General features: G+C 35.0%; 5 protein-coding genes across 7 annotated transcripts; 3 read left to right on the forward strand and 2 right to left on the reverse strand.

Annotated features, from left to right (window-relative positions):
• The first annotated feature begins 4,544 nt into the window (after window positions 1-4,544).
• Window positions 4,545-16,972, forward strand: LOC132282376 (1-phosphatidylinositol-3-phosphate 5-kinase FAB1B). 2 transcript variants are annotated; one of them, XM_059784033.1, is made up of 12 exons: window positions 4,545-5,575; window positions 5,686-6,357; window positions 7,366-8,106; window positions 8,216-8,369; window positions 8,554-8,898; window positions 9,293-10,201; window positions 10,303-10,634; window positions 11,060-11,183; window positions 11,265-11,435; window positions 12,440-13,990; window positions 15,070-15,336; window positions 16,336-16,972. In XM_059784033.1, exons 2-12 carry the CDS (start codon window positions 5,735-5,737, stop codon window positions 16,660-16,662), a joined length of 5,544 nt encoding a protein of 1,847 aa, XP_059640016.1. In that variant the 5' UTR covers window positions 4,545-5,575; window positions 5,686-5,734; the 3' UTR covers window positions 16,663-16,972. The 2 variants fall into 2 exon arrangements, with proteins under 2 accessions (XP_059640016.1, XP_059640017.1); XM_059784034.1 differs by having other exon boundaries at window positions 4,545-6,357; window positions 7,369-8,106.
• An 889-nt stretch (window positions 16,973-17,861) lies between these two features.
• On the reverse strand, window positions 17,862-18,874 carry LOC132283377 (uncharacterized). Its single transcript, XM_059785316.1, has 3 exons — window positions 18,556-18,874; window positions 18,214-18,335; window positions 17,862-18,106 (listed from the first exon to the last, which is right to left on the reverse strand). The coding sequence occupies exons 1-3, from the start codon at window positions 18,706-18,708 to the stop codon at window positions 17,974-17,976; spliced, it is 408 nt and encodes a 135-aa protein (XP_059641299.1). The 5' UTR covers window positions 18,709-18,874; the 3' UTR covers window positions 17,862-17,973.
• A 3,750-nt stretch (window positions 18,875-22,624) lies between these two features.
• LOC132284956 (uncharacterized) lies at window positions 22,625-26,762 on the forward strand. The gene is made up of 5 exons (XM_059787101.1): window positions 22,625-23,198; window positions 23,289-23,847; window positions 24,435-24,948; window positions 25,025-25,106; window positions 26,414-26,762. The coding sequence occupies exons 1-5, from the start codon at window positions 23,142-23,144 to the stop codon at window positions 26,636-26,638; spliced, it is 1,437 nt and encodes a 478-aa protein (XP_059643084.1). The 5' UTR covers window positions 22,625-23,141; the 3' UTR covers window positions 26,639-26,762.
• Window positions 26,763-28,523: 1,761 nt separating this feature from the next.
• Window positions 28,524-36,280, forward strand: LOC132283713 (proteasome subunit alpha type-5). Of its 2 annotated transcripts, none has more exons than XM_059785713.1 (10): window positions 28,524-28,652; window positions 28,822-28,861; window positions 28,986-29,067; window positions 29,216-29,296; window positions 30,053-30,166; window positions 30,253-30,354; window positions 31,653-31,711; window positions 35,402-35,504; window positions 35,769-35,834; window positions 35,943-36,280. In XM_059785713.1, exons 2-10 carry the CDS (start codon window positions 28,848-28,850, stop codon window positions 36,033-36,035), a joined length of 714 nt encoding a protein of 237 aa, XP_059641696.1. In that variant the 5' UTR covers window positions 28,524-28,652; window positions 28,822-28,847; the 3' UTR covers window positions 36,036-36,280. The 2 variants fall into 2 exon arrangements, with proteins under 2 accessions (XP_059641696.1, XP_059641697.1); XM_059785714.1 differs by having other exon boundaries at window positions 28,557-28,597.
• A 1,673-nt stretch (window positions 36,281-37,953) lies between these two features.
• Window positions 37,954-45,403, reverse strand: LOC132284165 (alanine aminotransferase 2-like). The gene is made up of 15 exons (XM_059786241.1): window positions 45,099-45,403; window positions 43,765-43,815; window positions 43,468-43,518; window positions 42,917-42,982; window positions 42,771-42,832; window positions 41,585-41,663; window positions 41,389-41,493; window positions 41,159-41,269; window positions 40,771-40,908; window positions 40,541-40,615; window positions 40,208-40,328; window positions 39,959-40,113; window positions 39,447-39,521; window positions 38,815-39,018; window positions 37,954-38,278 (listed from the first exon to the last, which is right to left on the reverse strand). The coding sequence occupies exons 1-15, from the start codon at window positions 45,318-45,320 to the stop codon at window positions 38,162-38,164; spliced, it is 1,632 nt and encodes a 543-aa protein (XP_059642224.1). The 5' UTR covers window positions 45,321-45,403; the 3' UTR covers window positions 37,954-38,161.
• Window positions 45,404-58,177: the final 12,774 nt, after the last annotated feature.

The following is a 58,177-nucleotide window of genomic DNA, read 5'->3' on the forward strand; positions in this document are numbered from 1 at the left end:
TTTGTGCAGACGCGCTCAAACAGTAAAACACCGTGAACGAAAAAGAACCAAAATGAAAAGAAAAAAAACAACAGAAGAAATAGCGTCGAAAATTGAATCCCGTGCAAAAAGATATGCCCCGAATAAGTTCAGCGCTAACTGGGGCCGAAAACCTTAAAACTGGGGAAAACGACAGGAAGAAAATTTTAAGAGTATACGACTCGACGAAATGTGAAAATGAATCCCGTATGAAGATCCAAGCTCAAAATGAGACATTTTGTAATAACTTTCATTAATTGGACAATGACCCCTCCAAGAAATGATAGCTGCAAAATTAGCCCAGAATGAAAAGATATTTTCTTAAAAACACCTAATTAAAATATCTCCAAAATATATTTATGAAAAACACCCCAAGAAACATCAATGTTTTTTAAGAATCCTTTCATCCACGCCCCTGTGGGAGAAAGAAACAACTGGCGAGTTTTTCTCTAAGAATAAAGTTACGTGTTTCGAGGAAATTAACTAAAATGAAAACTTATGAAGTCAAAATTCAACTCCGAACACGAAAAATGAGGTTGTGCCAACAAAGTGACAAATGGGAAAAGACAAAAAGTGAATAGTGTCAAAAAAATGAAAATGTGGAAATGACTTGGTCTTTAAAGAAAGTTGTCAATCCAAAGGAAAGAGTTTCGGAAATCATTTCCGAGCACTCAAGATGACACTAAGTGACGGGTAACCAAATTCAGGAAAGAAAATTCAACGGAAAAAAAATTTATTCGTAAAATTTCAGAAAAAAAAGGAAGGAAAATGACCGGGTCATTACAGTATCTCTGTCTCTATTTATAACTCATGTATATACAAAAACCATTTTCTTCTAAATATACTAATCCACAAATTCTAACCTAAATCTAACTAAAATAATAATGATAATAAATCCCCAAATGTATAATTTTACTAAAACAAACATATGATATATATACATATATATATATATATATATATATATATATATATATATACACCTTCCCATGGACCATAATTCTATATAATTTATATAGGCCTTCTCCAATTAGTCCAAACCCATTCATTTTGGTTAATTAACTCTAAGTCCAAACCATGATTAATTAAAATAAAATAAACCAATTAATTAAGCAAGCAAATTGCACACAAACAAATAATGACAAGTAATGCACATTAAATAATTTAAAATAACTTAATTAACTAAATTAATTACATAACCACTTAATCATTTGATAAAAATAATTAGCCAAATAAAATAATTAAAATAATAATTTAAATGGTCTAAAAATTAAGGGTATTATAGTTTGACAGAAATAACAACACAACTTTTCAAAATTTGCCATTTTCACATATATGAAATAACGGCAAAAAAATGAAAACCACAACTTTAGCAAACACTATTTTTTTACCAGACATGTTTCATGATTTTTTATTTTAAAAAATTTACAACAAGTATAACATTAATAAATATACTTTTAAATAGTACTACCTTTTTCCCATATTAGTAGTCCACTATCTCATTTTTAAATGTCCCAAATTAGTTGTGCTTTATATTTTCAAACTTGATAGCTATACCTATCTAAATTAAAAAAGATAAGTTAATAATTTTAAAAAAGAATAATATATTAATTGTATGTCCCTTTCAGATCTTCAATTTTTAACATGGACCGAAGAAATATTGAACATCTTCCAAAGTAAAGATATTGCTTCTATTTTACGTCAAAACAAATTTCAAAAAACAATAAACAAATAGGTCTTTAGTAATTGTGAGACGGTGGATTATTTGACGGCTGTAATTTTTTAAAAAAACCAAGTCCCTCTGTCCTTGATATTCGTACTCATTATGTATTATAGTATCACATGCGTATTATTTTATACATATAAACTATAAAGAAATCTTATTATTAGAGCCATCTTGTCCGAATCATGGACTATATAAATTGATCGGGACGGTCCTAAGCACAAATGTACAACTATCTACATGTATATCAAATTTTATTAATGATGAATATATGAGAAAATGATTACGCATGTTATAAACCGTAATTCAATAAAGATATTTGTGTTAGGTTTCACATCCCTCATGTTTGGTACAAGAAATGAGTTGGGAGAAGAAACAAAATATGAAAGAAGAGGATATTATTAGCCTTTTTTATTTTTATTTTTTATTTTATAAATAATTATTTACCTGTTTGATTGATTAATAAAAAGAAAGAATAAAATAATAATAATCATGTATGGAAAAGAAAGATAATGAAAATATTCTAATAAATTGAGAGTTCGTTTGAAGTTGCTGTTGGAATAAAAAAACGCTTTTATCAATTGAGTTGTCAAAAAATTGCGTCACTAAAAAATATGTTAGGTGCTTGGTGACACATTATAATAAGCACTTTTCAAAATTAAATTTTTTTAAAATTTATTTGCTAACAATTTTTTTTTAAAACTCATTTATTGCTAATTTTATAATAATATCCTTTAATATGATATTACCATATTTGATAATAACAATTTTATTAAAGAAGGGTGTAATTGTCTTTATAAAAAATAAAATTATCTAATGAAAAATGGTTACCTAAAATATTCAACCTTTACTTGTAATTTCAAAAGCTCCAAATTCACCTTTTATTCAAACGCTTTACTAAACTAATGGTAACTTAAAAGCATTTCTAATAGTTACCAAACACTTCTAAATGTAAATTTTCAAAATAAAAGCGCAGAGAAGTAATTCCAAACGAGTTTTTATTATCATACCATTTTTCATATATTTTGTTTTTTGTTTTATAAAAATAAAGACAAAATTAATATTAACAAAGTTTCTTTCCCTTCATCATGTATAATTTGGAATTCATGGTTTCCTTTATTTTCCTTCAAAAATTCAATCCAAACTATTTCATGTCCTTGCATTTCACTTGAACAATCTATTTTGAAACTCGTATAAATGAAGAACTTGTACTATTGTTAAAATATATTAACGACTGAAGAGGAAAATAAAAATAAAAATACAGCAACATAGAATTATTTTCACAGCACATCATGCCTCTATATATAGCTGAATTGGAAAAGTGTAAATAAAGAATATCAAGAATTTGCTTTAAAAGCATTCTTGCACCATGATTACAAAAGAACGATTTTTTAAAAAGTCAAAGACAAATATGATAACAATACTATCGAGTCAGTGACCCAACAATATTGCGTAATAAGCTCAAATGGTGTATAAGTATCAACTAAGAAAAGAAAATAATAACAATAAATCACTAAAGTATAAGTAATTTTAACACAATGTAGCATCCATCTTAGTGCATAAATGAAGTTCAGCTATGAGAATTTTGATTTGTTGAATTTTGTTATCACATCTTTTACTGTATTATACTTAATTTTTATGCATTCTTTTATATCTATGTCTAAAGCTATGCATCAAGCCCTCAAAAGTCTTGGTACGGGTTTTTTTATGTTCCGAGATGGAAAAATGAATAAAAGAGAAAGGGGGATGAGGTATTTCCAATTTTCATTAAAAAAAATTACGTATTTGTCACTTTTGTTTGATTGGAAGAAATCATAGTAGAAATTATGGTAAATGTGACTTATATTTTTCTTTTGCTTTCTTTAAAATTTAACAAAATTGACATTACATGGTCATTTTTTTGGGTCCAATTTTAAACCTATAAAAAGACATGGCATCTTCAGCCGTTGTTAAAATATTTTTTTTGTATAAAATATATACTGTCACGTATGATGTGTAAATTTTTTTTATCTCCAGCAGTCTGTCAATATACACTGTGTAAAATTATTGTATATTTTACATAACATTTTTAGACAACCACATCACCATATTTCCTTTCTCCTCTTTTCTTTTTTCATTCTATTAAGAATCAATCATATATTAAGTAAGTTTGTAAAAGTTACGTGGGCTTCATGACATATGTTTAGTTGTTATTGGGGGATATATTTTTACACAAAAAAGTATAAAACAATCGCTGAAGCTAAAAATAAATAATTCAAAATTTTATGTAAATCTATCACGATACATCAAATTTACATAAAAAAAAAAAAAATACACAAATGCTGAAAATGCTCTAACACTGTCGCACTCAGGTATGGTTGTAGTCTTGTTGTTGTTACCATAAATATATACATAAATAAAGATATCTAATGTGATAAAATGTGACAGTTGTTGTTACCATAAATATATACATAAATAAAGATATCTAATGTGATAAAATGTGACATTTTTTTTTTTTTCTGTCAACATGTGACATTTGAGAATTGTAATACTTTTAATGGCTTTATGAAAATTAATTAGGTACTAAAATTCATGTTCAATCATAAGATTTTGATTGAAGTTTTAAACTACTAAACCCTTATTGCGTGTGTTGCTGCGTTTATTGTAGGTCAAATCGGTAAACTCGGCGGCTGTTGGTTTACACCTCAGAATTTCGTGTACCACACATAAAATCAGTTCCAGCTATCGTAAACCACAAGACGCCGCCGTTTCCAAAATTCAGGAAAATTTTGAAAAAATAAAAATTATACCTTTATTTGTGTGTGTATTATGAATTGATTATTGCCGTTGTTCCAGTCAAGAAAGTCATCTTCTCTCTCCTTCACAGAAGACATATTCAAAGAAGAACGAATTACACAACAAATCGGGAATGGAGGGGATTACAGGTGCCCGTTGATAGATACGTATATACATAATTATATATATATAAATATATATGTATATGTATATGTATACACATCGGTGGTGTTAAATTGAGAACAAGAACTTGGTTGATTGAATTAAATCTGTGAAAGGAATCGCTTTGTGGGTGATTATCTACCTACCCAGATTAGTTTTCTTTTGTGTCTTCCCTCGAAGATCTGATTGTGAATTGAATATATTTGGAGGTACAAAATAAGGCTTGCATGACAGATGTTCTGTTTCCAGTTATAATCAATTCTTTATTGATTTGTTTATATACGCGATGACGTAACAAATTTATTTATAATTAGTTTATGATTGATCCTTATTAGGAAAATTTGGGTTTGGAAAGCAAACCATGGGGTTCCTTGAATGGGAATTCATTAATTCTGCGCTGGGAGTGATTTGACGACAGATGGGGTTGTGTTGGATTTTCTCGAGAAAACGCGTTTCTTGCATTTCTTCTGCCGTTGAAAAAGGTTTGCTTCAGTTGTAAGGGTTTCTCTGCGAATTGAATTTTGATTTTTGGAGGACTGGTTTGCTATTTAGTTTTTCAATTATTGGAGAATTAGGGTTTCAGTGTATGAATTTGAATTCGAAGTTCTTGTATTGGTGGCCGTTTCAAGTATTTGTGATTTCAACAGTTTTAGGATTTGGGATTTTTGGCTTGGGAATTTGGAAGGAAAATCATTGGATTCAGATGGAGAATCAGTAACTGCAACTACTCCGGTGGTCATCGGCAATGGGTGTTGATCTATAAGATTTCGGCTTGTGTGTATTGTAGCGGATTACAAATTATAATACTGTTGCTTTTAAAATTGGAACTCAAGATGGGCTTTTTCTTCTCTTTTGGTTAAAATCATTAGGGTTTTCAACCTGTTCCAAGATGAATAGGTGACTTTTCAAGTTAATTCAGCTTGGCAAATACTATCTCTTTTACTTTGATCAGATATTCCTGCTTACTGTTCTATTGCTGTTTTTTTTTTTTGGATTGGTTATGATAGTGGCCAGATGAGTGTTTCAAAATGAGTGGGAGAAGAGGATTGTTTGTCAATGGATGCTCCATACAAACCATTCTCTGATCTAATAGGCTTACTTAAATCGTGGATCCCTTGGAGGTCCGAGCCGGCTCATGTGTCGAGGGATTTTTGGATGCCCGATCAGAGCTGCAGGGTATGCTACGAGTGTGACTCCCAGTTCACATTGTTCAACCGCAGACACCACTGTAGACTTTGCGGTAGAGTTTTTTGTGCTAAGTGTACTTCAAATTGGGTTCCTGCTCCACCTACTGAGCCGAGTACTCCACAGGAAGAGTGGGAGAAGATTAGGGTCTGTAATTACTGTTTTAAGCAATGGGAGCAAAGCTTAATTCCAGGTGATAATGACATCCAGGTTACTAGCCTGGATCTTAGTACTTCACCATCAGAGACAAGTTTTGTCAGCACCAAATCAAGTGGTACAGTTGAAAGTAGCAGCATTTCTTTTGCTTCGATGCCACAGTCAGTTGGGTCTTATCAGCAAAATTCTTTCCCTTCTTCTGGTGTCAGCCCCCACCAGTCAGCAGTAATGGAAACGGGTGGAGACAGGCAAGGTGTAGTGGCATCAGGATGGAGCAATGATCATGTTTCAGACATGGGAGATATATCTCAAAACCAATTTGGATTTTGCATGAACAGGTTTTGTTTTGTCTCTGTTATCCTGTCAACTTGTAATTGACTAGAATTGGTATACTTCCTAATCTTATTGTGCCACACTTTACCACTTATATAGCATATATAGCTGACACGAGCCCAAGTAGATGTCATTATATGTTCAAACGAGCCCAAGTAGATGTCATTATATGTTCAAGCTATCTCAGTCCTTCAATCCTTTTATTGAGATGGCTGATCCCCTGGTGTACTTTGGCACCTAATGCTTGATGCATGCTTAAGATATGGGGACCCCACACGAGCCTTTTCCTTGCTGATGCCTGGTTTGACTCATGTGTTGACTTGAGATTTATGCTTCTTGGCAGCAGGCTTGGTCAGCAATGTGCTTTGGTTCAAGGCATTGACAAGCCTGCTCAGAGTCTTAGATTACCTGAGAGGGAAGTCTCCACTGTTGTCTGGGGAGACAACAATGCATAGACTGCTTACACCATTCACAGCAAAGCATAGACTGTTTGCTGTGGACTCTGATGTACCGCAAAAGTGATTAATTCACGAATCTGGACTTCTTTTTTCTTTTTTTTGGAGGTTGTTGTTGTAACAATGTATATATTGTATGTGGGAGGGTTTCATCTGCAGCTCATGCATTACTCTCGTGTGTAAAGTTTCGATAAGTCTTTCCTGTCTACCGTTGTTGCCCATGTAGTAGTTGGACGCCTGTTTATTTTGATGCTGTTACTTTTCCCCTTATGAATTGATAGCTACTTAGTGATTGAATGACTCTTTCCATAACTTCCTTCAAGATTATGTTGCAACATAACCATCAATCTCGTGTCTGCAGTACATTTTACTATAGATATGGTATTTATGTTGGTAGCCAAGAGTGTTGTGTTTTTGAGTTGCTGAAAACTTGTATATCAATGGATCACTGTAGTATTTTATCTTGTACTAATCTAGTGGGATAAGCACATCTACTTTTTTGTGATTAGCATATTTTAATTATAATCAATTGATTGTTGCGTGCATATTCTCTGGCAGCAGGAGTGATGATGAAGAAGAAGAATTTGGAGTTTATCAGTTAGATTCCAAAGCTAGGCATTTTCCTCAGGTTAATGGCTACTATGGTCAAGCTGAGACTGATGGGATTGACAGTGACTATGGATCACGTAAAGTGCATCCTGGTGGAGAAACTATTGACCCAAAAAGTATGAGCAGCGCTTCGTTACATAATAGTTTCGATTCACAAGGTTTAGAAGGATCCCAACAGGTTGTAAAAAAAGAAGACGAGCCTGATATTGGTGATGAATGTGAAGCACCTTCATATGCTGCAGAGGACGTTGATGCTGAACCTGTGGATTTTGAGAACAATGGACTCCTCTGGCTACCACCTGAACCTGAAGATGAAGAAGATGACAGGGAAGCTCTTCTATATGATGATGACGATGATGCGGATGCTACTGGGGAGTGGGGATATCTACGTGCTTCAAGCAGTTTTGGAAGTGGGGAGTATCGCAATAGGGACAGATCAAATGAGGAGCACAAGAAGGCCATGAAGACTGTTGTAGATGGGCATTTTAGGGCCTTGGTAGCTCAGCTTTTGCAGGTCGAGAACCTTCCTGTGGGTGAGGAAGATGACAAAGACAGTTGGTTAGAGATAATTACATCACTGTCCTGGGAGGCTGCCACATTGTTAAAGCCTGATATGAGCAAAAGTGGTGGAATGGACCCAGGAGGATATGTGAAGGTAAAATGCGTTGCTTCTGGGCGTCGATGTGAGAGGTAAAACAGTTGGTCTTTTAAAACAGTTATTTGCATCTTGTTTGGGTTGCCTCTTTTAAGTCCTTTTTTACCTCTCTCTTATGAAGATTTTGATTTTTTTCTTTTCTAGTATGGTGGTCAAAGGAGTTGTTTGTAAGAAAAATGTGGCTCACCGGCGGATGACATCAAGAATAGAGAAACCTCGCCTGTTAATCCTTGGAGGGGCTCTTGAGTACCAGCGTGTTTCTAACCTCCTGTCAAGTTTTGATACGCTGCTCCAGCAGGTTGTGACTGTTAACAATTTCCTTTTCAAATCTGTAACTTGGTCATACCTGGAGATTATTAGGGGCTCAGTCCTATCTGTCATGAACCACTTGCATTGCCATTTACCAGATTCTAGTTTATTAGCAATTATGTTTTATTTCCTTCTCTCTTTTTTTTCCTCATGGATTTTACATCCTTCTCTAGGAAATGGATCATCTAAAGATGGCTGTTGCAAAGATAGATGCGCATCATCCTGATGTTCTTTTGGTGGAGAAATCAGTTTCTCGATTTGCGCAAGAGTATCTTCTTGCAAAGGACATATCACTTGTTCTCAATATTAAGAAGCCGCTTTTGGAGCGCATAGCCCGCTGCACAGGTAGTCAAATAGTCCCTTCAATAGATCATGTCTCATCACAGAATCTGGGATACTGTGACTTGTTCCATGTGGAGAGGTTTCTAGAAGAGCATGGCACAGCCGGGCAAGGTGGAAAAAAGTTGGTGAAGACATTAATGTATTTTGAAGGGTGCCCAAAACCATTGGGATGCACTGTAAGTCTTATAAAACCAAGAATGATAATGAGGAAAAAAAATGCTGATTGGGATAATTAAATGTTCTGCTTACTTTAATATGGTTTATGAATGGTCCATACTTGTGCACAACCACACGGATGTGGAGGTAGTAGTTGTTGCTGTTACTTCATTTTTTCTAAAGATATTCAGGGTAAATGAGATTGTTAAAAGTTTTTATTGGGTGATTGTTGACTTAGGGTATCATCTTTGTAGGACTCACACAATGGTGTTCCCAGCTTTCTGTTTGTGCGAAGTGTCTAATTATGCTTGTTAGCAGACCATCGCATTAATCTTTTGATTGTATAAAACTGATTTTTTATTTTATTTTTTATTTTATATATATATATATTTGCTTTGACATTATTTGTTTCAGATTTTACTCAGAGGTGCCAGTGGGGACGAGTTGAAGAAAGTGAAGCATGTGATCCAGTATGGGGTTTTTGCAGCTTATCACTTGGCTTTGGAAACATCCTTTCTAGCTGATGAAGGAGCCTCTCTTCCGGAACTCCCTTTGAACTCTCCGATAACTGTGGCACTTCCTGATAAACCATCGAGTATTGACAGGTCCATCTCAACGATACCTGGTTTTACCGTCCCTACCAATGAAAAAACTCAGGTGTCTCTATCTTGTGGTGAATCACAAAGTTTCAAGAATTCCCCCACTTCGGTTCCGATCTCCTTAATTGCTGATGCTTCTGTTCATAAAACAGAACCAACACTTTCTCCTAGTTTACCAACTTTACCTGATGCTCCAGGCTCTCAATACACAAAGCCCAATTCAAGATTCATGAATACTGCTTTTTCATCCATTGCTTCTTCAGGTGAAGGTGTTTTGGATTCTTATCATAACACATTTGGGAATAGAAGAATAATGGGTTCGAAAGAGTCTTCAGAGGCAAAAACTTCTGAAGCCAACATTAGCCAATATTTCATGGGTGATCATGCCATTGCCAATGGTTTGGGACCTTCAGAGGCAGCCAGACTTGGTATTGTGGCCAACATGGTGCAAAATAATGGCAGTGAAATGGTGGCGAGTGAACCTGGTAGTTCAGAGATAACATCCTTGCAACAAGATGGTAAAAATCTTCATGAGGTATTAGGTTCTTCAAAAGAAGAGTTTCCTCCATCGCCTTCTGACCATCAGAGCATTTTGGTTTCCTTATCATCCCGCTGTGTGTGGAAGGGAACTGTCTGTGAAAGATCCCATCTCTTTCGAATCAAATATTATGGCAACTTCGACAAACCTTTGGGGCGTTTCTTGCGGGACCATTTGTTTGATCAGGTAAGCAACTCTTTAATTTTACTTTCACATTTATTTATTTCTCCTTAATAGAAATTTTATAGATGCATTCTGAAAGCAACAAAGTTTTACTTGTTTGTCAGAGTTACAAATGCCGTTCATGCGAGATGCCATCAGAAGCACATGTTCATTGTTATACACATCGGCAAGGGACACTAACAATTTCCGTGAAGAAGTTGTCAGAAATTCTTTTACCGGGTGAGAAGGAAGGAAAGATCTGGATGTGGCATAGGTGCTTGAGGTGTCCACGGTCTAATGGTTTCCCCCCAGCAACTCGAAGAGTAGTGATGTCTGATGCTGCTTGGGGTTTGTCCTTTGGAAAGTTTTTGGAGCTCAGTTTTTCAAATCATGCAGCGGCTAGCAGGGTGGCTAGCTGTGGCCATTCTCTGCACAGAGATTGTCTTCGATTCTATGGGTATTCTCTCACTCAATTTCTAGTATACTACATATATTGGGTTGAGCATTATGAACAGTTATCACCGATTGCTTTTGAATTTGCAAAGGAACCCATGAACAGCCTCAATCAATTACAAAATGCTATGTAAGAGATATTGTTGTATAAGCGAAACCAACCCTTGCGGTTTAAAGAACCGTTGGTTGATACATTCACCTAATTTTATCACCTCCTTTTTAACACCCCATCAGTGGTTCTATGTTCTAGTCAATATCATAAGTGGCAATAGAAAAGGTTTTGTGTGTCATTCCAATTTTATATATGCCCATCATTCTTACTTATTTGGTACTTTACATACTTCTGCATGTCATTTAAACACCCCCCCCCGGCGGTATCTATCTATTGACCAACCTACCTATCTGTTGTCACTTCTGTTACATGTGCAGATTTGGGAACATGGTTGCTTGCTTTCGTTATGCATCAATTGATGTTCATTCAGTATATCTTCCACCCCCCAAACTCGATTTCAACTATGAGAATCAGGATTGGATACAAAAAGAAATGAATGAGGTACAGTGATCACATTTTTTGATATGATTGTTACTTGAAATCGCACTTCACATAAGTAGTCTAATTATCTTAGGTTAACAGGTGGTTGACCGGGCGGAGCTTTTATTTTCTGATGTACTCAATGCTCTTCGTCAGATGTCTGAGAAAAGATCTGGCACAGGGTCACTTAACAGTGGCATTAAAGTATCCAACTCAAGACGCCAAATAACGGTATTGGAAGGGATACTACAAACGGAGAAAGCAGAGTTTGAGGTGAGGCCTTTGATTTTATCTTTTTAATTTTCCTTTTACACCCTGAATAATACAATACACTAGTCATATCCTAGTAACTGTACTTTATACATCCCTTGTGCATATATGCAGAGTGCAGACCTTATAAATTCAATGGACATATATGAATTTGATACGAAGGCTTTTAATAAAGGTTAATTAACTTATCTATTCCCAATTTGTGAACCAATAAATAAATTGTATAAACTGGTTTGGTGAACTATATCAATAAATGCTGGATTGGATAAACAATGTTACTACAAAATCTGAATTCAATGGTTCTACAGAATCAAATGAGTGAGTTGGTAGGTAACCTTCCGGAAAAAAGAAAAACATACTCCCTCCGTCCCATTTTAAATGTACCTTTTTTTGGAACCCAACTTTCTAAGATGTGGCTTTTAATATATTTTTTTTTATTGTATTGGTAGTGAATGAATTACCAAATCTACCCTTTGTGGGTTATGTGATGATGTTTTACATTTAGTTGTTTTTATAAGTTCGACGCAAGAAGGGTAAATTGGGGATGTTATAAAATATAGTACATTGACTTTTGAATTGGGACAATTATTTTGGGATAGTTAAATATGGAAAGGTGGACACTTATTTTGGGACGGAGGGAGTTGGTGATTTGATAGATTTAGGATCCTATACATCCACTCACTTCACTCTTCTTTATAAGATATATATAATATCCATCTGTATATATATTCTTTTTTACCTGAATTATGAAAAATACATTATTTTTCCATAGAATCTCAGCCTTCCGGATAATAAAATGCTCAGCTTTCATTCGTTTTTCCCTTGAAATATTAGGATATTCACATTAAGATAATTCTGTTCAAAATCAATGTGGTAGCGAAATTTATTGGAGATCTTTATACAAGTAAAAAAATTTAAAGAAAAGAAACAAATTTAATTGTTGTTGAAATTCAAAACCTTACTGATTTCAATATCGGGTTCCAATGTGTTTCTTGACTATTTTGTAGGAATCACTCCAGAAAATTTTGAATAGTGAGGCAAAAAGGGGCCAGCCCGTCATCGATATTCTTGAAATTAATAGGCTGCGGAGGCAGTTGCTCTTTCAATCTTATGTGTGGGACCAACACCTGATTTGTGTAGCCAGTTTAGACAGAAACAGCCTTCCTGAAAATCTCATTGGCTTCAACTCAGAATGGGTTGAGAAACCTCTTTTTGCTAATGAGAAGCTTCTTGAGATGAAAATGTCTGGGAAGCCAGACAAAGGCCTAAGCAGTTGTGACTCCATTGTTGTGGATGCAAAGCTCAATGGAAGCCATGATCAGGGAGGAGGAACTGGTATCCACATTAACCAGCCTCAGATAGTTGATGGAAATGAAATGGATTTAGATTCAATTAGTGAAAACAAAAAACAAGCTAATGTTTTTGCTGCTATAAACATCTCTGATGAATCTGATTCTCTGGAATCTAATGCTATTGTCCGTAGGGCTCTCTCCGAGGGGCAGTACCCTATTATGCCATGCTTGTCAGACACTCTTGATGCAGCATGGATTGGTAAAAATCCTCCAGGAATGGGAATACTGAAGGATAATATGTCTGAACTTCATGAATCTGCTGGTGCAGATCCTTCAACTGCAGTAACAGTGGTAGAAAAAATAGATTTGGAAGACCAAGGGGAGGACCAGAGCAGGCTGAAGTTATCTGTTTCTCCTATGTTGCCCACCAAAGGCCCGGAGTATATGGAAGCCTCTGGGAGCTGGTTGGGAATGTCCTTCTTGAACTTCTATCACTCAATGAACAAGAACCCCTTATGGAGTGATCAGAAGATGGATACATTTGGTGAATATAATCCTGTTTACGTCTCATCATTTCGGCAGCTGGAACTCCAAGGTGGGGCTAGGTTGCTTATGCCTGTGGGTGTCAATGATACAGTTATTCCAGTTTATGATGATGAACCCACAAGTATTATATCCTATGCACTGGTATCGGAGCATTATATTGGTCAACTGTCTGATGAGTCTGAAAGACCAAAAGGCAGTGGGGAATACACTGCTTCATTGCAGGCCCTTGATTCAGGGAACTTTCCATTGACGTCTTCCCTTGATGAACTGTCCTTGGAATCTTATAGGAGTCTTGGGTCGACAGATGAGAGCATCTTATCCATGTCTGGGTCTCGTAGCTCTTTGGTTATGGATCCACTCTCATACACAAAGTCTTTGCATGTCAAAGTTCAATTTTCAGATGTTGGTCCTCTTGGTAAGGTGAAATATATGGTTACTTGTTACTATGCAAAACGGTTCGAAGCCTTGAGGAGGATATGTTGCCCATCTGAGATGGATTTCGTAAGGTCTCTCAGTCGTTGTAAGAAGTGGGGTGCCCAAGGTGGCAAGAGCAATGTTTTTTTCGCAAAAACCTTGGATGATCGTTTTATTATTAAACAGGTTACAAAGACAGAGCTGGAATCGTTCATAAAGTTTGCTCCTGGATACTTCAAGTATCTATCTGAATCAATTGGCACGGGAAGTCCCACATGCCTTGCGAAGATTTTGGGGATTTATCAGGTAATATCTTGGTCTTTAAATGGTAGTGAGGTTAAATAATTTAGATCTTTAGGTTGAACAGACAATTTGCTAAACCCTGTCAACTAACCTGAAAAACTGATGCAATCGACTAAATGTCTTTAAATCTTGGCGTGGGCTTTATAATTTTTGTTATTCATCGACATATTCAAGGTTTCCAGGTAACCCTAATTGTTCAAAAAGGCTTAAGAAGAATGCTTCTAGAATCCTCACTTCGGTCATTATCATATACTTTATTTATTTATTTTTTACTTTTTTGTGCTTAGAAATAAATCAATCTTTCATAGTTTGGTTTTTGAAATTACCTATATTTTTTAACATTACCTTTTTTCTTTAACTAAGTAAAATACTTCAAGCTATGAAAAGTAATTAACCATTCCAGAGTTTAGAGAAGAAAATTAGAAAGCGTAAATGGTATCTGTATTTTGTCTGCATGACCATGCATGCATTGAATGCCCTATTCTAGTCATTACTTGGTGGAGGCACTGTTACATTGCATCTGTAGGATGTTGTTAACACTGGCACCAAGGCTAGGCAGAGACTGGGAAGATAGGTGTTGATTTTTTCACCATATGACTTATGCTACTACTCATCTCTGCAAGTTGACTGTTATTCTGATTTTCACTGAATCATCTATCTGTTATTCATTTATTTTTTGTTTTTAGAAAAATGACAATCTCTCTCCAATTATGTGTGAGACAAGTTTTGATTGAGTTTTTAATCCTAGAATAATTATAAAAGTACAAATTTTGAAACAGTGCATTGCCACTTCAGTCAGTCATATTTTCTCACTATGTTGCAATTTATGGATGTTTGAAATGGGTATTAATTTTGTGATGTTGCACTTCCTTATGAGCATTAAATTGCTATCATTTGCAAAATGGAGATTTTAGCAGTAAGCTATAGCTGATAAATATAAAAAATCACAAGAAAATTTGCGACGTTTGAGTCTTGTTATATGGACTTCAAACTCTTTCTATATGTCAACTGTCTATATGTTGCCCACCCGGCTTACTGTATCTTTTGCTATGTTGTTTATTTTGTTGGCCTTATGCCTTAAGGTTACATCAAAGCATCTCAAAGGAGGGAAGGAATCAAAAATGGATGTGCTGGTTATGGAGAATCTTCTGTTTGGGAGGAATCTGACGCGGCTTTATGATCTTAAAGGTTCTTCAAGGTCACGTTATAATCCAGATAGTAGTGGAAGTAACAAAGTTTTGCTGGATCAGAACTTGATTGAAGCAATGCCAACTTCTCCCATATTTGTTGGAAACAAGGCAAAGCGTTTGTTGGAAAGAGCCGTCTGGAATGATACTTCATTTCTTGCAGTAAGTTTTGGAACAACTCTGATATTATTCATGAATTTAAAATCACTGCATGAAACCCTTAATTGTTTTGGTACTGGGTCAAAGAAATGGTTGTTAATAGGCCTTTCCGTAAACTAGAGCACCTGTGGGTGGATTTGGTCAGTTCAATGTCTTCCTTGATTAACATGTAGTGGAAATGAGAATGTTAAGATGGATGAGCGGAGTGACTAGAAGAAATAGGGTCACTACTAAAAGTGTGAGGAAAATTAGGTGTAACACCCATTGTAGTGGAAATGAGAATGTTAAGATGGATGAGTAGAGTGATTAGAAGAGATAGGGTCACTAATGAAAGTGTAAGGAAAATTAGGTGCAACACCCATTGGTGAGAAAAATAGAGAGAGTGGACTTAGATGGTTTGGGCACATATATAGGAGACCTAGGGACGCACCGGTCAAACGAGGAATACTAGTTGTAATAGTTGTAATAGAAGGTAAAGAGATAGAGAGGGTGACCACAAATAACATAGGATGGGGTTATTAAAAAAGACTCTAAAAAGTTAAATTTAGTAAGTGAAATGGCATGTATTAGAAAAGGTTGGAGAGCGAATTTATGAGGCTGACTCCATTCATATGGAATAAGGCAAGGAAGATGATGATGAATATTGTCCTAGGTTGGGTGACAATTCGCTATATGTGTCACATCAACTAGGAAATTCAGGAAACCTGCATTATACTCAAACAATAAGGTCAACTTTGAGAAAAGTTATTTGTTATTTGTGATGCATCTCTCTCTATGTGTGTGTGTGTGTGGTAGTCCCAAAGCAGATTGTTCTCCAGTTTCCCAAAACTCAGTTGTTAGTTCCAGTGGTATATCCTCCTCCTTCCAAATGTAAGGTTGAGGGTTTGAGTCCCTATGGGACTAATGCGTCTGCATTCGACTTACCTACTAAAAAAATGTAATTCTAGTTGATTTAATTCTTGGTTCCCATCTTTGTAATTGGTTAAATTTATGTTGATGCAGTCAATTGATGTAATGGATTATTCATTACTGGTCGGAGTGGATGAAGAGAAGCAAGAGCTAGTGCTCGGCATCATTGATTTCATGAGACAGTATACATGGGATAAGCACCTGGAAACATGGGTGAAGGCTTCAGGTATCCTTGGTGGGCCCAAGAACACATCTCCAACAGTAATTTCACCCAAGCAATATAAAAGAAGGTTCAGGAAAGCCATGACTACATATTTTCTGATGGTCCCGGATCAGTGGTCACCTTCAACCATCATTCCAAGTAAGTCCCAGACCGATTTATGTGAAGAGAACACTCACTGTGGGACCTCAGCTGATTGATACTGTAACTCGGTGTGCTTGTACATCTGAATATGTAAGTTCGGAAATATTTGTCCCGCATCAATTTTCCCCTTTTTCCATATTGTATTTTTTTTCTTTTTTGCAGTTCCATTTCTATTTCTTATCAAAATTAGAAATCATGATTATTTGTCAGAATATGCAACAAGGCTGTGAAAGCCATGAAAATTTCTCCAGGGTATGATATTAGATGAGGTCCTGAAGAAGTTCTTGTACAACATCTTTCTTCTTGTATGTAGCACTGCAATTTGTATATGAATTACAATTATGATAGTGGATTATTTGTGCATCATATTTGAGATTTTGGATGTTGAAAACAATTTTGGATATGTCTCTTTATGATTTGTGCTGGCCGTGAACTTTCATTCTTGGAGTAGTTGAGAACAGGAGGCTGGTCACTTGTGAACATCCCCTGTTGACACGCAAATGAGAAAAAATTTCATTACCAGCTGGCTGGTATCTTATAGGCCATACTTTCCGGTTAACCTGAAAATGAAGCATTCACGTCAAACTCTGTTGTTTAGTCGCGTAATGTTGAGTCCCGTTTTGTTTAAGGCTGAACTGGAAATGACTCCATTTGAAATCGAAGCATTGAAAATGAGCTCTTGTTTTTTCAAACTTGCAGGTGACAAAGTGATCCCCTTCCTTTCTAGAAGCAGATTTATTCTCAAATGTTCAATTGCTGAGTTAATTTTCATGGTGTGGGTTAGAATTAAACAGTGTCTTTTTAGTCATGCCCATCAATCCTGAAATTTGTTCCCATTTTTCTTCTGAACTCTGAATTTATTCAGGATTATTTTCTATAAAATGTTCTAATTGGTAGTGTTGCCATGGTGGCAATTTACGTGGCATATTTAGTCAATCATATGGCGTCATTGGGAAGGTGCATCTGTCACTTTACTTTGACAACATTGTTCTCCAATATCCTATTAACACATGTACAAGTTTCACTGAGAGAATGAACATTTCTGAACGTGATATGTTTGGCATTATATGTGATGAGCATTTCAGAGCATATAATGATTGTGAAGCTTTAAACATGTCTGTTCCAAACCAGCAACTGTTTTTCAACAATTAGGTAGCAATAGCAAGTGTAATCTGAGTCATGGTGCATTTTTTTTCAGTTGAGCCAAGACTTTCTGACTATATAATTGACTCTCGTAATTGGTCCAAACAACATATTAGGCGAAATTAATGTTTACAATATATCATTAGAAGAAAGCCTGTCTTTACATGATATATAGTGCACATATATATATATATATATAAGCATAGAGATTATACATGTATTTATTAGTAGAACGTGTTGAAACCATTCCAGTTGAAGTCTTTTTGCCCACCAACACCTTTGCCATTATGGTCAAGATCAACATCTTCAGCAATTTGAAGCCAGCACTTTTGCAGAAGATCAATAATGTCAGCATCTCTGAACTCAGCGAACAGTTTGCAAAAACCACTAGTTAGACAGACAGAGGATGGATCAAATCAAAAACTATGTAGGATATGCTAATTTGTGTTGGGACATGGTAGTACCTTGGATTACATGCCATTATTGAAAATTGTTGAAGACGAGGGCCCTCGTCGAACCCTTCACATGTTATCTCCCCCTTCACATCTCTGTAACATATGATACCCTTGGACTGATCTTCGAAAACCTTTCGGAAACCAATTATAAATTTAAAACGAATGAATTTTATTTATTTCTATATTTTGATCGAGAGTAAAAAATACAAAATTTGGACTAGGTAAGATTCAGATCTTGGGTCACAGATTTATTTATTTATTTTTTTAAAAATTTTTATTAGCATCACGAAGAAACAAATTAGAAATTAGACAAAGTTACAGAGGTGCACATTAAGAATAAGAAAAACATACCTTTTCCTTAAAGGAGGATCTGATCTGAAGTGAAAACGTTTTCTTAACTGAGATTTGATTCTGTGCAATCATCAGCACCCTAGTAACATGCTTCTTGATTGGGCAAGCTTTTTGAATTATCAGAGCAGGTGAAGAAGAGTATGTTGCAGCCATTTGATCTTATGCCGGGAAGATGATGATGAAGAAGAAGATGGTGTTTTTTTTTATATGATGTGGGGGCTTGAATGGCTATTTCTGGATTAGAAATATAGAGTTACTGGTTTGGTTTGTTTGTATTTAAAGTAAAAGTAGATATTAAATTGAAGGCACCGATGATAGGCATGTCTTATCATATGGTGCATTATATAGGTGATTATATGTTAGGTGGGACCATCTAACTTATCTTCTACCTGTAGTTGCTGATGAATCCTCCTTAGTCATCTGGTTGGCTCATGAGATGGAATGACTTTTTCTTTGAATAATTATTTAGGTCTACTAACTCTACTCTAAGGACTAAGCTGAACAAATTATTACTTGTTCTTTCAGGGAAGTGGCAAACTGAACTTACAACTACCCAAGTACACACATGCATATAGCTTTCAAGTTTGAACTCAAACTTCTATACAGAGATGGAATATATATATATATATATAATGAGAGAGAGAAGAGGGGTTTCCTGACAACTTGGCAGTGAGATTTTTTTATATTGAAAGTCCATCATACTACAGGGAACATGGAAAAAAAATGCAATGTACCATTGTTATTTATTATTGTTAATCACTTGAATGATTGTGTGGCCTAATCAGTGGGTTACTTAAAATAATAAGAAAGCATATGTTGTGATTTGAAGAGATTGTTTCGTTGTCAATGTTGAGCAACACGCAACACATTTTTTATATACCAGATTACCAACCTGTATTCTCCTTATTCATAGATGTGTACATTTTTAATTATCCAATTATTTTAAATTCATGTCATTTCTTAGCTGTACTTATAATGCTATGTCATTAATGTCATCAATCAATTATAATGTATTTATTTTCACTTGTCGTGGTGTCGGTGCTCCCTATTATTACTCTTCACCGAAAGCAAAAGGAAGTGCTGTCTCTGTTGGAAAAAAGGTGTGTTGGCCTCACCTATCATTAAAGTCCCAAGGTCTTCAGCTCTATAAATGAAACCCTTGGTCTGCAGAAGAAGGGGTCCAACACCATTAAAAGCTTCCAAGCTTGCACACTCAATTTAGTTACCAATTCACTTCACTTGTTTTGTTTAGTTTGATTTAGTTCAAACACTAGTATTGTACTCTCTCACTAATTATAACAAAGCAAACTAACATTAATTGACCATTTGCTTGGACACTGATAAGTTACTCAAAATTTCAGTGGTTTGTGAAGTGGGAAGTTGAGAGTCGGAGTCTTGATGTTTTGTATAATTTCAGGTTAAATTAGAATCAAACTGATTTTATTAATTTTTAAAAAATTAAGTCGAAACTGAAATCAAATTCGTTACACCTTATAATAAAACTAAATTGTAAAAGATCGATTCGATTCTAAACCACAGTTATGGAATTTGAAGAATTTTCTAAAAAAAAAAAATTAATGTAATAACACTATTAAAGGTTGTCAATATAGTAGTGCCTTAATTGAATGCAAAAAAATTGAGAGTAGAAATATTAGATTATATAACATTAAATGAAAATTATTGGGTGGTACTGATAAACACTGTTAAGTGTTAATATTAAAACATAACATTGAATGTATAAAATTTTTCATAATGAGAATACAACAAGGTCTCTCCAAACAGAGACATGTAAACTATATAGCCTTATGTTATATTTTATATTATATATATATATATATATATATAGTTTACGTTTTAGTTCGGTATTAATTGACCTGGAACTAGAACTGAACCGTAAATTAATGATTCTTTATTTTGCAAACCAAAATCAGAACCTCAATTTTTCTATAATTCGTTTTGATTCCTTACCTTTTTTTTTTTTTTGTAGATATAAAAGACTTTGCATTAGTAATAATTAAATTTTTTGGGCCGGGCCACAACCTGTTTACGACTTAGGCGAATGTTCCATTAGCAATATATATTAAAGTTGATATTGAAATCTGATATTGGGCCAGGCGGCCCAGGCTATAAAATACTACATTAGAACCCAAGACGAAACAGATTAGCCCAAAATGATATCCCTCTTAAAGAAGGAATCATGGGCTCCTCGCTCATCACCAAGAAGATTTTTCTCTTTATTTTCTTTTTCAAAAAGATTCAATCATTCAAAAATCTTTTTGTTGGAAATTAAACTTAGATATATTTTTTTAAACCTCTAACAAGTGAAGTAAATGATATAGGATATATTATATAGGTTCATATAGGAAATCAGTGGCAGATTTTTCGATACTCAAGTAGATTAGTGCCTCTGGTGAATTTTGAAATGTTAGGTTTTGACTCTCTACATTATTAAGAATTTTTTTTTTTTTTTTGATAAAAAAGTGTACAAAAAAATATATTGGTCTACCTCTTGTTAGTGGTTTTCGATCATAATATATATATATATATATATATCAATCAATCAAGAATTACACACTTCTACTAGTTGCAAAAATGTATAAACAAGAATAACTGTTTACAAGCAATTTTTGGATCCATTGGAGGAAAGCTGTAATAATTCAATACATACGCTGTCATGTAACAAACAAACACCACTCTTATTAGGGTTGAAGGATAAGCTGACAGATCCGAGTCCGAATGTAACATAGACAAAAATTGACGTTGCACCAGCATTTAGCTAGTATCATATGGTAAATTCTCATGTTACTTCCAAGGTTCAAGTTTCAATATTTTTCCAAGACTTCACTTACATTATAATGAAAGCTTACAATTGTGCTGATCGAGCATTCAAATTAATACATTATCTACACATTTATATGTTGTCATTATCTACGCATTTACTTCCAATGTTCAATAAAAAGAAAATATTCAAGTCTTTATTTTTTTTGTTAAATTATATTGGACAAATTATATATAGATAAACCTTTATTATTTTAATATCTCTTGAAATTTGGCGCATACTCAACAACCCTCCAGCATTTTTTTATGGGCATACTTATTGACCAAATTTTATAAAATGACAATTTTGTCCTTTCCTTTGTATGAAAATTTTGCGTGAATATCATGTCATAACTGACTTTTCATACTCAAAGTCACATTCACCAACTGTCGGATAGGGTTTAGGAAATATCAAACTAATTTGTCAAAACTTTAAAAAAGATTAGTGTAATTTACCTTATTTTTTTTTTATTTTTTATTTTTTCAACACGTCCAAAGTTTTACTTTGACACACCATACTCAAGATCTCTGCTTTTACCACCTTGCACTTCCTATAAGATTTACAGATGGCATTATTATGATATTCAAAATTTAATACACATCCCACAAACATCACATATTGCATCACATTTACATTCCCATCATAATAATAATAATAATAATAATAATAATAAGAAGGAGGAGGAGGGGGAGGAGGAGGAGGAGGATATTATTTATCATTCATTGGGATTAATAAGCATCACTCAGTCTCACTCTGTACAAAGTAATGAATCTAAAAACTTGATTCTACAAGCATGACTCTATAAACCTTAAAACCATCACATTGTTTAGCATGTGCCTTGATTGTCCATGAAAAATAATTGTAATTGCAACATTAATGTAGCACGGGAACAATAAGGCATGTACAATAGCTACCACGTTAATGCACCATGAGAGCATTAAGGATATGTAGAAGCCCAATAGGAATCAGAATAAACAAACAAAAATCCTTTTTTTTTTTTTTTTTTTTTATTATTATAAATTTTGCCTAAGCAAGTTCAGACACATGAGAAATTATTACATGGGAATATCATTGATCACAAACTTACATGATTAACAATTAAATGTGTCAATTTTATATCAAAGTTTTACTTATATATATATTTAGTAATAATTTCAAACTATATAATAATTTCTCCTTCATACATCATATATGTATGTACGTGTGTAAATATATATATATATATATATATATATATTATTTTTTGTTTTTTTTTAATTATTCGTCTAGTAAATTGTGACGAGTAGTATATTGAAATGGGTTAATTAGAAAGGGTTTATTACATTGATTTATGAATTGTCTATATAGGAGTACCATGATTTTCCAATTCCGAGCAGAGCCATAATCCTCTCTAGACTAATGAGTGCCTTTCTCACCTCCCCAAGGGAGACTCTTCTTTTTATGAAGTACCATTTCGTCTCCTTCCTCATCCATTACAAACAAGGTAGGACTATATTACTGTAGTTTCATTTTTTAAGGTAGAGCTCATGGATCGTTCCTCATTATAACCTATGGTTGAACAGTGTTTTGGACCATAGTTTCCTAGGGGTCAATGCTTTTTTCCTACTTCAGCTCTACTGCATTACTGTTCAACTGTCCTGAGAGTGTCACTTTCTCAAGAAAGAGAGAGAGAGTTTCATTTCATGACAAAAAAATGAAATACAACAACAAGAGATAGATTCCTCTATAGTCTGGCCTCAAATCAGTGATCCATTCAAAGCTCACAATTATGGATCTCACAACCCCAAAATATTTTGAAGATCCAACCTTGTTTGCATCCCATCTGGTAAACAAAATGCCTCATTCAGATTTTTGTTTATAGGTTTTGTTTTGCTTTATATAACTTTTGTGTTGTTTTTGGGTGTTTGTGAATCAGGAACCACCATTAGAGGGAAAAAGTGGATTCTACAAGAACCCTTTTGCTGATACATTCCCAGACCCACTATGCAAGCTCAATCTCAAAGAAACATCTGAGTTTGTCAAGTCATTCCCAATGGCAAGCAGTGGCCAAGAAAGAGGCTTTCTTGATGTTTCAGCTCAGAGGATGAGAGAGGGGATGAGTTCAGTCACAAAGAGGCATGTGGAGGCTCCTTCAACACCTGGTAGACCTATTTTCAGCTTCAGTGTTGCCAATCTCTCAAGAAAGACCCAACCTTCAAAGTGGGATGATGCAGAGAGGTGGCTTATCAGTAGTAGTTCTTGTCAGGACTCACCTGCTCATCACCATGGCTTGAAGCTACTAGAGTCCTCAAAAATGGCCAAACAATGTGATGGGCACAACAAGCATGAGGTCATTGCAGAGAAATCAAGAGTTACAGAGGAAAAGGTCTCAAAGGTAGTTTCAAGCCTTCAAGGGCCTTTATCTTTGGACCATCATCATAACTCAGCCAGAGCTTTCAATGGGGTTTCAGCTTCAGCAGAGGTACTTCTAAAAGGTTAGGACCCTTTCCCCAACTTTGGCCCCTATGTGGTCCACCACTATCATAGTGTCTCTCTTTTTGTCTTCTAAAAGGCTTCTACAAACTTTTTTTTAACTTTGCCTCACTTGTTTGATTTAGGTTTCTTAGTACTTCTGATCAATGTGAAGTGTGCATTTACTTTTGATACTGTTTCGCTAGCATGCTTCTATGAGATGAAGCCACTGCAATTTTTTTTCTTTTTTTTTTTTGCTTTCAAAAAGCAAGAATTGCAATTTTTTGGCTTCCAAAAGCACTTGGAAGTTTTCCCCCAAAAGTACTCATTTTTATTCAAACTCAATTTCTGTTACTCATTGGAGGTTATTAATCTTGAACAAGAGTCAAGTGGAAGCACTTCTCTTGATCTTATGAGATGAAGCTACTGCAAATTTTTGCTTTCAAAAAGCAAGAATTGCAATTTTTTCTTGCTTTCAAAAGCACTTGGAAATTTTTCCCCAAAAGAAATCATTCTTGTTCAAATTCAATTGCTGTTACTCATTGGAAGTTGACTTGCAGTTTGAGATTAAAATACCCACAATCTTGAACAACGGATTTTGATACTGTAGATAAGTTCACAAATGAGGAAGAACCCATCGTGCCCAAATTTAGATGCTCAGAGCCCATGAAAGAAGTGTTTCTGTTTGGAAACTCAGCAGACAAGTCCATGAAAGATGCAGCCACAGAGGTGGTTCATGATATTAAACACAGAGACATTGGAACGGAGATGACTCCTCTCGGCAGCTCCACCACTTCGAGATGCCACACGCCGATCAAGAACTCGTCGCCGGCGCGTCACAACACGCCAGCTAACAGGTCAGGCCCGTTGGCCCTGACGAGCTCCAGTAGTATTAACAACAGTACCATTGACATTACAGAGTTGCAAGAGTGCCATTTAGCTAAGCTACAGCTTGGGACACAATTCGATTCCGTCACAACCAATTGGAGCTCGAGGGAAGAGGAGGAAGAGGACATATCAAAGAGCTTGAGACATTTTGAAATGAGCAATGAGTGCAGGAAAAGTGTCTCGGAGTCTAGAACTTGTGCATGGGAGGAAGAGGAAAGGACTAAGTTCTGCCAAAGGTAAATGGGCTTTGCATTTCTGCATTTATCTTATTTTCTACATTGTGTTGGGTACAAATTGTGATTAGAATTACAGGTACCAGAGAGAAGAAGCCAAAATTCAAGCTTGGGTGAACCTACAAAGTGCTAAAGCAGAAGCTCAATCAAGAAAGCTTGAGGTAAGATTTTTTATCAACCCCTTCTCCTTTTTAGGTCTCTTTTTCTGGCTTCAAATTCCACAGTATTAGTGTTTCAACTAGTATATAAATCAACTATCATCAACATTTTCTTCGCGATAGAAACACATTTATCATAAACATAAATTTGGATGACTGCCTTGAGTCCTTGAGAGACTCTGTTACTTCTCGATTTAATTTGTTGTACGCATCAATAGCAACCAAAAAGCGTACACTAGAGGATCCGGACTCGGCCTCCAAATGTTATATTCAAAGTAGTTTTCTCTTCTATTTATTACTAGTAATTGAACAAACAGGCTATGCGCATATCCTATGTTCCACGGACATGACTTAGCCTCCCTAGTTTTTAGTATTTTGCTCTTATTTTATAGGTTAAATAGTATTCATTCATCCTTACAAAATTGTATAATAACAGGATGTTTTATATACAGTTATACAATGAATTCGAATCGTCAAACGTGTCAAATACATGTCCATACTCCATATCCGTATTCAACTATCTCAGTGCGCTTGAGATAGGTATTTCACTCGTGTAGAAGGGGGGTCCATGTTGATTAAATATTGTGATAGAGTTTCATTAAAAAGGGTCTATATTGCGTATAGAATTAATTATTAGTAGTAATCTCAATCCCAGAACTCACTAGTTTGGAATCTTGGATATATCTATCTAGTGGCTGAATTATGCTGACTAAATCTGGAAGGCAATGTTGGCTTCATCCTCCTCGAGCCACCCGCAGAACAGCTCTCAAACACTCCTTCCCTTTTATTTTCTTTTGTGGTCCAACCTCTATTTGAGTGTCATCCTCAACCCAATGGGCATTAAAAAATATGCTTTCACACTTAAGAAGGCAAGAAAAGTCATTCAAGAACATACTTTTTTATACCTTATGCAATAAACAAGTGTTATAGTTGTAAACCCATGTGAGGGTCGTGCAATGACAAAATCTTAGGGAATAGGGAAGATTTATTATACTTGAAATTTGAATTTGCAATTCCTTCCTAATAGATGAAAACAATGATTGCTCTAGATTAAGAGTTGTGAGTGTGTGACTTTGTTTGTACACCACCTTTGGTTCCCAAGTGAGGTGTTGGTAATGAAAGTGGAGTGAAAATGAGGCTACCCAAGTGATAAGAAATTCATATTGGGACCAAATTCATAAAGATAATTAACATATAGTGATGAATTAGGACCCCCACTAGTTATGCTTTCGCGCCATTTTCATCTTCGTCCTCATCTGAATTAGCAGTCATCGGTTATTAGAATTGTTAAAAGTAGATGTCTTTTTCAGGTAAAAATCCAGAAGATGAGATCAAATTTGGAAGAGAAACTGATGAAGAGAATGGCAGTTGTTCATAGAAAAGCAGAGGACTGGAGAGCAACGGCGCAACAGCAACACTCTGAGCAGATTCAAAAGGCTACCGAGCAAGCGCTGAAGATAAAGAGCCAGCAAAACTCCCATTTCTCTGTAAACAGGTCTTGCGGTTGCTTCCCTTGTAATAACCATCACCACTAGAAAGTAGAAACCTGCTTTGTGTATCTCAAGTCTTGAGATGAGTACCATTTTTTTTTTTTGTTTTTTTTCTCTCAGAAACGATATCTTCTATAAATCTAATGAGAAATTCCTAACCTCAGGTTAAAGGGACCTAACAAAAAAAATTAAATAAAAAGGCCTTTTTGAATACTTCTATTGAAGGAATAGGGCTGAGAGATGCTCATACCTCAATTTTCAATAAAGATTTTAAAACAAGTTTGTCGCCAAGAAGCATGCTTGCTTCCTCCGGGTGTGATGGGACAAGCGTTTGGGAGCAGCTATGACCCTATGGCTTGTGTTGTCTGTTGTTACAGAATTGTATGGTGCTGAAACCAAAGAATGAGGTTGGTTTAGATCATGGAGATTTGCATTCACTGTTGGATTGTCCTGCTGCTGCTGCTAGTTTTGGTTTACCTACATTCAGAAGGGAGTTAGAGCTAGGCAGCAGCCTAGGCTCATTAGACATATGAATCTACAAAACCCTGTCTTGAAAGAAATTCTTAAATGTCTAAATTACTTGTGTAAAACCTTTTAAACAATTTTTTCCCCAACAATGGTGGCATTGAGTCTCTTAAAGTACTCAATAATCTACTGGCGGGCATATGCAATCCTCTCATCCTATATGTATCGGGCAATTACCAGACGCGCTAACCGAATTTAAACATCAGACCTCCAAACTGTAAAGTAGGAGAGTCTTTTAGCTGATAGACTATTCCATTGGGGTTAAACCCTTTGAACATTTAACCACTGGGAATATCCCATGCAACAGTTGGATGGCAGCAAAAGTGGGATGTGAAAGTAGTTTCTTTCTTTCTTTTGGGCTCATGATCCTTGACCCCCTTACTTGGAACCTCCCTCCAGATACATATATTGACAAATGGCTAAACAGAAGAGGTCATATGGAGGCAGAGAATAGAGATTCTCCCAAGAAAAGATAGATATGGAGTCAGCAGGACCCACATAATTTTTTCGCATACAGAAGGAAAAGCTTTCAATAAGTGCTGCAGACCCCTGTTGGTGTTGGATGGATGGGATCTCTCTCTCTTTTTCCCAATGCTGCGCTGCACTGCACTGCCATCAAATCTTAGTAAAGAGAAAAGATGCTGTGTGATGTTTTTTCATGCTAGAATGACTGAACCATGCTAATCAAACCAAACAAACAGAATCACAAAACTTTTTAAAAAGTGAATCCAATGGAATGCTGCATTCTTCCACTCTAAATTCAGAACCAAGTCTCATCAAGTGGACAATTCCAAAAAAAAAAATCAAATCAATAAACATTAGTCCACTTAGTATTTTCTTTTCTCTTCAAATTTCAAATGAATAGTTTGAGTGTTGCATAGTAATACCGTGAGTGTTTGTTTGTTTTTTTTTTTTTTTTTGGTAAATCCAATCCATACATTGTGGTTTAAAAAAACCGTTGCACGTGCATATTATGGAGGCATGTGACCTAGTGATCTCTCCAAGAGTATTATGGAAGTATTTATCAGAAAAATGTATATATATATATTATTCCTTTCTTTTTGTTTTTAATTATTCGTAAATCAATTATTTTCTTTTGTTTCCTTTTCCGCACATGGAGCCTAATGATACCTAATGAGAGTGAGTTGTACCTTGAGGCTTCCATTTATTATGTGAACCAAGATGGACTGTGTTTGGACCTCATAATTTGGATTGATATTTTCCCGGGCCTAAACCCAAACACGTATCAAGTGCATTAGGTTAGATTTGGGCCTTGTTTAGGTCTAGTCCATCTGGCTCCACATGCAGTGATAAGCTTGGGCCTTGGTGTTCTCTAATTTCAACCAGCCCGTAAAGAATCAAGTTCAACCCAGTTATCCGATATAACCCGAATAGCCGTCCCTCCCAGTCTTGCCTTGTCTCACAAGAAGGGTTAGTTCAGAAAAGCACATAGACACATAGCAGCAGAACAATCAAGCAGTACTACTCTCTCTCTCTCAAATCCCCAACTTTCTCTTTCATCGAACAATCACCGGTAGTGTATATCCCCATCTGATTACATACTTGAGATGATCATGAAATCAGTTCTTTGTTTCATTTTGCCCCTTTTGAGTTAATCGAATCAAATTGCTAAGATCTAAGAGATCGTGAATTAAAATTCTACATTTATATTTCTGATATGTTTAGTTGTTTTTTTATTGCAGATATTAAATTTCTATTTGAATTGAAGATGTTTCTCACAAGGTCAGTAATTTTGTACTGCAAATCTAGGGTTTATCTGATTCTCCTTGAGATCGCCGAAATATATCGAGTATAACTTATCTTGTTTGTTTTTTCCGCTAAATTTTCTTTGTGCGTGTGATTGAAGGACTGAATACGATAGAGGTGTCAATACATTTTCTCCAGAAGGTCGATTGTTTCAGGTTGAATATGCCATTGAGGCCATTAAGGTAACATCTACTCTCTCTGTATCTGTATGTGTGCATACTACAAACAAATTTTGATCTTTGTTCTAAATTAGCTGTTTTGCCCAGGATAAGTGGTATGGTTTTTGCACTAAATTGAAATATTTACTTCTGATTACTGTTGTCATTACAGCTGGGTTCCACCGCAATTGGGGTGAAGACAAAGGAAGGAGTTGTGCTTGCTGTTGAGAAGCGTATCACTTCACCACTCCTGGTCTGCCTGCTTTCTCTTTTGGCCTTATTTTTTAAATGCCTTCTTTTATGAGTAAGATCATTTTAACATGTTATGCTAGCTAAAAGTACACTATATAGCCTGCCTATTGTTGGAACTTCATCGTGATTTCATTTTTATCTGACTGAACTGATGGCCCATTTGTGTTTGTAACTCGACTGGTTGAGATAGGTCAGGTGTGCAAAATATGAATGAAGTGAAATGCTTCAGCTAACATGAATCTGGTTAAATGCTTCGTCAAACATGAGTCAAGTTTTGTGCAAATAATGTAATTGTTGGTCTGTACACAGTCTACCCCTTGCGACAATTTTGATTAACTGGGATCATAATAATGGCTTTTAAGTGAAAAAAGAAAACATTATGGTAGTGGCTAGAAAGGAACTGTTCCTTTTTTCTTTTTGGTGGGCGTGGGAGGGTGGGGGAGGGTTTGGGATCATAATTGCTGTGAAGTTGGAAAATGCATAGACGGTGGCAATAGGTGTGCAAAAAATTGTAAAGTTCCAGTTTCAGCTCATGTGATGGAGTCCCTATGCTGTAAATGTAAGTCAAACTTGTTTCGATTGTTCCACTGTGCCAGTGCAGTTAAGTTGTCTTTATTCAAAATTCTATATCTGTTGCAGTGTTGCTGAATTTAGAACTAGCTTTGTTCTTGTTGTCAACCGGATGCTTTGGTTAATATTGGATATTTGAAATGTTCCAACTTCTGCAGACAATTATTTTGTTTTAATTCTATCTCAGGAGCCCAGCAGTGTGGAGAAAATTATGGAAATTGATGATCATATTGGGTGTGCAATGAGTGGATTAATTGCTGATGCTCGTACACTTGTTGAACATGCACGAGTTGAAACTCAGGTAACCATCACCATCAGAAATATTGTTTTACTTTTATTTAGTAGTGTAATGCTGATAAATTAATGATTTATGATTTGTTTTGACAGAACCATAGATTCTCATATGGTGAGCCCATGACCGTTGAGTCCACTACACAAGCTCTGTGTGATCTGGCCCTGCGATTTGGTGAAGGGGATGAAGAATCTATGGTTAGCTATTACTGTTTATGATACTAATTGTTATTTTCATTCCCTTTTATGTTATTTAGTAATCAAATATTTTTTCTGCCTTCTGTTTTGTGTCTAACTGTTAAAACTTGTTTGATCCTTTCAACAATTGATTTTGTTTCTTTGCCATAATAAATTTTGGCATTTATCGGGCATGAAGTTTTTTTGGTTATTTAGGAACCTAAAAATGAATTGGTGGTTCACTGTCATACGTAATCCCGCCTTGTCATTCCTTTCATTACTAGGACAGTAGGACCAAGACTGTCCAATGAAAACATTGTTTACGCCTATGTCTAGCACCTCCTTAAGCCATTGGGTTGAACCAGATTACATTCTTGGGCTGTATATGATTTTCACTAGTTTATATAAGTTGGTAGAAATCTGCATATTTGACAATATCATCCGTTCCTTTTTATGAGTAGCTGATTTTGAACAAGAGGCCACCTGGTGGTTAAAATATATTATTTTTTCATGGGCATGATTGCTTTCTCATGATTTGGCAAGTGTTTGTTGTCTGAGTGAACTACTAGTCCATAATTATAAGTAAGCAGGAGCGAAGTCCCAGAGTGCCTCCTTGACAGCTGTGGTCATAGGATCAAGCCTAACATCTCAGCGATATGCATAGGGATGTATGTCTAGGGCTTTAGGAGAAAGAATGGCAATCTGGCAGCTGATGTCAGTTAGCAAATTACAATGCACTGATTGAAAAAGACCATCAATTTCTTTCTTTCTTTCTTTTTATTTATTTATTTTTATTTTAATCATTTTTCATTATCTGTATAATTTTTGGATATTTGCTTTTAGAAGTATTTTTTATTGGTAGTTTCGTCCGGGAACCATTATAAAACTGTAATGCACACATGTTTGTTTAGAAGATTGATTATGCCAAATTCAAATTTTTTTGAGCTTTACTTGCTAATTGATTCTTGGGATTAAGCTTGAGATTTCTCTTTGTTCCCTTTTTTTTTTTTTCTTTTTCTTTTCATAGTCTACTTATCTGCTCTAAGATTGCCGTCATTTCTTCAAGTTTGTAGTGTTAAGAATTGATGTTGTACCAGGCACCTTTGTTATTCTTAATGCTTCAAAAGCAGTGTATATCAAATGGTTGCTTATATGATTTGTATGTAAAAATGTTTAGACATATTTCTATCGAATTTCATATTCTCCATCTGGTATTTATGTGCTGGTCTTGATGATTATGTCATTTTTATGTGCTGGTCTTGATGATTATGTCATTTTTATGTGCTTTCAAATGTTTGATTTATTGGGCTTCTTTGCAGTCTCGACCTTTTGGAGTATCTCTTCTCATTGCTGGTCATGATGAGAACGGACCTAGCCTGTAAGTATTAATCTGTTTCAAAATCTGATATCTTTATCTAAAAATTTGTTTCTAGATTATTGTAGCATTGGGTTTTAATTTTAGATATGCAAGCTGTTGTTTTCCCCCAATTTCCTTACTTCTACATCTTCTAGAAAGGTTCCCATGTTAATAAGATATAGGGTAAATTACACTCACCTCCCCTCTAGTTAGCTAAAAGTTCAAACTGCTCCCCTTGATTATTCAAAATATTGTTTACCTCCCTAAAACAAACGTCCGTCAGGGTCAGACACAGTCAAAGCTGTTAGATGATGATGTCAGCAATCTGAAACCAGGAAAACTCCATATTGCCCTTCAAATATATGTGAAAACCATTTGTCCATTAGGTGTTGTTTAAAATACAATTATATCCTCACGTGCTCCATTTCTCACTCCACTCCTGAACTTGCCATCTGCTCCTTTTGTATCTCTCATCTCCACCACTCCATTGCGATTACTTCCTCCCATTGTTACACCTCCTCACTTCTCTCTGCTCCACAGCCTCCACCACCACCACCTCTGTTCAATTTTGACAAATTTTGATTTTGGTTCTTCCTCTCCACCCCTCCACCTCCACCACCACCTCCCATAGCCACCACCCCCTACGCAATTTAAATATGAGAAATTTTGATTTGGGATTTTGGAATTTGATTCAAAGGAATTTTGACTTCTCTTTTGCAGCTTCTGGAGTTTCAATTTCTCATATATTTTTATATGGGTTGTTGAATTTAATTCTCAAACAATATGATTGGACATATCTGGGCTGGATGGTTGGGGATCGTTTCTAAGATTTTGTGTGAAGAGCCCATATGCACACACACCAATCATATAGCTTCAAAATGGGTTGAATGATTTTCTTTGTTTTCATCTATTTATAGTTGAATGTGTATATATGATGCACCCATGCGGGTCTCTTAGATACCCTGTACTTTAGTGTAGCCGTGAACACAAACCATAAATCAATTGAAAAGGAAAGTAAAAGAGACTTGATGAGTCAATTAAATGTGAGGATAAAACTAGCAGCTACATATATATGGCTGCATACATATATGTGTATATATACATATATTTTGGTCATTTTAAATGACGAAGAAATGAGGAAGAAGGGTAGAGATTGTGAAGTACAGATCATGAAAATTAACTGAAATGGATTTGAATAAACACCAACTGATTGTGAATTGTGAAGAAGAGGAGGTTGGGCTGTTGTTGCAGGTTATTGAGACATGACTTGGGCTTAATTTTTGCTAATGAGAAATTGTGAAGCACCATTTTTGAAACCATGTTTTATATATATATATATATATATATATATATATATATATATATATATAGTGTGTGTGTGTGTGAGAGAGAGAGAGAGAGAGACAGAAAGTAGGGTTAAAGTTGTGATGGAATGAAAAGAGCGTCAGATGGGTCTCTTAAACCATGTGATGGTGTGAGGTCTTTTGGTAAAATTGCCATGGTCCGTTAATTGACACATACATTTGTTTTAGGGGAGGTAAATGGTATTTCGAATAATTGAGGGCAGCCGTTGAGCTTTTAGCTTACTAGAGGCGAGGTGAGTGTAATTTACCCTAAGGTCTATTGCCTTTACTGGTATCCAGCCATTCATCAGGTTTTTGCAGGAAGCACACTTATTTTGTATCTGTAACACTAACACCATGAATACTCATTAACGCGGAAAACTATAGGTGCCTATGGTAACAAGTTAACTTCTTCGGAGTTGCCTTTACTGTTAGTTGTGTCATTGTCAGTAGCCAGTGCCAGGCCACTATTAAAACCTGGACTTTACTTCTGGAGCTATATCTTTGCACCATCTGCCGCTGCCCCTCAATTTTGCTTACCCTATCAATATTCACCTTACCATCTTTTACACGACCAATCCATCAATGTTAAGTTTCATTGGGGTACCTGGGAAGCTTCTATCCACCACAATAAGCTCTGTTGCCTTAGCAGTTGCTCAGTATTTGAATCGAAGGTGTCTGCTATTTCCCTGGTCTATCTGAATTTTTCATCAGCTGCGCACTTTTTTATTTGAATAATTCAAATAGCCTGTATATGTGTGATCAGTATCAACAAGGCATGTATCTGGAAGGAGGAGATACCACTGAGGACTCAAACCCTCAATATTCCATTTGGAAGGAGGAGATACCACTGAAGTGTAGGAAGCACAGATACTTTTATAAGGGCGATGTACCCCTATAATATCTGTGTCAGTGGATACCGAATACCGACACATCTTGGATATTTGCAAATATATGTCTGATACTTCCTAAATTTATCCATAAGTGTAAAATTATATATAAATTTTTTACTTCTAACGCATTGGATACTTCTCAGTCGATCAGGGTGTTTGATACTTAAGGATACATATTTAACAAGTCTTGAAAATTAAAATATGAACTTTTAAAAGTTATCATTGTATAGTTTAGATTTTCTTTTTTAAAAAAAGGTATTGAAATTATATCATGACTGTTTTAGTTCAAAATTTATCCATGCATTATATCTCTCAACTCTCAGCTTATTGTCATAATTTTTTATAAGAAAAGGTTAGTGGAACAAAATTATTATTTAAATTTATCCATAAATATATGGATATATATATATATATATAGTAATTTTTATACATATCTGTATTAATATAATATATACGTTGTCATGTGTTTGATGTATACATATCCTATTTTTTAAGAATTTTTTGTGTCGCCATATCTATATCATGTTGTCTCTGTATCCCGTATCCATGTCCAGGCTTCATAGACTTGTGCTGAGCTCTTGGTATCACATGTACAAGTTTGGTAACTTTCTTAATGTAATTTTTTTAGTTTTTTAATTGTTTCTTCCCTTGCTCCCGGGCTGAAGAGCAAGAGATCCGTGACTTGTCCAAAACCTGTTGGCCTGTTGGATCTCATCAGATAGTCTATGAGAAAAGCCACTTTAACCTTGTACCATTTGCTTTCCAAGATAGTGACACCTCCTGTGAAATAATATATTTTTGCCTTCTCTTTTGTTATCGCCGTTCACTTATTGGTACGGACAACTTTTCTCCAATTTCCTTGCTGGCTAGGCATTGTCCACAAGAAGCAGCCTCACTTGAAATTTCTCCTTCATCAGGCCCTAGATTGAACCATCAATTGTGTCCTTCAGTCCACAAGGCCTTTGTTGCTTTTCGATCCCGCACAAATTGTTCAACAATCCTTTATCCTTTAACAACACCTGTTGCTCTTTATCAAGCTAGTTTCATCCATTCATGGTTCTTTCTTCTGTGAAAAACCAATTAGTCTAATGAATTTTGGATATATATAGGGAAAATGCTATCTATAAGAATAACTTTGGATTGAAGGCCAATCTTTAATAGGCTTTCAACTTCAATTAGGTTGATCAAATTCATTTGTTGAATATTACTGTGAGACGTCCACTGCTCTTTGGTTTGGGGATAGGCTGAACAGCCTTTTAGAATGAACATGATATCATTTGGAAGGTGGTTTTATCTTTTTGGAAACCAGAAATTACCAGTCAAAGGAAGTTTCTTTTCCGACCATCCAATGAGATCTAATAATTTTTCATGAAAGCGCTCCATGCCTGGGAGCAAGAATATTATATATATATATGTGTGTGTGTGTGTGTTTTTTTCCCAGCTTGAAACTAAAAGGAAGAATGTTTGACACACAGATACTATACGGATCCATCTGGCACGTTCTGGCAATGTAATGCTAAAGCTATTGGTTCTGGCTCTGAAGGTGCTGACAGCTCGTTGCAGGAGCAATATAACAAGGTATGATATAGCATTTATTGTCTAAAAAATTGCACTCATTTTGGAGCTTGAAATTGGGAACTTGCGCAGGTGTTGATTGTTAGATTTGTAATAGTTTGCTTGGTAGCCATGAATAACTTCAGTTTTTCTATCCTTGCCACAATGGAAATTTTCTTTCAGTTATTGTTCCTTGCCTTAAACCCAGGACTAAAATGTTTTCCAAAGTATTGCTCTCTACATTTAGAAGTTGATGATTGTGATTTCCATTTGCTTTTTCGCTTGCAGGAGTTAACCCTTGAAGAAGCTGAAAAAATAGCTCTTTCCATTCTGAAGCAAGTTATGGAAGAAAAGGTAAGCTTCTCCATATTGCAATCTTCATCGTGTCAGCGGGCTCTACCTACTTTTTAATTGTGGTTTTACTAAAACATACCCGTAAATGAAATTGTTATTTGATCTCAGGTGACCCCAAATAACGTTGACATTGCAAAGGTCGCTCCGAGTTACCATCTGTACACCCCTTCTGAGGTTGAGGCTGTCATCAGTCGCCTATGAAAAGAGAACACCGTGAACAATTTCTATTCGACATCTGCTTTCCCATTTGTGCTAGTCATGCATGCACTTTGTATTAATTTGCTGGGTTATATTCTGCTTATTTCCTAGTATGGGATTTTACCAGAGAAACGTTTTTGATGCGTTTAATGGATATAATTACAATCTTATTCTCAAGTCAATGAACATGAAACTGTGTTGGAACATGATGCTAGATTGTGGCAAGTTCTCTTTTCGATTTTTTCTTATTCTATTTGTTGTTCTCAGAAAATCCTAAACCATCCGGGAGTCCAACTAAGGTGGTGGCTTTCATGGTATGTCTCTTGTTTACTACGGACCACAAGGCCCTTGGCAAGTCCTTAGTATGGAAGGACTTGAGCACTTCATCTCCCAAATATTTGAGGCCGAAACCTCTTTTGGAACAAGAAAATGAGAATTTTGGTCTTGGCAATGACAAATGATTCTCTATGGTGAAGATTATCGGAATTGTGACACACTTTTTGTGTCTTAATGAAGGGATATGTAATATCTGGACTTCAAAAAGTGGGAATGCGTCCTATAGACCAGTTAAATAGTCACTTAGAAAAATGGATAAGTTCCATATTGAAAATATATAACTTATGAAAATATTACTTCCTATGCCATTCTTCGGTTTATGAAAATATTACTTTCTAGGTCTCAAAATAAATGACGATCGTTAAAAGTTTAATCTTTTTTAAAGAGAATCATCATTTAATGCAATTACTTTGGGCAACAAATATTTTGGAACAATTCAAAATAAAAAGATGAATAAGAATTATGGAAGCTTTCCAATAGTCACCATCTAAGAAGTACGGTAACTTCTAGCTGTACTAGTGTCGGATACGGACATGTGTCCGACACTTCATATATATGTCCATAAATAAAAATTAATTTCATTATTTCGGATACTTCACCAACACTTTCTGAACACTTCGCCGACACTTCTATGACATTTCTAACACAAATCTACACAGTAATCTTGAAAATAATATGGACATTTCTAACACAAATCTACCTAGTAATATTGAAAATAATATGAATACTATCGTGACAAAGTAGTGAAATAATGGTATATATGATATAAAAATTATTACAACAATGACATAATTTTATTTTCTAATTCATTTTAGAGCAATTCTTAGTATAGAAATTATAAATGAATTAAAGTTTTATAATACTATTACTAAATAGATGTATAATAATAAAAATTAAAATTATTATGTAATCGTGTCCACGCCGTACCCGTGTCCTACTTTTTTAAAATTTGACGTGTCCGCAGTTTCACAGTCTGAATTAGTTCATACTTACACATGCATGGCTTAATCTTTGAGACAAGCATATGACTACTGGCAGGATCAATCGGGTAGCATTCCGAAAGGCATGTGTCGTTGGCCAAGCCCCGCGGCGGACTTGCCGCGCGGGCCGCCTTGAAGTACAATTTCTATGGAGCGGCGGGTAGAATCCTTTGCAGACGACTTAAACATATCCGTGTCCTGTCTGTATCTTGTGTCCGCGTTACATAGGTAACCGTATGGAGTACTTATAAGTGGAGTGCAGAGGGTTATTTTAAATATATATATATATATAATAATTGAAAAAGTATGTTTTGTGAATAGAAAATACGAGTACATTACAAATTTACATCTCTTATACGATTTATCCATTATAGACAAATGAATTACACAAAGTTGTCGCATATTCTTCTATCATACACAAATTATTCACGAACTTTCTACCAGTATCCCTCACAATTGTTTGGAAACTTTCAGCATATTGCCAATATTTTCCTTTTTATCTTGAGTTTCGAATTGGTAGCTGCAGTTAACATAAAGTTATGCATGGCCTGTTTGCTAAACAATACTTAGGCTCAGAGAATGAAATGGTGAAGGTGAAAATCATAGAAAGACAATGGGAACCCAGCCTTTGCTTCTATAAATAACTCCTGCAGATAACTCGCAGTATAACTAGAATATTATTGTTCTCCCCAAAAATGTTGGAAAAGGAAAAATACAAGATAACCATGAACACGAACATAATGGTTACTATTTTATTTAGAACTCTTCGGAGGCAGGGTCTGAATTTGTGAAAAAAAAAAATATCTTTCAGTTTCAGTCACGGAACTCGTCCATGAATCCTTTGTGAAATTCTGTCAAACGAGAGACCACTGCCGGAATCTTGTCCTCCTGAGGCAGAATTGTGCACCGAAAATGCCAAGTTCCAGGGACCTTCCAAGAAAATAACAGCACAAAATCATCAGTCTAACCCAGAAATATGAGGAAATAGGCAAATCAGTTTGCACCATACACCATCCCACACCGTATGAGCTTATACAGTTTCATAAAGTTTTCAAGAAATTTTTAATTTGAAAATCAATTTAGTCACCACAGGACTGCACGCCTAGTGATATACTTCCTTACCTTCCAAAGCATAGGGTCAAGGGTTCAACTCTCCATAGGGACAAAGTAGGGTGTTCGAGTTTCGAGTTTTGAGAGAGAGAGGAGGGGGAGAGGGGGGGTGTTGAAATCAATTCAGTTGGATAATAATATCTGACCACCCTTCCCTTTTCTCAAAACAAATCTTGCATTTTGCTCCACCCTTTCAAAAGAGGGATATGTTGATTTTTAAGACCAATTGATTTTGTTGACATTTGAATAGAAATTTTTTTTCCCAAGTTGGAATTTGCAGCTATTTGCAACTGTACAAAATTGACATGCCGAAGGAATTGTGGAATTCAGTGACTTATACGATCTATAATTCTCACCTGACGGAATCCAGATCCTGGAACAACAACAATTCCAGTGGCATCAAGGAGGCGGCGAGCATAGAATGCATCTGGGACCGTTTTTGCTGCTTCTGCTGCTTTTATTGCTTTCTGGGGCAAGTGAAGACGCGGAAAGAGATACATTGCTCCTTCAGCTCTGTTGCAAGTCACACCCTCTAAACTATTGAGTGCATCTTCTAGCGTCTGTGTTAATGGAAAAATAGTAAATATATATATAAGAAAACATATAATGCAAACTTAATTGTACTGTTTTTAACAAAGGTCAATGTCAAGGTAGCTTATTGTCATATCATCAACATAGGAGAATGCAGGTTTATTATAATGGAATACCACAAATTATTGCAAGTTTAATAATACTTAGAAAATAAATCCGCATCCAAAATGAATTACAAACTCAAATAGATGCTATGGTTGCTAAAAGCTCAAAAGGTAAGCATCAATTAGAATTTAGAATCCAATACAATATTCAGTAAGCATCAATTAGTATTTAGAATCCAATGCAATATCCAGTCTCACTCAAACCATTTTTCTTTTTTTGAATTTTTTTTCTTAATAATTAAATAACTTATCAGTTTCCCTTCATTAAATGAAATTTGTTTGTTTTAACTAACCTTTGCACGCCTTGCTAGTGATGAGAGTATTCCATCTCTCTCTGCAGAATAGGACTCATAGGATTCATCACCAACCTGCATGCATCCACATATTTCATCCATTTCAGTAATTGCTATAATGTAGATGGAATTTTGGTTTGAAATGACCGGTTAATGTCATAGTTGAAGATTATAGCTATGCAGTTAATAAAATTTAGAGCAACTTAATTATGTAAATCAAAGTCATGAAACAACAACTCAAGAAGTTGATTGAGATACAAAATATGCCCAGGTAGTGGTCAATCAAACTTGGAAAGCAATTCTAATTCAAGAAATTGAGATTCTCAATAAAAATGGTGATGAGAGGGGCTCCAGCTCACTGAAATTTCAAAGCTAGCTTGGTCTTCAATCAGAAATCTTATCTCTGACTTTACCTTATCAAATCCATTTCCAACTGGGTATCAACATAACCTCCTTGACCAAAAATGAGGGAAAATGAAAGGAACACTAATTCGAAGAAAGAAATATCTTACCTTCGGAGGATTCATGACAAGGCTGGCAAGAATTTGACCAGAGATATTAGAACAAAGATTTACAGATGCTACTTTGTAGATTTGTTCCCTTACTTCAGCACTAAAACCAGTAACCTCCATATATCCTCCCCTTTTTCCACACTCCCCGTAATACCCTGAAGCCAGCAAAGCAACACGGCTTGTGAACTCTCAATTCAACAATTTCCACAATTCATTTCTTGATAAATTTTATTGACAAGACCAACATACCTTTAGAGACTGACTGAAAAGACACCAGGGAGATATCCTTCTCACCATACCCCATAGATCGGGAGATTTTCTTAAATGAGTGAAACTTCTTGTCAGGAACATAAATATTTTCCTGATATACCTGTACGAGTACAAAAAATATTGTTGAAGGCCATTATATTATAGTAGCTGTGTGAGCACATTCAGAGGCACAAATCTGAGGTAAATCTTGTCCATGAATGGTGAAGTCACAACCCGCCAAACCTGACTTCAGTTAAAGTAACCTAGTCTATATTAAATAATCTCCAGACATAGAGAGGCCTACAGAACTGAGGTCCCTGGATATCTACTCACCTCATCTGCCAGAAGAACAAGACCCTCTTTCTTGCAAAATTCCACAATTTCCCGCTGGTTGCTCTCAGCAAGGACCTGCAGGCATAGGTTACCAATACAATCAAATCATAAAACAAGGTCATTATTCATAACCAGACAACTGGTTTTCACCAAAGCTGCCTCCTATGAATGAGTGAAATGCAAGATATTCAACCTTTAGTTAACCTTCTGAAAATTTTGATCACCAGTACCTGCCCTGTTGGGTTTCCTGGATTTATTACAACCAAGACCCTGGCAGTAATGCCCTTAGACTTGGCAGCTTCTAATTGCTGCTTAAGCTCCGAAATCTCTAACCCCCACCCTGTTGCCTCATCAAGGTAGTAAGGAACCTGCAAAACCAGTTTGAAATTCCACGTCAGATATTCGTATTATTAAAAAAAATCCCATTAGATGATAAAATCAAACCTTTAATCTCGAAGATCAGTATGGTTAGGTTAATGACACTGCAAAATTTCACATTAAGCCAGTCCCAAGTTCAATTTAAGTTTGGCTTACAGATGGCCAAAATTTTGCACTTGGGTAGAGCTGACAATTTGAATCTCCATTTCTGACTATTGCTCCTATATTACGGTCACTTACAAGAGTGCCACCATGGAGGGCAATCGAAGCGGAATACAGAGGGTACTGAGGAATGGGACAAAGAATTCCATCCATCTCTGATCTTATCAGCAATTGCATCATCATGTGGACCTGGTAAAAAAGAAAAAAAGAAAAAAAAAATGTTATCTATGCTTGAAATTGAAATACAATTACTCGCTGAAAAATTTAGATAAACATGATAAGAATTCGGGTTTTAAATCAAAATTTACCGCAGGACTTGCACCATCTGTCAAGAAAATATCATTTGGATCAGCAGGAAAACCATCACGGGCTTCAATACCAGCAGCAATTGTATCACGTAATCCCTTGATACCCTGATTGGAAAGAATCAAACTCATACGATGTATCCACACAACGATAAATTGACTTAAATCTTTCAAATACTGCTGAAGAGGACATCCTTACCTGACTGTGACTGTATGCACCAGTTGCCCTTCCAGGAATTTGATCTAGGATCTTCCAAGCTCGTTCTATGGCATCCGCACTATGAAAAGTCATGAGCTACTGATTATTAACAACTTTCTTTCTAATTTTTTTTTTTGTTGGGGGGGGGGGGGGGGGGGGGGGGGGGGGGGGGGTGGGGTGGGGTGGTATTTGTTCGCTGGGGCTGAGAATGGAAGGGGTGGTCAATAGTAGGAATCTAGACCTACCTCAATGGGGATGCCCAATTGGCAGTTTTTTTTAAACACATAATATTACAATTTTTTTCCCTTGAACAAGTAATATTATATTAATTGCAAGGAAAAGAACTTCTTTCTATAAGTAAAATAATGAACTTACTTTAAATCTTCCCTCTTCCTTCCTCTTCCATACCCTTTACCCTCTCTAATTTCAATTCAAGTCATTATTTTCTACCTTCTATGCGCAAGGTGTTGAGTTCTTGCAACCCACTAGTGAGTGGGTTGCAAGAACTCCATTGTACTGTTGGAATTTAACAGTAGGACGTTCCACGGTAGTTGTTTTTCTTTTTTTAATTTTGGTATTTGTCTTCGTTACTCGCATATATTCAAGGACAACCAAGGAGTTGAGCACAGAAGATGCAAAAAAGATGATGACTTGGAGTAGTTGATAGCCATCTTTATGTTAGCCACCATCTTATACTGCAATTATCCAAAATGTATAACACCTAAAAATGGCAATTGATGATAATTTTGTGGATCAAAGAATTGCTGAGAAATAAATACCAACTATTTCATTTCTGGGTAAGACACCTTGCCTTTATCCCGTGTGGATGGGATCAGCCATTTGAATTCTTTTTTTGCATTCTTACATATTATACACCATGTCTCCTCTTATGTTTAAATGTTTAATTTCTTAAAATCTTTTTTAATTACTTCATCCGATATAAGTTTTGGTCGGCCTTTTTGTTGCTTCCCTTCTAGGCAAACAAATCTTCCTCTTCTAACCAATGGATCTTTGGTCTATGTTGTATATGAGTATACCACCCAAGTCTACTTTCTCTAATTTTATTATTAGTAGTGCTATTAATAGCCTAGTATGACAATCGATTTTTTGGAGAAATTAGCACTTAACAATATAGCATACATTTAATAGCTCAGAAAGCTTATAACTAGCCATAAGCTGACCATACCTGAACAAACCCTGAGTTTCAATTCTGTCCAAAATGGCCGGATGGTCACATAGTGCAAGAACCTAATATAAGTGTGACCATAATTAGAAAGTGCTTGAACTGAGAAACCTATATTACATTCTAGAATAAATTTATAGCACAAGAACCTCTCGGAAAAAAGTGATAGGCAGCTGAGCAAGAGACTGAGGATTTCCAATATTGCAATAAAGTATCTGCAAATGGAAAGGGGAAAATGAGTATAGAAGCAGTATATCTGACAGAGAAAATTGTATTACCAAGACCAACATTAATGTATAAAATAATGGCGAACAGTAAGACATAACCAAAAAGGAAGATAAGCTGTGAGCCTGTGACTGTGGAAGAAAGGAGCAAAAAAGTTCTTCTCTAGTAAAAAGAATTTGTTGTATATATTTTCAAAGTATAAACATTGCTTAAGAAAGTGAGGAACAATATTCAGCCAACAGATCAACCTCCTAGTTCAGGTATTGTGTTCATTCTTCAAAAATTCAGATATCTTCATCAATCAATCAAGAAATAAGAGGTTATTAAACATGGTTTACAAGGTTTAATGTGAAGGAATTGTTAGTTAACCACATCCTAAACCTAAAAGTGCCCAAAAAAGTACCAAACTGCCTGCATCCAAGTATGCATTTAAAGCTAAAATTGAAAAAACAAAAACAAAGAGAAACAAGAGTACCTCATCAAAGGGATGAGAACCTGGCTTTGCTTGTAATTCTTCCTGCAATCTCTGTGACATCACATCACATAGAGTACCCCAATAAGCTGAATATATTGTAGAAATTACATGATAAGATGCAGCATATCCAAATAGTTACTAGGTCCACCCAAAAGCCATTTTACAAGTTCAAACACCCTCAAATTAATTTATCTAGGGGCAGCCTTTGTTGTGAGTGTATGTCCTTGAATATGCAGAGTCCATGAATCATGAAAATTAGTTGTACAGATTCTAGTTATCACATTTTAGCTATCTTACCTGCGCCACGGTGACAATCTCACCACGAACAGCATACTCACACTTCAAGACCTGGAATAAAAGGAAAATTTGGTGATGAAGATGTACAGAATCACTATAAATTCAGTAAGCAGAACTTGTTAGAGAAATCAGGACCAAACCGGATAATTAAGTCATTGTTCAACAAGCTTCATTAGATTAAACAGAGACCTTTGTTAGAAAATGCTTAGACTCGATCACAAGTATCGAGAATTGGTAAAGAAATTCAAATTTTTCTATAGCACTCAAAGGAGGTCGCTTCATAGCCATAACATGTCATTCCGGTAGCAAGCTTGGAATCACTTTCTCAATTCTAAGTTTGCTCAATATGCAGCCCACCAACTATACCTATCATGGCTTTTAGGACATCAGTTAGTGGGGAACTGTTCTCTCTATAATCTCTCTCTTGGTGTATAAATCATATTTTCTTCTCCTGTTAATAGGAAACCATACCTTTATTGCATCAACATCATCATCAGTTATCGCATCAACATGCTCGATTCAAATCGAAATTTAACTGTCACATCTGTCACATCTTCCAAGTTACTTGAGAAAAAGGCATTTTTAGGCCCGAAGCTAGAGGGTTCGGGCATCGATATACTTCCACTAAGCTCAATAAATATTCTATGATGACTGAAGCCATCTGATATATATATATATATATATATATATATATATATATATATATATTTTAAGGTTGAAGCAAATATAAATCTAGAGGTCTTGATTGGTTTACGAAGATAAAGGTGGAGATTATACCAGACTTCAAAATTATAGGGAAAAAAAAAAAGAGTGAAGAATCTACATGCCAAAACATAAACATAGCAGAGAACATAAGCAGAACGTAAACGGTACAAAACAAAAGAAGTGAATAAAAAAGAGAAAAAATAATATAAAAGAAGAAATATCCAACTACAGATGGATACGATTTGGCATATCTAATAAAAAAAGGGAACTTAAAACTCAATCTTTGTTGGACACAAACGAATTTGCAAATCCAGATATGGAAACTCATGATCAACAAAGTTCATGTAAATTTACATATATAGCACTATATAGGTGCATTTATCTATGCCAATGCTATAAACATCAATTAAGGAGTCAATTATATATATATATATTAGGTAAAAAGAGCATATCAATGAAACCCAACAAGAGGATTTAAAAAAAAAAAAAACCCACTAAGCAGAAAGCTCAGAAGCAGAAGTTGGGGAAAACCCAATTACCCATAGCTGGCGTGCACAATCAATAAAACAGTAAATCAAAATGTGAGTATATATATATATATATATTTGTATGTAGTGTAGATTTGATACCTTGGGGTTGATGTTTTGAAGAGTGACCGAAGGGGGTGAATTAGTAGAAGCCATTGAATCAGGAGAAGAGGGAGTAGATGTGAAGAAACGAGTAGCAGATTGAGATAAAGCTGATGAAGAAGAAGACGACGACGAAAGTCTGAGCGTTTCTGTTGAATTGGTCTGCAGCAAGGAAGTGGTGGTGATGAGATTTTTGGCTTTGTCTGCTACAAATTTCCGCATCGTCGTTTGTACTTATTTTGCAGCAATTTAAGGATCAGATTCGTCTCAGTTTCTTCAACGCGCCCACAGAATGAGAATACGCAGTCCCTGTTTTCCTTTTTTTACCCTTTCCGTCCCTTTCTTTCCTTTTCACTCTTTTTTGTACTTTTATTTCCTTTTAGGTGTTTGGAAGATGGAAAAGACCTCAAATAATTATGCTGTTTTTTTTTTTGTCCGCCCAAAATAATAGTCTACGTCTCGTGTACAAATAATATATTTCATGTCTTTTTATATATATATATATATATATTATTTAAGTTTAAAATTTTTAAATTAGTAATTTTTACGGGAGTGATGATACATGTCCTACATATTTTCTTAAAAATTACTATTCATAAATCACACTTAATTTAGGACTGGAGGAGTATTAAATAGGAATGATAAATTAATTACGAAATTAATGACAAAAAAAGAAAGAAAAAATTTATAAATAAATTTTGAGTGACAAATTTTAAGATAAATTTTCGAGTAACACAACTATTCTTAATTCTAGTACTCCACCAGGGTAATTTAGTTACTTTATTGCTACTAAATAAAATAAATGTTTTGTGAATACATTTTAAGAGTAATTATTTGTGTAAAATAGTGTGAATGGAGAACTCTTTCCCTACTAAATGGCAATTAATAACTTTTAATGAAAATAATATAAATATAAATATTTTAGTAAATTTTTTAAAGATATTTAATCACAACATAATAATTTTTTAATTCATTTCTCCGCACTTGATGTTACTTTTCTTTTGATAAATTCTTACATAATTTTAAAATTATTAATCCTACCATTCACAAAAACGATACAGAAACAAAAAAAAAAAAAATACTTTACAGCGACATAAAAGTGACACATAACTTTCTGTGTCACTTTAAGATTGACCCAACTATATAATAATTTTTTTTTTTTTTTTTTCTTATCATTCTCACATTACTCCAAAAGAAAGGATAACCGTGTGCTTTTCTTTTCTCTCCGCATTTCTTCCTTATCTCTTTCCCCAAACAGTTTTCTTTTCTTTTCTTTTCCTTCTTTCCTTCAGGCGTGGGCCTTATTATTTCTAGGTCAAAGTGAGCCAACTCATAATTTATGAGGTTGGCATGACCTACGGATTGAAAGGCTTGAGCTCAATCAAAGGTGTCTCTCTCAGAAATTTTGATGAGCATCTCAAGGACTTTTGGGCTAGGATAGAGATTGTTTATCCTCTTTATTGACTAATCTAGAGAGAGTTTTTAATTTCATTTTTCTATTTTCTTGATGTAATACCGCCCATACAGGGTTGGTTGTTGTTATCCGAGTGGGCCAAATTCGGGTAGAACTAATTTTCCATATAGAGGAAAAACTTTACAATCTGACATTAAGTATGAGTTGTCTGATCATAATTAGTGATGAATAAGAGATGACGCATTACAAATTAATAATTGATACATTAATAAAGACTTTGAATTAATAGGATAAGAACATACCTCTTTTTAAAACATTTAAATTAATAATAGATACATTAAATGATTTTAAGACCTATGAGTTGGACAGAATTTTAAATAAATATATATATATGTGTATTGATTTACTACTCTCTCTCTCTCTCTCTTTATATATATATATATATTGATTTAGGGTAGTAAGTCTAAATTTATCAACCAAGAAGAAGAGGATATAAAAAATTTAGGGTAAAGTACACTAACACTCTTTGAGGTTTGCCAAAAGGACATTCAGATGAAACTTAGCTTATTTTGAGACAAAGACACCCCTTCAAGTTTCATACAGATACCAAAGACACCCCAATGGTAATGAATTGACATTTTTGCTTTTTGACCTTTATATTGACCAATTTGAAGGTTGAAATTACATTTCTAACCTTTACTCACAAACCAATCCTTCTTCTTCCTTCTCCCATTTTTGTCTTAAAACACATGATTTTTTAAAAGTAATATAATAATTTTTGCAGCTTTATATATATATCAAAGTCCTTTCCACAGCCCGTCGCCCACCGTTGCCGTCGCTCCATCTCAGCCACTCTTTGAGGTTTGCCAAAAGGACATTCAGATGAAACTTAGCTTATTTTGAGACAAAGACACCCCTTCAAGTTTCATACAGATACCAAAGACACCCCAATGGTAATGAATTGACATTTTTGCTTTTTGACCTTTATATTGACCAATTTGAAGGTTGAAATTACATTTCTAACCTTTACTCACAAACCAATCCTTCTTCTTCCTTCTCCCATTTTTGTCTTAAAACACATGATTTTTTAAAAGTAATATAATAATTTTTGCAGCTTTATATATATATCAAAGTCCTTTCCACAGCCCGTCGCCCACCGTTGCCGTCGCTCCATCTCAGCCGCCCTCGCTGTTTCGAGCAAAGCCACAACCTCGCCGCAGCGAGTCATTCACGGCCGAGTCAGCCGACTTCTCCACAGCCGTATCGAGCCCATCACTGTCCCGTCGTTCAGTCCCGCCGGCCGCCATCATCCGAAGCCGCAAGCTCACAGTCGAACCTGTCCACCGCCGCAGCTCATCGCTGCTGCCGCCACTTCACCGCCGGGCATAACCATTATAAGTACTGCTGATTCAATTCCAAGCTTGCCGGCTGTTCCTCTCACCGTCCAACCTCTCCACAGCCGACCTCTCCATCGCCTGTCAGACCATCACGACTGAGCCCTCCACCGGCCGATCTTGCCGCTGCCATCACGCTGCGAACCACCCTATCGCGGCTGAGTTCACACCACCGTCCGAAGCCTCCTTGCTCGCCGGCCCATGCCGCCATCTCTATAACGGAACCATCCACGGTCGAACTATTCATCGCCGTTCCTCACCGACCTAATCCTTGCGTCGCCCGTGAACTCTTTGCTCTCTGGTTGTGGATCGAGACAGTACTTGGTAATGGGATATTGCAACAAATTTATGTATATTACACACACACACACACACACACACACACACGTAATAATTTTTGCTGCCGCTGAGTAGAGCATCTCTACCGTGGGTGGGTTCATCACCGCCAAACAGATCACTTCCACGGCTTCACCATGGGTGGGATCATCGCCACCTAGTAGAGCCTTGCCGGACAATTTCACGGTTGCGAGTATATATATATATTTGCTATATCGGTGTATAGAGAGAGAAAGAGAAGGGCAATTAGGTCATTTAATTATTTTTGATATTTTACTATTAAAATTAATCAAATAATGTAGGGCAAATTAGACTTTTCACACATTTTTAGGCTCTGTTTGGCTGTCAAATATAACAAGGGGGTGTCTTTGTCCCAAAACAAGCTAAGTTTCATATGTGTGTCCTTTTAGTAAATCTGAGGGAGTGTTAGTATACTTTACCCAAAAATTTTAAATGCTCTGTGCACGCATGAGAGTCCACTTATAAGTTTCATTTCAACTTTATTTTACTTGGGTACTCTTTATCACCCAAAAGATTAATGGTGATACACATAGGTTAAAATTGATTTAGATTTTACATAAAATGAAAACTAATCTTATCTCAAAGGATTCATAACATATAAAATCAAATCGTTTCGATAAGAGTCCTAAATTAATTTGTGGAATATCAGAACGTATCAAATTAATTTTATGAATTAAATTTTCATAAACAGCCTAATAGTTTAAAATTTTCTTTCATCCAAATGTGTAATTAAGTTTAAAATCCAAACATGTCCTAGATGATGTTACATAATGGTCGATAAAAAATGGTGTCATAGTATGCTTTTTGGTTGCTCAAATTGTTACTTTTCACTTCTTAATCATATGACATTTTGCTTTCCAGCATGTTGATAGTTTTGTTAATGGAATTTCAACGACATTAGACCTTTCAACTAAAAAAAATCAATAATAGCATGAACATTAAATTTGTAACGGCCGAATTTTTATAACTCGGAACGTTAACGAGTAATCCGAAAATTCGACTCGATAATGAGTTCTCAATGCGAAAGTGAAGAATAACGAACGATAATTATTCCAATAATGAATAAACAAATAGGTGAAATGATCAAATCGATAAATGAGACATCATACAAGGTCTCAAATACATAAGCATCTATACAATGCATCCCTAAGTACTATAGGTCAAGAGAGAAGTGTCAAAATTGAATTGGGAAACAAATGGTAGAAGAAGAAGGAAGAAGCAGGAATCAGTCGACGTGTGAGGTCCACACGTCGACTGGTTAAGCCAACTCGGTCGACGTGTAGGTATCTCACGTTGACCAAAACCTAGTCTCTCCCTTAAAAAAGTGTATTACCCAAAAAAAAAAAAAAAAAAGATATACCGGTTGATGTAAAGTGTCCATGTGTCGACTCGTTCTTTACTGTCAGCAGGTCCAAAGTGTTGAAAACTGTAGAAATGGATCCCGGTCACTCCCATGTATATCCAATGTTAAAATATGATGGAAAAGTGTCCCTTTAACATGTCTAAATATGGCAAGGACATCCGTGAACCCAGAGTGTGTGAAACATATATTATGTGTGCATTTGAAATAAAATTTATACATTTAAAATAAAATAGCTCTAGGATCTCAATTTAGATTTCTTTAAGAACCAAATGTAGTCATACATTGTAAATGAAATTATCTTAACTCAAATATACATAACTTATGTTACATTATCCAAGAATAGTCACCTTATACAATGGAAACTAAGGTACATAATTTCCCAAATACACCATTTAAATCCATATATCGATTATACTATTAAGACATAAAAATGAAATTACATCTTCAAGAGCTTGTTTCAACCTAAAGGGGAATCAACGAGGGGGTGAACTCACATGGCTCAGTAGGTCAATGCTAGGTACATACACATGCTACATTTCTGTGGTTCTATAAGTTAAGTCCTTGTAAATAATGCAAGGGACATGCTCCCTAACATCTAATTTTTGGGAAAGTCCTAAAGGTATCATCCTAAGCTAGCATTAACAATTAAGCATGAAATCTACAAAATGGCACTTTAAATGAAACATGCAAGAACACATTTTTAGTAACCAAAACCTAGTAAATGGGATACGAATATATCAAATAGTTATCACACATGAATGCCAACTTATAATCAAAACGGGACTAGAAATGAATACATGAACAAAGTTGCAACTACGCAAGTGTATCAACTTAAACAATAAATCTCAAAACATCAAAGTATGGGATATAACAACACATACACACCCCAATCACACAAACATCGCATGAGGGAAAAAAAAAAAAAAAAAGAGTAACATCGCATGAATGGAAAAAAGAGAAAGTTCCAACACACAAACATCGCATGAACAGGACCGCCGGTAACCAACTATAATTATTTTTCGGACTATTAACTAGCATAAAACCACCCAAGTGGCCACTAATTTGGGAAGCCCGAGCTCATTCGTGACAGCCTAACCCTCACCCTCTCAAGTATGGAATAAAACCGCATATCAAACAAATATTCATAAGGAAAAATCATGAATAAACCATAAGGTACCATGTACCAAAAGATGACCAAAATGCACCTCACAAGTGCACTAAAGCTCATACAAATCATACCCTAGGGTTCAATGCTATCATGGTATGTTTAACAATACAATGACAACAATTAAAGTATATTACAATCAAAATAAGCTTTAATATCTGAATGAGCAATATATATGTTTTTGTTGAAATATATAAATATTTTTATATAGTAGTGGAGCAAAATCCTCCACCAATCATGATGATCCGGTCAATTTCCTTCTAATTATAAATATTTTTATATAACGGTGGAGCAAAATCCTCCACCAATCATGGTGTCTCTTTTGACTTTTGTACACCTTTTATATATTCTTATCTTTACCATGCCTATATATAAGCTCCTTGTTCTCAAGCAATAAACAGATCTGAATAATAAAAATGTAGCCCTTAATGGCTCTTTGTTCATGGATGTAGGCCTTAGTGCCGAACCATGTATATGCATGTGTTTTCTTTCTTCCCTTTTCCCATTTGCATTTCTTATTTCTGCATCCCAAATTTTAACATGGTATCAGAGCAACTCTAAGAATTTTTTTTTCTTCTCTTCTTCTTCGTATTCCGTATTCTAAATATCATATTTCGAATTTTATTCCTATTGTTAGCCTAAATGGCGATTACTTCAGGCACAACTATCGTACCAACCTCGACTTCGGCACGGCAGATCATAGTCCACCATGACAATTCTGCATTTCCAATTGGAATTATACTGGATCAGACTAATTACTCATTATGGTCTCAACTCATGGAGATGCGGATTGGCGCTCAGAACAAGGTTGGGTATCTCACCGGAGAAGCGAAAAAACCCGCACCTGAAGATCCGAAATTGGAGGCATGGATAACTGAAAATCATCGAGTCAAGAATTGGCTGATTGACTCGATGATCCCATCATTGATGTAACGATTTATTCATTTTCCCATGGCTAAGGAGATATGGGAGGCGGTGTCTATAACCATCTATGATGAATCTGATGAAATGTATATTTTTGAATTGAATTAGAGCCAAGTTGTTCTTATAATTCCATCTAGAATTTGAGGGGGAGTATTAGAATTATTATCATGGAGTATATTCTTTATGTCTTCACATTCATTTCCTGACGTACTTCCGGCTTTTTCCTGGCTTAGTTCTGGTCATTTTCCCCGGCAAGCTCCAGTTTTTTTCCTGGCAAGATCTGGTCATTTTCCTCAGCAAGATCTGGTCAATTTTCTGGCTTTGTTCTGGACATTTTCTTATCATCTTTCAAAGCGTTTCTTTAGCAAGTTGGGCATTCATGATATTCATACTCCAACTTGAGAGGGAGTGTTGAAATATATAAATATTTCTATATAATTGTGGAATAAAATCCTTCACCAATCATGGTGATCCGGTTAATTTCATTCCAATTATAAATATTTTTATATAACGGTGGAGCAAAATCCTCCACCAATCATGGTGCCTCATTTGACTATTGTACGTATTCCATATATTCGTATCTTTACCATGCCTATATATAGGCTTTTTGTACTCAAGCAATAAATAAATCTGAATAATAAAAATGTAGTCCTTAGTGACTCTTTATCCATGGATGTAGGTCTTATTGCCAAATCATGTATATGCACGTGTTTTCTTTCTTCCTTTTTCCTATTTGCATTTGTTATTTTCACATCCCAAATTTTAACAGTTTCAACAAGCAGCACATTAGGCATCCTAAGATCACATTTCCAACTCTCACAATTTTATCATGTTTTCCACAAGGCCTACACCGAGTATCGATTATATACAATCACAAGTAAATCACTAAATCCATTAAACGCATCGTCTAATATCCATAATTAAATCAATACATCAATAAAGCAATTTAGGCATGGAATCAATAACTTCTTCATAGAATCATTATCATAAGACATTTTAAATCTATATAAACAATTCTAAATATACACACACACAAACACTCACATGCATGTGAAACTCGAAACTAACTCACAAAACACAAAGAAGGCATAGCCTTACATACGTAACAAATTCCTACCTCTCAAAATACCAAAACCAAAAGTGCTCCAATCGAGCTATCATTTCGAGTGCGCAATAAAGATGGCGAGAAGAACAATAAAGCCTCCTACGACCGCCTCCAAATCCAAACTCGAACTCGGCCCAAAAACCCAAAATTCCCATAATCAAAAACATAAAGGAGGGTTTTTATCCCCATGGTGTCTCCGTCATAAAACCCTTTTACTACTCGTGAATCTCGACAGAAACGGAACAAATCGGCCCCTTTACTTAAAAACAAAAATAATAATAATAATAATAATAATAATAATAATAAAAAGAAAAAGAAAGAGGGAGGGGGTTCTCTCGGCAGACCCCTCTCTCTCTCTCTCTCTCTCATCCAATATACATATATATTGGTTACATATAACCCAAAAGTCTCCCATGGGCCCCACAAAAGTATAAATTACAAAAGACCCAAAAAATAGAAAATATGAGAAAAATAATAACGCGAACGGCTCAAAATAAAATATGATGTCTAAAACATTCTAAATTAAATATGAGTAGTGATACTTACACTGAATATTTGCAATGAATTGCTTAACCGAATAATTTTTAATTGACTATTTATACCAAATATAACTAAAGAAGGGTTTCACTTCCTTAGTTATTGCATAATTGACTAATTAAAATAGTAGGTCTAACAATTCATTATAACTATTCGGTACAAGAATTATTTTTCATTAAATATATAGGTCCAATATATCACAAAAACAATAAATGCAAAGTGTCGGAAAAATATTTCTGAACACTTGACCCGGTCCGGCCTCACTTGACCCCCGAAAAATATATGTTGTTTGAACGCGTTTAATCGGACAAAAACTGAACACATGAAAGTACCGGTATCCAAAATAACTCCCAACGAAAGAAATGACATCGAAAAATGAATCCCGTACCCGAGAAATTGTCCCGGACCTACACATCGACTTCCTGGGTTAAAAACCCTAAAATGGGGGAAATGGTCCGAAGTACATTTCTAAGAATTCATGGCTCGAAGTACAATGAAAAAGACATCCGTACAAGCATCCTAACCACAATCGGACACACGACGACAACGTCCCTTGATTACACAAAAGTTCTTCTATGAAAAATATCTTAAAAGAAAATCGCACTACTGCCTCAAAATAAAATATCTTCCAAAAGATAATTACATAAAAATCACAAAATAAAAATATCTCCAAAAGATATTCACACTAATGCCACAAAAGAAAATATCTTCAAAAGATATTTATATAAAGACCCCCAAAAATGAAAATGTTCCCAAAATCTAACTGCACAAATACCCCCACAAAACATAAATTAAACGGCATGTAAATGTTATGCAAACCTACAATGCTATGGGGGTAAATGAACAAGAATAAGTGAATGAAGTGCCGGGAATCATTCCCGAACACTTAACCTAGTCTTGGGCACGCCCACAAGGCCCGAAGACGGAAAAGGAATAAAATAATAATTAAAAAAAATAACTGAAAAAAAAAAGATAACACGGGCATCACAAAATCAATAGTAAAGAAAGAAAAAAAATAAAAGGATTAATTGCACTCTCACCTCCTAAGGTCTCGGTTAATGTTACTCAAATACGGGTTAACGTTTCTTTTTTAACAATGACACCCCTTATGGTTTCAAATGTCATATTTGCCCCTGATTGTTTAATTCAATTAGTTTACAAAATATCAACTATATTAATTGATGAAACTACCCTCATCATTAAGCCTCTTTATCTACCCTAATCTCTATTTTTATGTTTTTTTGGCTTCATTTTAGTAACTAGCCGCGAACACTCCCTCTATCTCATTCCCCTTTCTTCCTATATATGTTAATTTTTTGGGGGTAAATTGTAACCCTTGTCATTCTTCTCGCCGGTGGAGGAGCTACTGGTGGCCGATGAAGGAAAACGTAACTAGCGGTGGATGAAATAGCGAATAAAACAAGTTAATTCGCAGAATTTGGGGGGAAAATATTACAATGTGGTGGTTATGGTGTTGTTGGATTTGTGATTGAGATGAGTAAGGGAAAGAAAATGGATGTGAGATGAGAGAAGATAATTGGTGGGAATGGTGAGATAAAAACAGCTATCACTGTTTGTTATTTATTTATTTTTTGTTCTATTGTTGTGCTGCTTGGTGATGGTGGTGGTGTTTGGGTTAGACATGGCTGTTTTTCTTTTTTTCTTTTTTCTTTTTTTTTTTCTTTCTTTTTTTTTTTTTTTTCCTTATTGTGGTGGGTCTGGATTGGCCATGGCTGTTTTTAATTTTTTTTCTACTCTGGAGTCTCTGGTAGTGGTTGTTGGTGTTGTCTGGGTGTGGTTGTGTTGGTGTTTAGATTATCAAGATGTTTCAAAATTTTTATTTTTATTTTTTCTACTGTGGTGGTGGTGGTGGTTCTGGTAGCATTTCGATGTGTTGGTGGTATTATCTTGGTGTGGTGATTGTTTTAGTGGTGTTTGGAACATATAAGTATGGGTTAGTCATGAACTTTTTCAATATTTTTTTCCTACTGTTGTGGTGTTGGTGGTTATGGTGGTATTTTGGGTGTAGTTGTTGTGGTATACAATTATCTAGCTATTTCAAAAAAAAAGAAAAAAAGAAAAGAAATAATAATAATAATAATTAATTTTTATGTTGTGGTGGTGGTGGCGGTTTTTTCTTGGCGTGGTGGTATAAGTATTGTTATATATAAATTATATTTATATGTATAGAAGAGATGAAGATGTTAGTTTGGTCCATTAAATTTAGTTAGAGGTTAAATTTGTAATTTCATGATTCAAATGAAATTGTTAACAAGTTAAAGGGTTAAAAGGTAATTTTATATGGTCTCGGAGGGTTGGAGGGGGTGTCAATATACATTTTTAAAAAATCAGGAGGTGCCAATGTAAAAAAAATTATTGACTTTCTGTTGAGTGGTGTTGACCAAAACTTCAAGAATGTCAGTACAGTTTACCCAAAATATAAAAGAGGATAAATTTAGAGTTAAAAAGAGTATTATATATGTATAAAAGTAGAACATATCATATCAAATTCATGGATAATGTGAACACTCTAAGTAGTTAATAAAGTTTTACACAATATTACATGGGCATAAGCATGGGTCAAGGTTTGGATACATAGTTTTGGAGTTACAAAATCTCCAAATTTATCGACATACAAAATAAATAAATAAAGGAAATAACCTTTTTTGTATCAAACACTGATCAAATTGACTGGATTTTCATTTTTCATTAATAGTGTAACAAGCAAAACATAATAAGAGAATTTTATGTAAAAGTTTTATACTAAATTTGAAATATTGACTATACATTAAGATTCCATTTGTTTGAGCAATTTTTTTTTCGGTGCTTGGTAGTCCCAAATTCAAAAAAAAAAAAAAAAAAAAAAAAAAAAAAAAAAAATCTTTTAAAATAATTTTTCAAAACTTAACCAAAACAACTTACCAATTAATCATCTGAAAATCGTTTTTCGAGCCTATAAATTTCACTCTAGATCTCATCAACAAAAGCAAAAGACATCGAAAACGTCAATCAAATATGTGGAAGAGTTACATAGTGGCCAAAAAGCAATCTAGAGAGAGAGAGAAAGAGGAAGTCTAGAGAAAGAAAGAAATAAGCTATTTAATAAAGAGATTTTAGAGAGAAAAAGAGATGAGTCATTTTACATGTGCTATATTGACGGAAAATAAAACAATTATTAAGAGAAGAGCCAATATGCCAATACCTATTGTGTGGTAAGAGGAACGAGGCCAATTTTTTCTTTAACAACAATCATATAATTTTTAATTTTTGGTTTCTTCAATTTTCAATCTTATTATAATTTTTTTCATCATTATTGGCTTAGTGATTAACCTATAGTATAACTTTCAAAATCTTAAAATTTGAAATGTAAAGTGGAGAGAAAAAAAAAACTCACTTGTTGCATTCAATGATACTGATAGAGAGACTTGTTTCGATTTTCTTATTATTTTTCAAAAATTAATTGATTATATTTTGATATTTCTTGTCTATTAATTATTAATATTGATATAAAAATAATTGGAGCAATTGATAGTAACAGAAAATTGGCATTTGTCTTCCCCTCTAGGAGTTAATTATATATTAAGGCTAGTTTGTAATGTGAGAATGGAATGAAATAAAGTGGAATAGAATACTTTTAATTTCATTCGTTTGTTTGGAAAGTAATTTTAAGGAGGGAATGCCCATTTCCCACCATTCTTAGAGAATGGTCATTTCATTAAAATCATTCCAATTCCTAATTAGAGGAATGGACATTTCATTAATACTTAGAAAATAGTGAGTAAAAATAATATTAAAAATTACTTTGCTTGAAGTGTTAAAGGCTATCAACAACCAATCCAAAATCAGCCCAAAATTAACCATTCATGTATAATTTTTTTTTTTTTTGTTGAATTAGGCTGTATAAATTTTTTTTTTTTGAAATAATATGAATTAGGCTATAGAATTTTTTGGGAGAAATTTTAGGAAAGGAAGTTCGTTGGCAATTTGCATCAATTGACTAAGAAACAAGAGTTAATTTCTATTTCGATGAAAGAGATTCAATAACTCATTCATAACTAAATAATAGAACGAGAGAGAATAATTATTACATTCCCATTTCATCAACTAACGTGGTGCCCAATTTTATTTATTTATTTCATTTGTTGCAAACTGGCTGGATAAACTTGCAACAGAGTTTGGTCAAACAAAATATTAAGTAAAAATTAATAATAAAAAATTAATAATTGAATTACTGGGCACTAATTTTTTTATTATTATTATTACACAAATTTAACAGCTCCGAGGACGTTCTAGTGCGTGGGAAAACAGTAAACACAAAAGACAAGCAACCCTGCCGACAAAAACTGTTCGCAGAAGACAATTGCATTCGAAATTGACCCCTCGTTCTTTAATAGATTCAAAACAAAGGAATAAAGAATATGAATACTTGATGCAAAATTGTCCAATGGAATGGGTGAAGAGTCCAATTATATATATATATATATATATTCTGAGATAGTTGTTCAATTCTTATATTATCATTTATTTTTCAATATAAGCAATTGATTCTCTGGCTTTGATCTTTTTTGGAGGAATAAGGGCCAAGTGAAAAACAGTCCTCAAACTTATTTTGTCATAATAAGTCAGCCAATTGCTTCAGATTATGTTATGTTCTCAATTGCCTTAAAGTCATAAAGCCAATTGAATTATAGCTTTCTAAATTATTGGAAGAGTAAATATATAATCCCTAGTAAACCACTAAACCTTCACTTGATGTAATCTCTATATAGTATGTATCTAGAAATCCCACAACTTGTCCTATCTCATTAATGCATCTTTTA

The sequence above is a fragment of the Cornus florida genome, unplaced genomic scaffold (genome assembly GCF_030987335.1).
Source record: "Cornus florida cultivar Cherokee Brave unplaced genomic scaffold, ASM3098733v1 CherokeeBrave_3.0.0_Hap2_Chr11, whole genome shotgun sequence".
In the NCBI taxonomy this organism is placed as follows: Eukaryota; Viridiplantae; Streptophyta; class Magnoliopsida; order Cornales; family Cornaceae; genus Cornus; species Cornus florida.

Excerpts from the sequence above, each read along its gene's own strand:
- LOC132282376 (XM_059784033.1), top strand. The coding sequence starts at position 5,735 with ATGGATGCTCCATACAAACCATTCTCTGATCTAATAGGCTTACTTAAA. Across the intron at positions 6,358-7,365 it reads TTTGGATTTTGCATGAACAG|CAGGAGTGATGATGAAGAAG; the intron begins GTTTTGTTTTGT and ends ATTCTCTGGCAG. Across the intron at positions 8,370-8,553 it reads TTGATACGCTGCTCCAGCAG|GAAATGGATCATCTAAAGAT; the intron begins GTTGTGACTGTT and ends ATCCTTCTCTAG.
- LOC132283377 (XM_059785316.1), bottom strand. The coding sequence starts at position 18,708 with ATGGCTGCAACATACTCTTCTTCACCTGCTCTGATAATTCAAAAAGCT. Across the intron at positions 18,336-18,555 it reads GATCCTCCTTTAAGGAAAAG|GTTTTCGAAGATCAGTCCAA; the intron begins GTATGTTTTTCT and ends GGTTTCCGAAAG. Across the intron at positions 18,107-18,213 it reads ATAATGGCATGTAATCCAAG|AGATGCTGACATTATTGATC; the intron begins GTACTACCATGT and ends CGCTGAGTTCAG.
- LOC132284956 (XM_059787101.1), top strand. The coding sequence starts at position 23,142 with ATGGATCTCACAACCCCAAAATATTTTGAAGATCCAACCTTGTTTGCA. Across the intron at positions 23,199-23,288 it reads CCTTGTTTGCATCCCATCTG|GAACCACCATTAGAGGGAAA; the intron begins GTAAACAAAATG and ends TTTGTGAATCAG. Across the intron at positions 23,848-24,434 it reads AGCAGAGGTACTTCTAAAAG|ATAAGTTCACAAATGAGGAA; the intron begins GTTAGGACCCTT and ends TTGATACTGTAG.
- LOC132283713 (XM_059785713.1), top strand. Across the intron at positions 30,355-31,652 it reads AAGGGGATGAAGAATCTATG|TCTCGACCTTTTGGAGTATC; the intron begins GTTAGCTATTAC and ends GCTTCTTTGCAG. Across the intron at positions 31,712-35,401 it reads GATGAGAACGGACCTAGCCT|ATACTATACGGATCCATCTG; the intron begins GTAAGTATTAAT and ends TTTGACACACAG.
- LOC132284165 (XM_059786241.1), bottom strand. The coding sequence starts at position 45,320 with ATGCGGAAATTTGTAGCAGACAAAGCCAAAAATCTCATCACCACCACT. Across the intron at positions 43,519-43,764 it reads AGATTGTCACCGTGGCGCAG|AGATTGCAGGAAGAATTACA; the intron begins GTAAGATAGCTA and ends GTGATGTCACAG. Across the intron at positions 40,114-40,207 it reads TTTTCAGTCAGTCTCTAAAG|GGTATTACGGGGAGTGTGGA; the intron begins GTATGTTGGTCT and ends TGCTGGCTTCAG.